The sequence below is a fragment of the Streptopelia decaocto genome (assembly GCF_964273445.1).
Source record: "Streptopelia decaocto genome assembly, chromosome: 1".
Lineage (NCBI taxonomy): Eukaryota > Metazoa > Chordata > Aves > Columbiformes > Columbidae > Streptopelia > Streptopelia decaocto.
Window position 1 is genome coordinate 23,981,660 of NC_138663.1, and position 52,006 is coordinate 24,033,665.

Consider the following 52,006-nt stretch of genomic DNA (forward strand, 5'->3'; position numbering starts at 1 on the left):
CTGCGTGTGCACCACTGGCTTTTGAGATTTGTAGGACTTGGCGGGCTTGGTCTCCTTGACAGGACGGATTTTAGAGGTCCTTCACCACTAGTGATGGCAGTTTTCACATCCCTAGTTCCACTCTTCCCATGAAACTTTTCTCAAATTGTTCATCATGTAGGCACAGACTTCCAGATCCAGGGCTTATCTTGGCTTTATTTGGGTCTTTAGGGACCCCGGTTTTTGGAGAGTTGCCCTTAGCGCTTTTCTTGCCGCGACAAGAGGCACTTGTGATGGTGGTTTTGTATAGTGGGCAATGATGGGATAGGTGGCTTCACCAGGAATCTTCTGCCTCCACTGGTTAAGTGATAATTAATGGATTGTTTTGCTGCACAGCATTAGAGAAAGGCTTGTTCCCCCCTAAATGCAGACCTGACATTTAGCCTGGATCCATCTGCCAGCCTCTGAAGTTGTCACACAGGATGCTCAAGAAGGTTGCAATGCTGGTGGTGTTGGTTGATGAAGGATTTTCACACAGATGTAAACAAGGCACTTAAAAAATTTAGTATGGGTGCTTCTACTATTGAAACATAGGAAATTCATCAAAACGTTTAGAAATTTGTTTTTCATGCCATTTTTACAGACATTATTCAGCATTTTAGAGAACGCAATTTGTGACAAACCTCACTGGTTACATCAGTCAGACCACACAAACTTGTGACATTCATGTCATGAGCAATTGATTCTGGGCTAGCTGTAAAGATGAAAAAAATTTATGCTTTTTCATGCCCTGGTTGTAGATACAGTAAAAATGACTCATCTTGTATTTTTTTTTTTCAAATATACTAATTTATTTACCCTTGTAAATTTAATTGAACATTTTCAGAAGGAAACTGGACACTGGGACTGGCCCTGCCACCCAGTGGTAATGTTAGGGAATTATTTTTCGTTTTTTCTCTTAATATAAAACTAAAGGAAAGCAGACAGATTTCAGTGGCAAGTCCCAAACACACAAAAAGAAGTAGGTTTTTCCCCACTAGCATGACGTGTTGCCATCGATACAGGCAGTCCTTTTATCCTAATGCTAGTCCCTAGCCTTGGTGTTTTGGGTTAAAATCAGAATTTTGAATGCCACTCTTAAAACTGAGGCATTGATGGTGCCTTGAGCAGTTTCAGAGCATGGTACAGCTCTCAAAGTTTCTTGAAAATTGGTGGCACAGTGAAAGAAAGAATGTTGTTTGGGTCCTGCATTGAAGGATCTGTAACAGAACTCTGCTGTTTTACTTGCCTCTTGGTAGCAGCCGGATGGCCGTTCAGTACATATTTGGGTCTTCAGGGACCCCAGTTTTTGGACAGTCGCCCTTAGCACTTTTCTTGCCCCAACAAGAGACAATTGTGATGGTGGTTTTGTATAGTGGGCAATGATGGGATAGGTGGCTTCACACCTATCAGCGGTCACAAATTTTCTGTTCAATTACCATTTACTCTAAAAGTAACTGCAGAGATCAATAGAGATAGAGGTGGAAAAGCTGACATTGTGGAAATGAGTTATGCTGGTTGGATGGGTAAAAGGACCTCAGGAAATAATTTATAGGCAAAACACTATTATTTTATTTTTCTGCTATGGATCTTGATATCTTTAAAATCTTGTTTCAGCCGAAGCAATTATCATATTTTGAGTGAATAGGTGAAATGTTTCTGGCTGCCTTAAAACTGAAAAATATAATAATTTCTCCCATCTCCACATATCACCCAGCTGGCAGTGTCTGGTATAAAGACAGTCCGTTTGTGGGAGTGGTTTTTGGGAATGAAGTGGTCCTGATAACTCCATGGGGGAAAACTCAAAATTGAGAAGTCACTATTTTTGCAAGGATTTTAAAAGTCTGCAATAGTGCTTAAGGTTCATACTGATGGAAGCTTGAAGAAACTATATTTCGAAGATACAATAGCATTATGAAAAAAATAATTGTCATATTCTCATAAAAGGCCAGCTGAGCATGGGCAGGTAAATTCTAAAACATAATTCAGCTGTACACTGCCTGAAATCTTTTACACTATCTATGGGGTCAAAATATCATATAAGAAGAAGTCTTGGAGGGTTTGTCCAAGTTCAAAGCTCTGTTATATTGTTCTAAAATCTGTTATATCTTTTGAGAAATTATATGATTATGAAAGGCAATTCTTTATTTTGCAGGCTGTTTGGTAATAGAATATTGTATGTAAAAACATTGCTACCTTGCTACAATTAGCGGCTCAGAGGACATTTGTTCTTGTAGCTAAAAGCCAGAGCTGGGGCACAGGAGGCCACAATTCATTATCCCATTTGACTGTAGACAAGCTACTTAATCTTTCTGGGAAACATTTAATGACTGATAAAATATTTCATTTTTCTGTCTTTCCTATTGAGATTTACACACTTGAGAACCAGTTCAGCAGCGTTATGGAGCTGTGCAGCACCTACCATATTAAGTCTGCCAAGTGTCTGATATGATAGTAAAGCAGCTTACTCCATCACAGAAACTTATTTGTGCTATAGAATTTATACAATGTATCTTACAATTCAAATGACGGTGGTGATGATGCTATAAATACATAGTGAGCAAAACTTGACCTGAACCAACACTGCATATCCAGATATTTCCACATTTGGGTAGAGGCAAGATGTTTGGGACCCACATCTCTAGTTCAGAGTTCTACCAAAGAGATCAGATCACATTATCTGCAGTTTAAGCACAGATTTTAGTGACAGCTGAAGATCTTAATGAGAAGAAGCTTTCAGCTGAATGAAATAACCATGGAGGAGAGCATGAAAAGAGAGGATGTCTTACTCAGGTATTTTCAAGTTTGCCCTGATATACCGGATGGAAAAAAACAAACAAACAAACTGCAGATAAGCCATACATCTTTTCTGCTAATGAGGCACGGCATTAGTGAGAGATGAGTCGTCTTCTCTGTTTGTAAGCCAGAGTCAAGCAGCTGCTTTACTAAAGAGAACAGGAAGACTGTGTTGACCTTTTCAATGAGAGCATCGTCATGTGACCACCAGTGTCTCTGTGCATCATCCATGCCCTCTGCTGGTTGGAGCATCGGAGACTCTTTAGTATGAATCTTAATAATTTTTCTCATGCTCCAGTAAAGGAAGGAGTGAAAACAGGTTTCTGTAAGGATTGTTACACTGACAGAGTGGAACAGATAAAGGCTTTTAACTCAAGAACTCTCCATTTTGGATACCTAAGTTTGGTATATGCAGTGTGAAAACTGAAACATGCATAGGACTTTAAGACAGTCTGTGTATTATTAGTCCAAGCATTAAGGTACTTCCAGCATTGTTGTGACATTAACTATATTATTTTTATGGGACTACAGGGTGCCCTTAGCCTCCTTTTGAATGGGAGGTCCCTGCCTCAGGAAATCATTACTTGACACTGGGAGCTGTTGTCTTGTCTTGACCTGCAAGTAGCCTGAGGGAGCAGTGCGCTCCAGAAGGCAAGTGCCAACATATGGTGTGTTTCTTCTGCAGGATTTTGAAGTTCTGTTGAACAAATGTATTTTCGGAGATGAAAACAAAGACAGAGAAGGGTGACTGCATATTGTCTGATGTCCACATACATATGCCACTGAACACCATGCTCTGGAATTGCATGTACAGAAACAAAATATTGGCTTGAATATATAAAATAGTGAGTCACATTAATTTTCATACTGTTTGTGTCTGATCACTAATCAATAAATATCTTAGCAGTTATAAACTAGGGGGTATACAAGCATAAACTGAAAAATCTCACCTAATTACTGCTGGCTAAGGAGAACTGTGATCAATATGCCATGATGGTGGTAACACATTAGCAAACATAACGAAATCCAGAGTTATTCTCTTGAGGATGTTAATATTGATAGGTGCTCTTTATCTCTTCGTCCTTTATTATACTTTCTCATATGTAGTAAGGAGACAGCAAATGCAGGAAGATTTTACAGTCCTGAGTAGTATTGACAATGAAAAGTACTCGTGGAAGGTTCAGAACACCTACATAAAATGAACTGTTCTCTGAAGACCCCAATAATTGACTGGTATACACAAAAACTTAGGATGAAAAATTCCATGGTGCGGGGTTAAATTTATGTAGCCTTTCCAGAAAAATAGACTGAAGGGTCTGGAATAGCCACGTATCAGGAAACTTTTAGAAGGATTAAGGGATGAAATTAGACCAATAAGCTTTTTGAACCTGTTTCCAGCCACCTATACAATGGTTTTCAGTAGAAGAGGAAAAACTGCCAAGAAGAAACAACAAAAAAAATAAATTTCTCTAAGAAAGGTGAAATCATGTTAAGTAAAGCAGGGTGGGGTTTTTGTTGTTTTTTTTTAGTTGGTTGGTTCATTTATTTTTGGTTTTGTTTTGAAGGCATGCAATAATCAGTGTTTTGTATCAATGTTATTCTTTGGAATGAAACTCATGACTGTCTTGAAATCTCAAGCCTAATTGTGAATGCTGTTTTGCTTTGGCAGCCCAGGTATCTGCCAGTGACAGGGGCTTGCACAAGCACGCTGTGAAAAACCTTTCAAGTAAGTTTTAAGTGTGTATGCTTGAAGGGGTGGAATTTACTTGTCTTTTTAAAAAGGTCCTCAGTGTGCCATAACTGAATATGCTTCAAAATGATGTGACTGTCTTTGCTGTCTTGTTGTTTGTATTGAAAAGTGATGGATAGGTACACATACAAATCTAATCTGTGCCTAGGAGCTGTCTGATGCATATTGCACAGGTCTGAAATCTTCCACACAATTCTTTGCTGATATATATACAACAGGATGTCCCAGTGTGATGCAGGGATTAGAGCAAATTTTGCTGGATTCCTTGAGATGCTAGTCACGTCCTAGGCTGTCTGCAAAGTGGTCTTTTGCCTATCCCTCAGAATCTCTCTCCATGTTCTTATTGTTAATACAGAGAAGCAAGAAGCTATAAGGCAGGGATTAAACTATGATTTTACTTCTGTTCAGAATCTGTGAGTGCCAATAGGCATCTCTCTTAAAAGTACCAATATCTTTGGGTTTCCCAGAATAAGCAGCACACATTCCAAATTCTTCAAGTAGAGAAGCAGCATTTCTAGACATTGAAGCACAAACAGCTTTCATTTAGACTACTTCATCAAGCCCATTTTAGCATTTCCCTGAGTACGGCCAGCCTGAATTCTGCCTGGATGGTAGAAATATAAAATAACGAATGGCAAAGTGAAATGAATGTTCCACTACTATTTAATCTTTAGAAAAATACAAGAACATAAAAAACTGAGACTACAAGGCTGCAGAGACAACTTATGATTCCAAGAAATGCAGTGAATGGAAGGTGAATGGGGGGGCATGCTTTGGGAGAATAAAAGTTTGGCTTTGAACATAAAACAATCACAGCAATGGAAGGCATAGCACCCCTTTTCCTTTTTTTCTCTCCTTGCTCACTCCATGGAGACTCGCTGACTCCATGGTGACTTTTTAGCATAGAATATAGGCAAGATAAATATAATACAGAGCAAAATAATATATTTGGAAAATACTGTAATTTTACACAGAAGGCAGCCTGAATCTCACTAGGTCAAGTCTGTAGGACTTAAAGCATGAATTGCAGATACATATAGGTAACATAAATATCCCAAATGAACAGCAGAAATGTGGTTGGTAAAGCACCATGCATCTGAGCACAAGACATATTTATGGATGGCGCTTAGGAAGACATGTTTCTGTGGACAGTTCATTGCAATATTCTGCTTTCCTCTCATCTTACTTGTACTTCTCTGGTCCTGATGGCTCTCAGCAAAAAAGAGATGGGATCAGATGGATAGGTCTTATCTACCCTGTCAGTTATTGTATTACTTTATCTTTACAATGGGCTTCAGGGAAAGGTTGTTGGTATTAAATTGCAGGTAGATAAAAACTGTTGAGTGGGAAGGGACTGGTCTGTCCACATTCCCCACTGCTTCACTCTTCACCTACCAGTTCACTTCCTCTGCATCCACTGGGAGGTCCTGGGTGCTCTGTCTCAACTCTTCTGTGATTTTAACTTCTCGTTCCTCTTTTTCTGGTGATTTCACACTTTCCTCATCCCAAATGCTCTGCATGCTATTGCGTGGCTGATAGTCAAAACTATTTATGGCAAGACTTGCAGATTTTGTGAAGCTGCAAGCTCCCTTATCACGAAGTGCTACAGATCCAATGTCTTTCAGAGCACTAGATACAAACAAGCCTAACCTCAGGAGACTTTCCCAATTTGTGATTTAACAAAGCAGTGCAGTGTTTTGAACTCAAATTATGTGTGCCAACATAAAATTTTAACCATGTTAAAGCATTCTGCTGAAAAAATAAAACTCCATATGAGTTATACAAAATACTCTAAGGCATTAGCAGTGACATTTCCAGTTTTTAGAAATGCTCTGATAGTTATCACAAATCCAGTATGAAAGGGAGGTACTTCAGGTACAGGTATTATATAGAAGACATAATCATGACTTTTGTTTACCCAAGATCAAATAACTAAAATCAAAGCTGCAGTGAAGAAACAACATTTTTAAAGAGGTGATCAAAACAGCTGGCTTCTTTTGTGCTAGACAGTCTGCTACACATATACTTCTTATTTATCATTCTACTTGGAACACTGGTGGCAGAAATAGCTTTGACTTGTGGACTCAACACCATATCTGCGATGAGAAAATTGTCACTTCCTCTTGATAACTTGTTATCCAAAATCCATAAAACATTATTTCTCCTTGTTGAATCTAAAGCCTTTAGCTATTTTTGCGCACATCTGTTATGACTATAAATTCAAAGGCAATGGATATAATACGTGTTTTCTGCTAAATTAAAGTATTAAGTTTTCATAAATAAGGGCTACTACATTGAAATCCCAGGTATTTTCATTATTGAGGCAGGTTATATCTGTAGAAGGTAGTGATTTATTTATGCAGATCATGCCTAGCTCTAGGGAAACTTTTTTAATCTATCCATGCCAGCAGCCACTCTTCACCCATCAGAAGTCCAGCCATCTATTAAACATCTGACATAATAATCTGGAAAGGATATTTTATCAAAGGAACTACAATTAATTTCTTCTAAATGATTAAACTAACTATACATAAATCATAACGGGACTCTTGATATGAATCTAGGATTGGTTTTCTTCTGAGGTATCTCTGCTACTTTTACGTTGCTTTTGGCAATGAAATAATATTAAGCAAATAGTCCTAGTTCTATCAGCAGACTGGATCAAAAAGGTGGTCCTGAGATTGGGGATCATGGGGACTGGATGGGAAGAAAGGGAGCCCTGGGTTCCCAGTATCAATGCGTCTTGCAGCCTTCACTGCCGAGTCTTCCTAAGGAACAAACTGGCTTCCACCAAACACTCAGGCATAGAGAAGGTCTCACACTCACAGGCTTTGGCCCAAATGGCACGGACAGTCCTAGCCAGTTGCTAGGGCTGGCTGGCTGGAGAAACTAGGAGTGGTGAGCAGTGCCGGCCGGGAGTGCAGTGGGAGGTCAGAGGAATTGCGAGTATTGGCCAGACAAAAAACTGAAAGCCAAGGAGGGGACATCTGACATAAGCGGGAGGGCTTGGGGAAGGAAGGATAAACCACTACAGCTCAAATTTTAAATAATCAAGCTGTAATATTTGAAGTCAACATTAAAGTTAGAACCTTTTGGAGAGTTATGAACATATTTAACTAAAAGAAAAATCACAGTGCCCCTGTAGATACTGTGAAAAGTGGAGAAACGTTACATTAATCAGCTACATTTTATGCTGCAAAGTCCCACAGATCTAAAGCTAAAACAAATATTTTTAAGAGCTAATTATCATATGGAATGGAATTCCTGCATAGAGCATCAAACCTGTTGACTGCTGAGACTCAATGAAATCCAGGTTGAGATGTATTTAACTAGCTTAGCTTGGCGTATACAAAACAGCATTTTCAAGAAATATATTTTTTTCAAATATAACTGTTAAAAATGTAAACTATCAAAAAATGTCCCTTATTCTGGATTATCCTTTCATATGGTATAATCAGTATATACAGACCAGTATATCTTTGCAACAAATAGTAGTTCATAGAACTAAACTGAAGAAATATATTCAAGCTGAAGTGTGACCTATGGTATAGAAAAAGCTACCTGATACAGATAATACCATATGCCTTTCAGGAATGGTTATTTTGTAGATAAAACCTTTAGAATTTAAAGCACAGGGAAGAGAATATTCTCACTTTCATGGGTCATTTATGTTAAATTTCTCAAAATTAGAATTAAACAAAACAGATTAAACATCCTTATGTTATAGGATGAAGAACTACTGAAAGTACGAGTATCATTTGCTCCTAAATCAGATCTAGTGGCAGCTGCAACACTCTTATTTCCTGCAGCTGTTTTATTGAGTATATTATTTCCAAAGGTATATTGGAAATCTTCTATTTCAGGATGTGTAGATAATGTCACCTTACTTGGAGAGGTAAATGAAAATATAGTTCCATTAGACGGGATCTTTTCTTCAGAGGCTTCTATATTAGAAACTGAATTTGAAGATATCTGAATGCAAATATCTTCTGAAATGCAAACATGGAGATAGTGGATGTCATTTATATCAGCTCTAGGTTCACAACTGTGCCCTGCGTAACAGTGGCAATCAAATTTTTCTATGAATGTTTGCAGATCCTGAAATGTTGGCTGCCCTTGTAGAGTGTATTTTCCATCCTTTGTCATTTGGATGACAATATTCTCAGGGTTCAAGTGAAGATAGTCACTGGAATTCCATTTTTTCCGTGCGCAAGCGCCAGAGTCTTGGCATAACACTTGGCTACAGATTCTGGCTGCCATGGTGACATTGATGAGGTACGGGGTCAAAGTCCTCCTAAGGTAGTTGTCCAGAGTTCTACAGGTGTTCTGTGAAAAGCACATCATATCTGCTTAGTTTAGTACAGAAAACGTTAAAATACTGTCATTCTGATAACAGTACTGCAGTGTACATCTATGAATGTTTCTCCTTAGGTTTTGATAATAGTTATAACTGGTTGTTGGAAGCAAGTTTATCTGAAAAGTTGCTATATAGTTCAAGAATCACAGCAAATTCATGTTGGGTAGTTCCTGGAGATGTTACAAAAAGCACTTACATCAGAAAGCAGATGACTTTAAGCTTTCATTTTATCTGTGTATTACCTGTAGTATTTTGAGTCAGATGCATTTAAAGAAGTTGCATGAAGGATCAAAGTTCCTTTTTATGTCTTGAATTGTTTGAAGGGAGCTTGGAAAAAAAACGCATGTCTTCAGCCTGAACAAATAGGTTTTCTATCAAATCGTCTCTGTGGGACTCTTCAATTTTCCCCTAACCTGAATATGTAGGCTGCAAGAGTAGGGAGCCTTCATGGCATTTTTGAACAGAAAGCATTTTAGGAGGATGGTCAAATTGAAAGTATGCTAAGAGAATTGATTATTCTAATCGATCATGAAGATGGCATATATTCTGTATCTGCTTGTGACAGTTTAATAACCAGAGGCTTTGGGAACTCTTTATTTCTGACACTGTGTCTGCTTAGGGCATTTGCCTAGTACCACATATAGATACGGCTAATGTTTACACCCATGGAGGTCACTTTGATGAATCTGAGGTCTATGAGGTTTCGTATTTTTCTTTTAGATATATATAAAAACCCTGCCTAGAAATTTTGGTTGATGCAATTCTCACAAAAGTAAGGCTCATAGAAATATTTCATTGCTTAAAGGCTACTGAGTTGTGATAGCTGTGAAAAAAAAAAAAAAACGGTGCGACTAGTGCACAAATACATAGTCTGACTGGACTGTGGAAAGTTGTGTTTGTTCACATGAATCGCGAAATTCAAGCAATACAAGTTGTTGTTCATTTGTGTTCTGGCATTGGGGTAATGGGCAGAAAAGCTTCAGGTGCAATTGATGCGCTTTTTCAAAGGCAGGCACATACAAAAAAAGAGTCAAAGTGGGATGCTTTTGGGTCTTTGACCCTTACAGAGCTGTAGAGGTTTATTTGGCCATTCTTTCTGTCACAGGAAGCCCAGCAGTGCTGAAGAGTTTCAGGTTTTTGCTCTTGGAAAACTTCAGAAGAGTCTTCCCATACAGTTGTTTATTGTATCTAGCTTCCCTGGGTATGAACAAGCTAGTTTGAAAGATTTATTTGAACATCCCTTATAACGATGTTTCTCAAACTATGTATTTGACCTTCCTGAAACAAATTGGATTTTTTTTTTGTCTTCTGACTCAGGTCTTCCTTACAATGAAATCAATCAAAGTGCTGCTTACAACATACAAAACAGACGAGAGCTGGAATTTCACAGACTGACTCCTCCTAGAATTTCAACTATTAAATGCACCACTTTAAAAAGCAGAAGGATCTTTTAAAAATTGTTCTGGGAAGCACAAGTAATCTTTTATTCATCTCATGACTGGATTTTAATGAAGATACAGGAATTCTTTCCTTAAATTAACTATTAATAAACAAATGCTAACTTGCCTACAGTTATTATGGCAGCTTGTCCAGTTACTCAGAACCAACACTGGTATTCCAAAGATTGAACTCTTACTCTGTGTAGTCAATGAAAATCTTCATAAGCCTCAAATGTGTTTGTTTTTTAACTAGATAAGACTGCTGGCAATATGGAATCATCATTTTAAAAGTGGAAGATATTATGTAGGTAACCATAATGCTTTATATCTTTCTCACTTTCTCACTTTTAAAAAATGTCATATAGTAATTAATCTAACATACCTTATTTTGTGTTAAATTCATATCACCCCAGATCACAATTCCAGAAGCGCCCAGTGCAGCAGATTCTCCGATGGTATTTACTAGGTCATCCTGAGAGGAAATGTACAAAGAATCATGCTAGTGTAGGTAAGCTATAACATAAGGCCAAAGGTATAATGCATAGATTAAACTACAAATCCAAAGTAACTACTTTGAAGAGCAAACAATTATACATGATGCAAACATTCTGCTCTCAATTACACTGTTTTATTCTGAGATTCAGTTGCAAAGGTGATGCCAGAAAATGTTGCCAACTATATCCACTTTATATATGTCATCTGGTTAGAAAAACAAGCCTGTAAAACTAAGCCAGTGGTTAGTCATATGACATACACTCCTCCAACCTTTTAATATTATATTTTGCTGTATTGCCTCCTGGCCTTTCAGCATTAGTAGCAACTGGTTTCAGTAATGCTGCCTCTGCCGCCTGTGGGGTTTTGGTTTTTGTGGGGTTTTTTGTTGTGGTTTTGTGTGTGTGTGTGTGTGTGTGTGTTTATTTTGTGGTTTTAGTTTGGTTTTGTTCTTTGGGGTTTTGTTTTGTTTTGTTTGTTTTTTTGGTTTGGTTTTTAATTACATTTTAGTTTTTCAGTACTTTCAGTCAGAATGTACTAAAGCAGAAAAGTAGCAAGAGAAGGAGTTTTCCACAAGGGGAATCTCTTTTCTCCAGCGAATAGTTCTGGCCTTGTACAGAGATTGATCTGGGAAATTTGTTTCTGTTCAGTTCTCACTTCAGGATTAGCCCAACCCTAACAAAATCTTAAAGCCCATCTGTGATAGAAGAGGACTATGGGTAGAAAAAGAACAAGGCAAAACCAACTTACAACACATGAAAAAGAAGAATGTAAGGATTATAGGATTTAAATAGGGGCCCAGCAGGACCCTGGCAGCACCCCTTGCTTCCTGAAGGTGTCCATGGTCTGGGGGCACTGCCTGGTGACACTGTGTCCAGGATGTGCAAGAACACCAGACACAACACAGTCACCAGGACCACAACCTCTGAACTGCCTCAGTGCCTGCATTACCAGGAAGAGATTCTCCATATTGATGGTATCTCTGATGGGGTGGGTATATATAAAAATATGAAGGGAAGATTGTAGCCAGAACTGCAGTAAGATGATTAGATCTCAGCCAGAGCCTGACTAAGTACAGAATTTTCTCACTAGCATTTAAACCCTTTTTAAGGAAAAGGAAGACTCTCTTATTGCTTTTTCTTATAACCTAAAAAGCAGACATTAGGCTAGCCCAGTTGTACTAATTCTCTTTGGAAGAGATTACTCAATTTTTTTTTTCTGACTTAATGTACTAAATATGCTTTATAACTTTGTAATATTTTGCTAAACATGAGAACTACTCAGAGAATAAAACACTATTTGATAAATATCATGAGGAAGGTTTAACAACAGACCTTTTACTGTTCCATTTGATCACATTTCTTTGGTAGATTATTGTTTTATACAAAGTATACTTTTTTCTGATGTAAGTTGGCATATTTGCTAAGTAAGTGTAATTTCTTTCCACTTAAATTTAAAATATTTAAGTTCTAGCTCCACTCACCTGGGAGAGATATTCCTCATAGACATCTGTGAATACTGGACGTGTATATACAATAACTGGAAGGGGATGAGTAGAATTAGAGACATACGAAATTCTCATGGCTTCTTGAACTCTGTTGCGAACAAAGAGTTGGGCATTTCTGGAAGATCTTAATGCTGTCTCTAGATAGACAGATGGATAAAGTGCTGTGCTTTCCTCCCACAACCATTTAAGCTCATTATTTCTTTCTATTTCAATATCTAAACAGGTTCCTGTATAATTATGTGGGTTTTGGTTGTAATCGTAATTATAACAATCTGGATAAAGGTAATATCCCCACAGACGATTTGGCCTCATTTCTATGCCCAGTTTTAAAGATTCCAACATTATTGATTTTGCTGCAGCTTCAAATTCCGTTTTAGCTATAGCTCTGGCTTCAGCTTCTGATAGACTGAGGTCTCTTTGCTGAACCAGTTCAATGGATTCCTGTCTATAAATGTCTTTTGATCCCCAGTTCCTTATCCACACAGGTCTCCAGTTTTCCCAGTCAATGACAGCCAATCCAAACTGTTCATCTGAAGGAATATAGAATTGGATGTCCTCTTTGGCCTTTTTTAAATGATTCTCCAGCAGCGAGAGTTGGGGGAGTCCTCCGTTGAATGCCTCTCCTGTGACTTCATTTTTGTAAGGATAATATCCAAGCCTGTCTGGGTAGAAAAGAGTGATGTTTTGCCCAATAGATGTCTTCAGTGTGCTTCCGGTAAGAGAAAAAAAATTCATGTCCAGCTGCACTCCAGCCTTTTCAGTACAGAGTTCTGTAGGAGCATTCCAGATTGAAAGGAAAGGTAAATTAGAAAAAAGTGGACGAGCTCTTATGTTCAGGGATGAGCAGCAAGAAACTAGAAGAGTGGTAAACACCATACTGGATGCTATAGGGTACATACAGGTAGCACCAATACCAAAGCTTTGTCTTGAAGTTTCCATTGTAACATGTACAGTCACATTAGGTGCTTCTGATCAGACAAAAATTAAATGCTCTCTGGGTGTTCAGAAAATTGGTAGGCTGTCAAAAGCTTTACCTTACAATATATTTCTTCCAGTTAATACCTATTAAGCAACATTCCTTGCGTGTAAAATAGAGGTGTCCTTTATACAAGGCTCTCTGTTGTTTCAATCTGCAGGAAACCTTTCAACAACTTCTGAGGCCTAATGCAGAAAAAAGAAACAAATGTAGATAAAGATATGATAAATATTTCTAACGCTTATACAAATACCATTTGTGATTTTGAATATATCGTAATCTTTGAGTAAACTTCCCCTCTGAAGGAAAAGCACAATGGACAATTATAGAGGAAATAAACTGTATGTATATAAAATTGTATATAAAGTAGATATAAAACTGACAGTGGAATGGTATCCACTGAGTCATGGATCAGAATGCTCACTATGCTCAACAGTAGTCCTGATTCTGCCAGTGACTGATGTCTATAAACATGAGCAATCTCACAATGTATTCTCCTAACAGTAATCTATATGTAATATTTGTCACCTATCTCAGAGTAAAGTTCTAGGTCTTAATTCATTAATTTTACTAGCACATAAGATACAAGGTAACACAAAACTGAAACTTGAATTGTTGTACACATGCAACAGAACAATCCATGTACACTCATTTAACTCAGTGAGATCTGAAATATTACAGGCACTCTTATCTTCTGCCCAGACCCCTTTTAAAGAAGTTCAGAAGCTGTGTATCATCTCAGTATGTGGCCATCTAGATGTTGCTTGAGGCCATTTGAGATCTACAGAATAAGTGACCCAAAGTCCAAGTTTGCCCAGGAATGTAATTCATTGGGAAAACTGAGGTTGTCCATACACCCACAATGAGCTGTCACACTTCATTTTATTCAGGAACGTTATGGTAGTAGTGATGGTCATTAACTTTTACCAAGTACCCAGTAACTAAAACATTCCTCTGTGCAGTAACTCACCTGAATCCACTTTCCTTCTGATTTTGAAATGGTTCAAACGTGGATCTGTCACTTTCTATAGAGACCTCAGGATGAGGCCATGGAGTAGCTAAGGAGTGTATAAGAGCATGCATAAAAATGTAGGAGGCACTGTGAAGTCGGCCACATGGTGCTTGGAAATGTAAAATCTCTAAGGACATATTTTAAAAAAAAAAAAGAGCAACAAGATTTTGGTTTGCATTCACTGAATTCAGCTGGGACTGGAAACTGCAGATCTCTGTTCCCTACACGTTGAATTATCTCTCTCCCTCTGTTTGTCTGTTCTGTGACTACTTTGCATAAAATTTATAAGCTGTATGGGCAAAGAATCGTACATCTCTCTTCTCTCAACACTGCATACAGACAACAGGTTGCAGTTATTATCCGCTTGTGTTTTTTTCATCATCCCTCTGGCTACAAGATGATTTTTTTAATTTGTTACAATAATATGGCACCCCTATCCATCAAATTGTTGCATACCCAGAAAAGCTTGAGAGTGTAAGGAGAAGTTGATGGAGACTTGAACCTTCCGAAATCCAGCCTCAAGCCAGATTCACAGCAGATATTGTTAGAGTAATAGTAGAGTGAGATTCCCTGTCTCTTCACTGAGTTTGATCACATCTGAATCTACTGAAAACTCCAAATTTTCTTTGATTATGGGAAAAAAGCACATGTGCAAGGAACTATCATTGCAGGGGTGAGGGGGGAAGGCAGAGCAGTGTGACTGATAGCACAGCAGCATAACTTTGCCAGAATAGTGAAATCTAGACATTTAGGGGAAGGTTGTTTGAAGGAACCTATGTCAACAAATGGACTAGATCCTGCCCCAGTCACAGACTTCACATGCCCTAGAGATTATTCTGGGATTCTTCTTCATATGAGGGTAATTTGCCTCTTCTCAGGACTAGGAGGAAATGAAGGACAAAGGGAAAAGTTGTACTGAAGGAGGAGATCTCTGGGAGTTGACTTTCCCAGAGGAGGAGTTTTGGATAACAGGGATCTTCAAAAAAAATAGCAGAACCCAAACACTTGGGTTCCCAGATTAGCAAGTCTGTTTTGCAGACACTCCAGTTATTCCTCATCCATCTCCTCTGATGGCAGCAGGCAGTAGGAATATTTTCCCTTTTATTCTTTTTCTTCCTGGGCAGGCTGCCAGCTCTTGGTCATAATGTCAGTGGAGAAGCACAGAGCTGTTAGCCATTCCTTTTGCCAAGTTCCCAGCCTAGCTGAGGAGGAAACAACAACCAGTTCCATTTTCTTGGCTTAGAGGTGTCAGCACATCTGAATGAAACAAGCTGCCCAAAGACACAAGCACACACAGCTGAAAGACTGGCAAACAAGCACCAGTAGCAAGGATTCTTGGAAGAGGGTTTGGCAGCAAAGGAGGATTTTTTTTTTTTCAAAACAGGAGCTTATAGTCCTGGAGAGGAAATGTAAGTAGGAGGAGCAGAAAGTACACCCGCACAGTATCAGACATCCCTTCAGAACTCATCTGCAGGTATACGAAATACAGGTAAGGAAGGGAAGTAAAATGTAGTAGAGGTGGTGAGGTACAACATACAGTAGAGCTCGACCTGCAACAGCCTCTTCCCACCAGCCATGGCAGCATTTCTGTCTCCTCAGTGGCACTACCCTCAGATTCTAGAGCCCAGTTTCTGACCAAAAGTAAAGGAACTTAAAGCACATGTGGCACTCTTTACCAGGAATGCCACCAGCACCTCTATTCTACGGACTAGCACAAACTTTCCGCTAGGATTTTGGCCCTGTCATCCTCATTCCCTCAACATATTACTACAAATTACTTTTGCACCACGCTTGAGTGTCTGCAGTGTTATGCACGTATCTGCAAAGAGTCCTCTGTAGCCTTTCAGAAATAGCTGAGTTTTGGTCAAATACAGTTATCCACTCTTTTGGTTGGTTTACTTCCCACTCCTGCCCTATACAGTGAAGATCTTCACTCTGTCTTCAGTGGACAAGTTTTCATCAACATTTTGGAAGAAATGAAAACCAAGGGTCTGAAGTCTAAACTACCAGTCAGAAAGGCCAAGAGCTGTAAAGTGAAACTGCAGATACCCAAGACCCTAGGCTCAAGAGATGTATATGATGACTGCCTGTTACTTTCATGTTAATTAAAAAAAAAAAAAAAGTTGGATCCTCTTTCATGATCAAGCTCTTTGTCTCTCTTGGGATGATGAACAAGTAGCAGTAGGCAGGAGTTCTCACAGTTCTGATTTGGATTTCCTCACCTAGCCTTTGATTGCCCATTTTACGTCTGTCTTATAAAAGCCTTATCGACCACAGGAGGCAAACAAGTGCTCACTAAAAAAGCAGCAGCTGGAGTGAAGTCTAAACATCCATACAGATATTTCACCATTCCAAAGCTGCTGATGTAATAGACTTAGGCTAAACTTAGATGACAGATCTAATCACCAGGAAAGAAGGTATGGCTCTGTTGATTTAAATTGCAACAGGAACAATATGTCATTTGCATGGCATTTGCTTGATGAGACTTGTAGAAAGTAGGGCTTCGTGCACTTCCCCCAACTACTCAGAGATGACAGTAAGAAAAAGCCATCTCTTCTATGGGGTAAACAATCTCAGCTCTCTCAGCCTCTCCTCATATGACAAGTGCTCCAATCCCTTATTTAATTTGCTGGACTTGCTCCAACATGTCCATTTCTTTCTTGTACTGGGGAGCCTGGGGTGGACACAGCACTTCAGGTGTGGTGTCACTAGTGCTAAATAGAGGGGAATAAACACATTCCTTGACCTGTTGGTGACAGGTACTCCTCTTAATGCCACACAGGAGGCTGTTGGTCTTTGTTGCTGCTAAGACATATCGCTCACTCTAGTCAACTTGGTGTCCACCACAACCTCCTAGAGACTTTCTGCAACTGCTTTCCAGCCAGCTGACCCACAAACCTGTACTGATGCATGGGGTTATTCCTCTCCAGGGGCAGGGCTTTGCATTTGCTTTTGTTGAACTTCATGAGGTTCCTGTCAAGCTGTTTCTTCACCTTGTGGAGGTCCCTCTAAATGGCCGTGTGATCCTCTGGCATATCAGCCACTCCTCTTGAGCTTGCATGTTTTGCAAACTTGCCAAGAGAGTACTCTATCCTATTGTTCAGATAATTAATCAAGATGTTAAAGAGTATTGAGCCCAGTATGAACCCTTAGCATGCATCACTTGGAACAGGCTTCCAACTGGACTTTGATGGGTCTCCAGCTGGACTTTCTGGCACTGATCACAACCCTTTGAGCCTGGAAGTTCAGCTGGTTTTCAGTTTCACTGTCCATTTATCTAGCTTGTACTTAATCAGTGGGAGTGTTGTGGGAGACAGTGTTGATAGCCTTGCTAAAATCAAGATCAACAATATCTGCTGCTCTTCTGTTGTCCATGAGGCCAGTCATCTCATCGCAGAAGGCTGTCAGTTTGGGCAGGCATGATTTCCTCTTTGTAAATCCATGCTGACTCCTTCAAATCACATTCTTGTCCTTAATGTTTGGAAATGTTTTCCAGAAGTTTTTTCTCTGTCAGCTTCCCAGGGATAGAGGTGAAACTGAAGTAACCAGCATGTTATTCTTGAAAAAAAATAAAATATCATTTTTTAAGATAGGAGTGACATTTGCTTTATTCCAGTCCTCAGAACTTTCCCCCAAATACCATGACCTTTCAAAGATTATCAAGAGTGGCCTTAAAATGACATCAGCCAGCTTCTTCAGCTGGCTTGCGGGCACACACTATCATGCCCCATAGACTTGTGTATGTCCAGTTTGTTTAAATGTTCCCTAACCTGATCCTGCTCCACTGAGGGTAAGTCTTCCTTCTTCCAGTCTTTCACATGGGTCTAAGGAGCCTGGGATCCCCAAAGACCAGTCTTTCCAGTAAAGCCTAAGGTGGAAAAGCCATTGAGTACTTCTGCCTCTTTGCCACTGGATCTCCTGCCTCATTCAGCACTGGACCCACATTTTCCTTGGTCTTCTGCTGTTGATAGACCTGTAGAAGCCCTTCACATCTTTTGCCATATTCAGCTCCTGGCAGGCTTTGGCTTCCTTACACTTCAGATAGTGTTTCTGTATTCCCCCCAGTTCACTAGTCCCTGCTTCCACCTCACATTTGCTTCCTTTTTGTGTCTGAGTTTTGTCAGGAGCTCCTCCTGTCTTTGCTTGATTTCCTGCATGTGGAGATGGACCGGTTTTGAGCTTGGAAAGGGCAATTCTAGAAAATGAACCAACTCCTGGATGCCTCTTCTCTCCAGGGTTGTCTCCCATGGGATTCTTTCAAGCTGGTGCCTGAAGATGCCAAAGTGTGCACTCCTGAAGTCAGTGGTTGTGATCTTGCCATTTGCCTTGTTCCCTCTTTTCATGATCCTGAACTCCACCATCTCGCAGTCACTGGAGCCAAGACTGCCCCCAGCCTTCAAGCTTCTCTGTTTGTAACTATGAGGTCCAACAGAGCATCTCCCCTTGCTGCTCCTCCATTATCCAGACTGACATTTCCTCAGATGGTACAGACTGAGACTTCAAGGTTAAACTAAATGAATTCTGTACAGAAATTCTGGGGGAAAAATATTTCCCATTTATGCGAATACAGCTTATTAAAATGAAATAAAATTATCACGCGTAAAGAGCTGGCACTTGCCAGGACAGTGATCCCGTGTGTAATTGATTTTGTCATAACAAAATATGATCACCTCAGAAAGAAGCGTAGGAGTAGTCCAGCTTTTACTATGCCTCTGTCTCTGGTTATGAAAGATTTCTTCCTCCCATCAAAGCCAGAAAACTACAGGACACAAATTTTAATCTTTGTTCCTGTAAGCTTTTTTCATAAGTGGATTTAAGTAATTAGCTGATTTGACATAGAGGAAAAGAGGAAAGCATTGTTTTGAATACTATATTTACTTGTTTATCTAGAACTCATTTATTATTGGCTAATCTTGCAAAGTTTAGTTTAACTGATTGTTGGGAAATGGTTCTCCTTCACATCTTGCTGCTGGGCATAAGTTAATAGATTATTTTACATGATAGTTTCCAGTTAAAAGGATTGCCTTTGGCCCAGCCTAACGATGACAGCTGTGATGAATGTTACTCTTTTCAGTTTCCTTGAATGTCGGTCTAGGTGAGCTGAGTCATAAAGCTGCCTTTGTCAAAAAGTCAATATCTTTACAATATATTAACACTAATTGCTCTGGGACTACCTGACTAGAAGTACATACTGATAGATCTAAATGCCCTTAGTCAAGGGAAATAGTTACTGCTTTAGATTTTCCCAAATTTGGCATTTGTAAAGGTTAAGTATTAGAGGCAATCATACGAATTTTCTTGGTTTATTAATTTGATTGTTTTTCCACAGCATGAACTGGACTACAGAAACACACACAAATGAAAATGCAAGTGTGCTCCCATATTTTGGTAGCTACACATCTGGGCCGTGCCACATCACTCAGAAAAAACACTCCTCACTTGGCCAAAGAGAGTTAGAAAATAAAAGGGAGAGAAGTACTATACATACCTTTGAATTTCACACAAATGCCATGCACCACAACATTGATTATATTGCTTGCCTTGTATTCACGAAGTGCCACTAAACGTTAGAAGAATTCATCTTTGAGGTGTTCATGAAAATTAGACATGAAAGTCCACATTTAGCCTTGAAATAGGTAGACATAGCTTAGTCAAGTCAGAGCCAATAACATTAAGAATAAACATAAGTCAATATGCACAACCAGTATCTGACATTGTTATGTTAATGGTCTTAACTACACTTTTCAAATTTCATACGAAGTCCATAAAATCTTCACACATTCTCTGTTCTAGCTTGAACAGGGAGAAAGCAGGGGTGGCCTTCATGACTTCCAAGGGAGAAGATGAGTGTTACTGAGCTGCGGTATCTGACTGAACAACAGCATCTAAGAACAGTTCTAAACCCAAGATCATAAATGTAATTATCTATTATTTTCGATTATAGAAAACATGGTTTTCAAGTGTTTATTAGTTTTCTCTTGCATTGCAAACTATGTGTGTGTTATTACATATTAAACAGTAACAGAAAACACTGATGAGAGAATTGATTGGTCTTTTCCCTGTACTGAGAAAAAGACAGATACAGAAGTTTGAACATGGAAATGTTTGTTTAAGTGTTTTTTGGGGGCGATTTTTGTTTCTTGTTTGTTTGGTATTTTTGGTTGTTTTTTGTTTGTTTTATGGGGTAGGGGAATGCTTGTCTTCAAATCCATGTAAAGTTGTGGTATAAGAAAGATACAGGGTCAGATATGCAGATGGGACCAGTATATTAAGAATTTAGTCCCCATTCTGTCATTTTCACATAAACAGTGGCTACATTAGTGTCAAAATAACTCCCAACATTATAGACAAAATATTATGCTAGACATTAGAACTTCAGAAGTGCTTTGGACAGGCTGCTTTGTATCTTCCTTTATCTGAAGGCTATGAAAATATGAAGTTGCAAAAGATGTCTAGACTCAACTCCAGCTTCTGTGAACAAATCAGTACTGGTTGAATCCCAAGGAGAAATAGCCATGACTCCTAAGGAGCAGAGGAACAGACTACGTTTAAGTTTAGTAAAGAGTTAATGTACTTAAACTTGGAACTTGAAGCAGAATCCAAAGCTACCTTTTTTTTATTATTATTATTTATTTTTTTGAAACAAAAGGGCACCAGCAATACTCATACAGTCCATAGACTTAAGGTTCTATGCATAGGATCAAAGCAGCCCACAGTTAGCAAAAAAGCTGTCTGAGGTCAACATTTGTATTTTTTCACAGATCAGTGGAAAATACTTAATGTGTCTGACATCCCTCCTGCTCTGTCCTTGGGTGCCCCAGCTGGTGCAGTTGTGAGAAATGGCCCCATTCTCTTCCTGTCCATTCGGGAGGGGTCCTTCTTCAGGATGAGGGGAACAGTATTGCTGCTGGAACTTCAGCCTAGGGAGGATTTAAACCCTCATGCCCCTTTTAGAGCTGCATGTGCTGGGCAAGAGGCACTTTGTTCACTACTAACAGGTGTCAAAGTCAAGAAACAGCCAGAGAAGAAAGGGAAGAATGACCTTGTAGTTACATTGCATTCCCCATGGCCACTTGGATCATTTTGGCATTTCTTAAAGAGATACTCAATTAACACAAACCCATGCAGGTGTTGTGAGGATAACATTAACAGTTGTGAGGAATAGGAGTCTCCTCAGAAAGCAGCTCCACCTCTGGAAGTACGAACCATCTGTGCTGCACAGCTGATGCCAAGTTTAACCTGATCAAATATTAAGTTTGAGGGATGGTCTTAGCATGGTAGGACTTAGCCTCATTTTTATGAATGCATTTAACTGCACTTGTCTTTAAAGTCAGAATTTGGTAAGCACTTATTTTGACAATGGTTGCTAAAACTCTGCCTTCACTTCAGTATAATCTTCTCAGTTGAATTAGGGCAACTGTTTCTGGGGCCACATAATGAATCATTCAGGTTAAAAATACCTCAGCCAAAATAAATGAGAGGAAGGTTTTTCTTGTAGTTAATTACACAAACCAGCAAAACTGGCTAGTTTAGCCAGCACACCTGACTTAAGACATGCTTGTCAAACTACATCCCAGTGCTATGCCTGTCATTATCAAGAACTGCCAAATCAGCTCTTTCACAATTGCTTATTCCCATTCTCAAGTTCTTTTTCTGAGTGCAGGGCAATGGGTGCATGAGGACCTGAAGCCTGGAAAACCTCCAAACAGAGTTCTGTGCTGACCTTCCTGACTGAGAGAATTGCTGCCTGTGGAAGAAATCAAAATACAACAGTGCCATAAAGGTCAGGAGCTGAGCATCTGGATTGTAGACAGCCCCCCTTAAAAAGGTGTACACAAATGCTTTAGTCAAACTACTGTTCAATTATTTAAATATGAGTCTGTTATCTGTTTTTGGTAATACATCAAATTATTTTTTATGGTCTTGCCATGACTACTGTAGTTTTCCATAACTAATTTCAAATGTTAGGAAAAACTCTTATCTTCTTCCTTCTTACTTTTTTCTCTTGCAAGTTCTAATTCTCAAGTTCGTAAAAATTCTTAATGTCCTAACAGCTTGTTTATTGATGTTCTAACTTGTTTTTTAGCAAGTTAACCAAATAAACTGTCTGGACATGTTTCCAAGAGTATTTGGAAAATTTCATTTGCTGTATTGTGTGTAATTAGCCTTGGCAGAACTCGGATTCTGTAATGACAGTTTCCGTTGCAGAGGAATCCAGGACAAGATGACGAGTCCATCACTTTGCAGATTATTCTATTTCGCTAAGGTTAGACAACATTTTGCAGAATGTCTGCTGAATCTCTAGTACTTTATGGAAAAATGAGTCCAAACATATTCTCTATAGCAAGATTTGAAATCATTAAAAATATGCATTACTATCCAATATAATATAAAAATATAATCAGATATCTACCACTCATATTGATTGTTGTACAGTTGACTACTACTACCCTCATGTAGAGTATTGGGCAAATAACAGCCCAGTTTTTAAAAGCAACTAGTAATTTTGTTTAGCTTGTTTTTAATCGAATATTTTTTCACTGAATCACACTGATCCCTCTTTACTAATTCTAATTAGAAGCCTTCAAAAAAAAAAAAACCAACAACAAAAACCAGCCACTGTTTTCTCTGGTTTAGCCTGTATGTTCAGCCTGTTACTTCTTCTGACTACCTGATGAGGTTGTAGGCAAAATTTTCATTCATTACCCTGTTCTGTGGGGACATGAACTGAGTAAATGAAATAATCTTTGAATGGCTTCATCAAGATAGTGCTTTGAAATTCCACCTAAGGTGCCCCGTGGTGTTTTTTTGTTGTTGTTTATTCGCAAGTGTTTTGTAGTCCAGTACCATTTTGAACTCTGTGGACCATTTCTACAAAGAGCTGGAGTTGCAGTACAAGAACAGGCTTCATAAGCAGTTTATTAGATCTCAGTGAGCTCTTCCAAACAGGATGATGTTGTACCTACAAGTGTGTAGAGAGTATCAAAAGGAGCCAATAATATGATACAATATTCTTTCCTTCTAAGCCTTCACACAGCACAGAAATAACTGCAATACGTTTTTGGTCAAAGCAGATTGAATTTAACATCTGTGTTAAAAATGTATTTTTTCCCCTCAGCAAATCATTACCATATGCTAGGAATTAACACGATCAAAGTTATCTATACCATACAAAAGTATATGCTGTGCCTTTGAAAGGAGACTGTTCTAGAGAACGTCTGGGGAAGAGACAGAACTGGTTTTTGCTTAATCCTTAGAAGTAAGGCAGTATTAAAATGAACACAGCAGCCAATTCCAAACATGAAACTGTTTCAGTCACAAAATTTTGTTCTCTTATTTTGAAAAAAGTGGATCTTTCAAGCAAGATGATAGCGGTATTTGCTTTTAAAAGCAGGGAACCAAATGTACCCCTGGAGTAACCCAAACTGCACAGATGAAATTGTTCCTGAATTTTCACTAGCACCAGTTCATAGAGCAGGGGCAGGGATAGTTCCTCAGAGGGAATTATCCTCAGAAATAAATATGTATTATTAACTTCAGTACAAGTTTATGTATTAGCATCTGTCTTCACAGCATGTGTTTTCAAGTTCTCTTGTGCTATATCTGAATGCTCTCTCTTTTTAAACTTCATCTCCTGGGACTGTAATTCATTCCACACTTCTTTCTCTGACATGATCATATACAAATAAATAAAATCTGAGGAAAAATATGAAACTGCAGTAAAGAAGTGAACATTCCCTCAAGAATAATTTCTCTTTTCTACTGTTTCCTATGGTGTCCCTGTTCACCTCCTGTTTCTTTGCAATCCTCATAGCCTTTTGTTATTTTGATAAACCCACTAATACCGAGGAGCCAGTGTAATTGCCACCCATCCCTGGAGATAAGCAGGAGAGATGGATAAGCAGATGTCAAACTCTCAAAACAATGGTGAGTACAAAGCTATGCAGAACACTGGTGATTTATAAAGGAGACATTAGCGTTATCAGGCACTGTTTTGGGAAATGGTTATGCAAAGAATTAAGTTTCAGCTGAAAAGAAGAAAGGAGCGCAGTTGGACCTGCCTGAGCAAGCACATTAGCATAACCCTTGGAGAAGGCCTAAGGAAAAGGATTTGCAGAGAGGGAGCTGAAAGCAGAGGCCGGCAGCTCTGAGCAAAGAGCTCACTCTGGTTGGTTGGACCTGCCACTGCCAGGGAGGCAAAGCTGGTGCAGTCCCTACCAACAGCCAAGATACCTGACCTCATCACCATGTCTTCTCCTAGCTGAAATAACCTGCAAACCCTCACAAATTTTTACTAAACAGAGAAGCTGAGAGACACAATGGAGTCTACTGTTTTTAAGGGTAAGAGACCTTAACATCTGGCACATTGAGAGAGTGAGTTTGGGCCACTTGCCATGGGAGCTGGGACTCTGTGTGTGCCATTCAGGCCCGGTTCTCGCTGCCCATGTCCTCACCATCTCAGATTTCTCCTTTGGAGGCTGCAGCAGAGACCCAGGACAACCCACCCCTGTGCAGGGGCTGCCCAGCATGTGCTCAGTTCTTCACAGGCAACTCTGACCCAAACCTCTTGCCTGGGATATGTTGTGGATTGCCTGGCCCATCCGTAGCTTCATATAAAAAATAACTACTACACAGCAACGTATCATTTACCAGAGTTGAAAGGCTGACAACATTAATATGTCTTTCATCCCTGGCTAGAAGCATTCACAACTTCTTATTAAACCTCCCTATGTTTACTTCAGTAAACTCCCAAAGAAACAGAAAAATCAATATTAGTCTACTCTTATATCTGCCCACTCCCTGAGAAAATCTGCTTAGGTTAACAACTGAAAAAGTTTGAAACAATTGTTATTTGAAGTAAGATTACTGTAGCAATTTGATTGGTATGGTGACATAGATTTTACTCAGTACCTATGATGGCTATATAGGAAGTAATTTTTTGTGTGTGTAATAGTTCAATGAATCACTTGGAATGAAAAAAAGAAAGTTAAAGCACACTAAAAGAAAAATAAGTAACAGTATCACACATGGTTCATAATAGTGGTTGCTATACCTCGTGATTCCTGACAATCTCTCTGGAAAGCCCTACTGAAATTTGCCTTCCCTCGCTGAGATTTAAATTTCAAAATAGTAAAAATCTAAGCAACATCAAAATAAGCAGTAAATACTCACCCACCTGATTCCACAGGCCATGGCTTCCTGGAATGAATGAACAGGTGAGTGGACAAAATAATTAGTCTTGTCTAGGAGGGCAGGGCTCTGGCCCAGCCAATTGGGATTTGTCATTTGGTAGAAACCTTAGCATAATTGCAGGGTAGTTGATTAAAGGTGCCTCCTGTCACAGCTGATTGCAGTAAGTAGTATAGCATGTTAACCTCTCAGAGGTCTTGCAGCATATTTTATAGTCAACTGAACATACACTTTGAAAGAGGTTTTTTTTCTAAAGTAAGAAATATAGTGGTTTTTAAAAATTTACTTCTTGATGCAGCAGTGGTTTGACCAACTGAGGTAGTTTTTTTGGCTATGCAGAAATGGGGTAGGAGGGAGCAAAATTGCATCCTGTTTTGCCAGAGCATGGAGTACCCCTGGGCACTGCATCCCACGCTGGGTGGGAAGGAGGAGATCCTCCATGGCCAGCAGACACTGAGGTTGCTGAGGCTGGAGATCACGGAACTGAGCACCATGTTTGCCCTTTGACTGCACTGACAGAGACTGGGCAGGACCACTGGAGCATCCCTGGTGGATGCCAATGTAGGGTCTGTTAACACCCACATAAAGGTAATTAAACAACTTTCCAGTGTCCGTTGTTGAACGCCCAGCTCTGATGATACTCACACAGATGCTGGGTTGAGAGATTCCCACCGCAATGGGGTGGCAGGTGGTAACTTAAAAGCATAAAAACAATTTTGTCTTTGATTTCAATCTCAACACTTCAATTTCAATATTGAGACTTTTTTGTGATGTTTTATGTCACACATTATGTTTTCTTTGTCTAATATTTTTACTGTTTTTGGTACTGCATGATATATTCTCCTTAAATGTATATAATGATGAAAGCCCAAAATTACAAAATATTCAAAATATCCAGTTATCCTACTTTTTAAGGTCAGCTGTAGGACAATGATTTTAAATAACTATTTAGAATAAAAATATAGAAAAAATGGTTTAAAAATAATAGCTTATAAAACTAGTGTAAAATTATGAAAAAATACTCCAAGGCAGTTTGCTATGACAAAGAAAGATGATGGAATAGAATTTTTCAAAATATGTATTTTCACATCATCTCAGTAATATGCTACTGTATGTTACTCTTATTTTACATAAGAATTTGAAGCAATATTGATTGGTAAAAGTCTAGAAAAAATGAAAATAAAGATTTGTAATTTTAAATATTAATGCTAAAATTTGGCTTTGGCTGAGTTGAATTCTTCCACCTGCTATTTTTGTAAAAGAAAATACTGTCCTTCATGGAAAATATGGAGCCAGCTGTACATGTCAGAAGAACAAGGAAAATAAGACAAGCAAAAATAAGGATATGTGGGTCAAATTACTGCTGAGAGACTCATGGTAGTTGCCCAAGCAACAGACCACCAGGCTTTTCCACTTCACCTGTAGCGGTGGTTTTCTGTGCTGTAACATTTCATCTTTATGGCACAGGATCCACTCCACAGGAGTCCGACGGCTGGAATCCCATCTAGCATCTTTACCACCCACTTCGTGGTTTATCATCCACTTCTCTAGTCTTATAGGAATTTCCTCCCAGATTATGCCAGCTCTTGTTGGCTGCAGTATTAAATAAATAAGTTAAATAATTCTCCATGTTTGAAGGGAGCATTACTGTGCATGGTGGAAGTAATGGTGTGGAATAGAATAAAGTCAAGGAGCCTGAGGAGATATGGAAATGGGTCTGCAGAGGTATGGGAAACAAAAAAGAAGAGGTGCAGAGAACTATGACAATTCTTCACACCTCATTAACCCACTAGTTTGTCTCAGACATCCAGCAATATCCCCTCTGGCTTCCATCATCACACTATTTATTCAAAACAAGACTTGCAGTCGCCGGTACAGAACGTTCTCATTCCCAGAACAAGCCCAACAGGGAGATGGTCTGTAAATTATTCATTCCAGTACTCTTGGGCTTCTCTGTGAGCATTGCCCCATGGTAAAAACAGCCTCACTGCCCACTGAATGTGTCCCCTGCTGAGGCTGCCAGCAAAAATGTTAATTTTGTGTTCTTATGATGTGGACATCTGTCCATTAGCAACTGGAGAAGAGCCTCAAGTGTCCCACCCCACAGCTGCCAGCCCATCAGCAAACACTAAAAATTTCCAGTTGCTACTGAATGAGCTGGAATCAACTCAATAACCTATTGCTAAATGTTTCTGTGCTTCTCCAGATCATAAGAGTATGGCTGTTAGGTGACTCTTGCTTTCACGTTGGTAGAACACAAATTAGAAGGTGTTCCTGCTGGCTGTGGGGCAATAGGGGAAGATGATGAAATAGCAAAGCCACAGCTGGCAGCTAATAAAAGATGAGATCTCTGAAGCCAGACAGGAAGGGAAGCTGGTAAAGATATGCAAATATCACACAGTTTATAAATAAAAAAAAAGGGTGTATGATGTGCAAAGGCGGAGGTGGCCCAAAGCTTCTAAGCAGCGTAGGCAAAATTGAACTCTGCTGCTCCAGGAAGAAAGCACAGGGGAATTGGCTTTTATCCCATTATTAATCAGTGGTAAAATTCCACATTGTGATTTCAGCAGAGCGGGTTGCAGAGCTAAGGGCACCCAGCGGAGTGAAGGGAGGCAGGGGGCAGAGCCGGGGAAGTGGTGTCTCCACATCTCCCCTGCCCTCCAGCCCGTCTGACCCCACTGAGATGAATCCCATCTCCCTGGCGTTTCTCTATCTCTTGTCAGGGCAAGGCCTTAAGGCACCTGTAACCTGTTTCTCAGCAGCTGTCCTCTGACCCTCAGTCACAAGTGTCAGATCCTGCACACATCACGCATACGTTCTTCTCCTAAGCACACTGAGGTCCCCTTCTCTTTATGTATTCCAGCACAATTTGGGATGCCCCCCGACTTCCAACTTTCATTTCTCCAGAGTGCCAATCTTAACCCCTACCTCCCCCAGGCAGAAGGTTCTACTCTATAATATGCTCACCCAGAAGATCTGTGGTGCTTGTCTCCAATTTACATCCCTTAGGATGCTTTTTCCCTTCATCTGTTTCCAGTGTGGGGCTGACTCCCCTAACTCACTCCCGGGATTCTTGACATCGGTGTTCATTGCCCTCACTGTCAGCCAGACTTGGGCAGCATCATGTCCCTTGTGAGTAAGCTACGGGAGCTCAGGTCACTCAGGTACTTTTGGTTAGTACTGTGTATGTTTGGTGTGTCCTGTGCACATCTGGGATTTGCTTTTCCCATTTACTGTAAACATGACTTGGTCACATGCCTTTGTCATGATTTACCACCTCTTTCTCTTTTGTCATGATTTTCTAGATATTTTCCATAGTACTTTGTCAGCTCCAGCCTAAAGAATTCAAACTGCTTTTTGGAGAACTATGTCTTATCTTCACCCAGACCCTGCTTCTGGTACAGGGCTCAGCTACCCACAGAGGTGGGTCGTCATAAGCAACTATCATCTGTGTTCTCTTTTGCTTGAAGGAGCCGCTTTAGCTGCTAGTGAAGCTGTAAGTCTGCATGAGATGTGATCAACAGACATGTACTATGGACATCCTTAAATCTTGCTGTCTGAACATCTGTGTCAGTGGATCTGACCTGAATTCACAGAGTCTCATTCTGCTCTTTGCCACCAGATTTCCCTACTGTAGAAGCCAAGGCACTGGGGAAGAGACGTGGAAATCAGTGCACTCCCATGCCTTGCCCCAGGATGTAGGTTAAGCATATAACCAAATCAGGGAGCTTGGGCACATACTGTTGTTTAACCTGAGAGAATATTTTCCTTCCTACATGTGCATAAACTTTCCAGGTGGAAGTGTCTCCTGAATCCTGGCAAGACAGTTGGTCTAAGCACCAGAGCTCTCTATTGTATTACAACAGTTAAAGTCACTCTGAAAACTTCCTTTTTCCACTGTGGCGTTTGACTATTCTGCCAGTATGTCTGTATCATGTAATGGACCCCAAATATGAGTTGCTTCTTATTTCCAAATAAAGCAGTTTACCTGCACAGTACAATGTCATGCAGAGACAGCAGCCTGGGTCTTGAGAGTAGTAAAGTGTGAAAAACTGTAGTGTATTTGTTCAGCACAGAACATTTGTAGTTTGCCTGGACTACTTTTAGGACTGGAGCTGATCAATTTGTGGGATAGTTCTGTACTCTACCTTCTAAGGCTGAAAACGCCTGTTGACCAAACTGACAGGTGTCGGTCCCACGCTGGGTTCTGCAGAGCAGCTGCAGTTGCTGTCTCTGCAGAGCTTTTAGTCTGGACACAGCACCACGCTCCTGCAGTTCTGATTTTTCCTGTTCTGGCACATTTGCATATGCGAGGCTGCCTCTGACTTGTGCTCTTCTGGGCAGGCTGAAGAAATCCTGTGATGGGCAGCACAGCTCTCCCGGGGAGGCCTCCTGCAATGTGGCTGGCACTCAGTGCCTTCTGGGACTCAGATCTAAGCTTTAAAGGCAGTATAGAAGGCTCTTTTGCCTTTTATTTTTTCCATCTCTTTTCCTTTCAATTTTGAATAACTAACTCATTTTAGTTTTGAGAATGACATACCTAATTTACATTTAGATTTTTCTAATCCCCTGCCAAGCAACCATTACAATAGGCACTGTAAAAATTAGTAAATAACAATTTTCTTATTTACCTGATTGCCTTTCATGTCTCATTGTCTTTTATGTCAATCTATGCCAAGGCACTTTCAAGTTATATCTTCAGATGTGAAAGCTAAAAGCAATCTGAGCAAAAAAAGTTTTATGTCAAGAAAGATATATTCCTCTGTGTCACATGTACATACTGAAAGCATTCAAAAAGGAGTAAAGAAGGAGACACCCTTCCCTCACCCAGACCAAGTGCAATAAGGTTTGCAAACTGATCTCCAGCTTGAACCAACAGCAATAGCACAGGATGTGTCTGAAGCTTATCTAGTCCTAAATTCTCATTGATTAAAATCCATGCCGTGTGGGTAGCTCTGGTGCATCTATGCGAATTTATACCAATGAGCCCATATTCATTAATATAGTGGACATTTGCTATTGTGCCTCTAGCAAGAGCAAGCCCACTGGCCTATTCATGTGCACTGATGTGCATGTCAAGAAAAGGATCCTTTCCACATGGAGAGAAGAGAGAGAAGCACACATCCCTGTCACAATGGCATAGAAAAGGAGCTAAACCACTCTGCATCCCTGCCATTGCAAACATCGGAGAGTACAAGAAACACTTTACAGTCTTCCCTGTATTGCTAAATTCTTGCTACTTAGAATACCGGGACCACTGGATCCCAGGAAATCCTGCTTATGTCTCAGATGCCAGACTTTTTTTTCTTGTTTTTTTGGTTTTTTGTGTGTTTTCTGGTTGATTGTTTTTTTTTGTTTGAGACAGAATGTTACTAATGTTCCAGAACCTTTCTCCTGTTATGGAAATATAACCCACGTGGAAGTCATTCACGGGGTAGACATGCAAAATCCATGTTAATGTTCTCCACCCACATTTTCTAAAATACTAATGTTCATGGTAGCAATGCTGTAGTTACAGAGAGTAATAAGGTGTAGAAAATATCACATATGATACTGACCAGGAATACACTCTCCTTGGTGAATAATTCTGATCTTCACTATATGTCACTGCCCCACTAGTCAGTGTGGACTTGCATGAATTTGAGAACCCTATATTCCCTGCTAGCTTCTGTTGGGTCCTCTGGTTTGTTTTTTAAACAGATTGACATTTTCTATCAAAAGCAAAAAAGAAGTTTCCTCAGTGTGTTTGATTGATAGGTTTTTGTTTCCTTCACCTTTGCATGTATTGAACTGAATTTGGACTTTGATCTCAAAGCTTTTCTTCTGAGACTTTTTTGCAGTTAAATTTGATTTTTTTTCTTGAGTATTCAAACTTCCCTGCTGAGTCTGTTTGGTTTTTTTTTTTTTTCCTCCATCCTGCTTGTGAAATCATGGAGAGTAAGACCATGGAGAGTAAGACTCATTACAGCTTTGTCATAACTATTTATGCACTAGAAGGAAGTTCTGAAATGTAGGCATTAAAAGGTTATGATCAATCTTTGCCCTGTTTTACAAGAAGTTCAAGGGCTCCAGAGGCCTCTCTCTTTGGTTTTTTTTTTTTTATTTAACTTATATACCATTTGTGCAGAAATTAGAAATAGATTAGTACCTATTTCTAACCAGAGCTATGACTGAAAATAATCTGTCCCTCTTGGACAAACTACCAAAGGGTATTCCTTATTTGTTTCTGCCAGATCGACAGAGGAGCCAGACCCAGGGAATTTTACTTATAATTTCCATATTAAAAACAATAATACCAGTAATTGTAAATCCAGTCTAGGAAAGTTGTTATGCACTTCTAAAATAACATTGAAAAAATGAATTATTTAAATAAATAGCAATCTCAGTTTATTAGAATGCTTGAAGAAACTGATCCCACCGCCTGTTGCCTTCAAGAAATAAGAGTCCAATTTACTAAGCCTGCTGAGAAAAGTGCTAATTAAAGTAGGTCATAAATGTTCTGTGTGAAGATGACTATCTGAATTTGAATTAAAACCAAAAAAGTCAAGGCTTTTCACAGGAACTGGGGTAGGAGGTTTCTTACCAGCTAGCTCCCATACCAATGAATTTCCACAACTAACACAGCGGGAATGTGGCCTTAAAGCAAATCTGCATTATAAACTGCCTCTGAACTGCTTCACCTGCTTGTGAAACGAATTCAAATGACTTCTGGAAACTGCAGAGGTAGCAGTTCATTTGGATTGCAAAGCAGTATAGGAAAGGTAAGTGTCTTCTCAGGCTAGCAATCTACATATTAAAGACATAAAAAGAACTACTTGGAGTCATAAAGACCAGTGCCAAAACAAAATCAGGAAGACCCATGGCAAGTGAAATGATGATTCTGGGCAGCAATGTGAGTGTTCATGGGTTATTTATCTTATGTAGTCTTAAAATGTTGTTTTACATTATAAGAATTACACTACAGTTCCACATGGCACTACCTAATATTTTTAGACCCTACGGGAACAGCTTTGGGAAATGGCAATTTCCATGAGAATTTCATGTCTAGACTATATTTGATTTTCAATAGTTCAATTCTTTGCAATATAGAAATAGAATTTCTGGAGGGTATTTTTTATACCCTTCAACTAGTCATTTGAGAACCATTACAGTTTCTTCTTCGCTTGACTCTACACGGAAACTGTCTATGTAAAGATGATACATGAACTTCCAGAACACCTGTATAAAACCGAGTTAATTATTTATTTCTAAATCAGTCTTTCAGACCCCAGCTGCAGGTATTTGAACTTGCTAACAAAACCACCTGTAATCAGATCATTATGAAATTACATGAGGGCAAGATAGAGATTACAAAATTCAAAAGCTTTATGTAGGATTGTTTTAACCAGTGGAGGGTTTTTTTCTCTTTTCTTGCTCCTGTGTTGAGCAAACTGGGAGCAAATCAACTAGTACAGTTTTCTGTACTATATTCTCTGAATATAAAATAAATGATCAGTTTATTGAAAAAGGGAAAGATCTTGTAAGCTGGGGAAATCCTACAAATGTAGAAACTCCAATCTGAGTATTATATCAGCAACACAAAACTTTTAGGAAGCATTTCCTTCTCTCCTGTCATATTACTTCTGAATTTGTATGCTACCAGATAAAAGGGGAACTTAATAATGGCTTGGACAATAGTCAGAATCGCCTATTTCTTAAGATTTTATAATACTATTTATTTCAAGAAAATATTAAGGAAATAATAATTCATTTTCAAAATTAATTTTCAAAGCTAATCACTTCCAGTTTTCACAGGATACACAACCATTTTGCTACTGTATTTAGTAAATCACCATTTATTTGCTACTTCAAACAGCCTTATAATGCATAATTATCTATAACTCAGTGCTGGATATCTCAGGAATAGATTTAGAGTCAGTTAACATGTATCTTGCTCTGATCCTGCCTCAAATACCTGCTGCAGCTTTGCACAGGAGCAAGTGTGTATATGCTTAATGCTAAAGCATGTAGCACCTACAAGAGGTCTACCTGTATCTTCAGACAAGTGTTCATTTTTTACTTAACATGACCTACAACACAGGTGGCCTACAAGTCTGCCAGAGATCTGGCCTGGGATGAAAAAAGAATTCTCAAATGGAAGGAGTGACCAGGAAAAAGTTAGATTCAGCACAGTAGAGACATATGTAAAAAACGTATACTTAGGTAAAATAAATCAACTGAGTAGAATACTTAAGATGCAGCAGAACATGGAAATCAAAAGAGGTCTAGGAAATACAGCATGGTAAGACTGAAGGGATAAAGGACTGTTCTTTAGAGGAGATCATTAGGAAAACACAGTAATAGTTTCAATAGGCATGAAAGGGGAAAGGATTAAAAATGATTAAAAGGGATGAAAGAACACTCACATTCTCCACATCCACTAGGGGTTAGACAAGGACTAAAGAATCTCAATCACATTAACAAAGACTTGAATATTAGAAAAAATTGTAGTAGTAAGAGCAAATAAACAGTAGAATACTTTGTCTAGAAGAGTTGGGAAATCTTTCAAGAAAGTCGTTGGTATAAATAATTCTAACTTTGGAAAGTGAGGGATAATCAGGTATCTCCAGAGGACCCTTTCAGGATGTTATCCTTTGAATTCTGCAGTATTCAAACATTTCCTTGACTTAGATTAATTTTCTTTACCTTGGTTGATACATAATACATAATGTCTTTTGCCTGCAGATATGTCAGACAACATTATAATTTAAGAGATGAGGCACATTGCAGGATTGTTTGGTAGATAAAGCCTTTAAAGGCTGCTCACATTTTCATTACAAACTAGTGTAGAAATAGAAGAACCAAAGTAATTTTGAAAACTCCTTCCAGTTTGTGGTGCCACATATTTGTCTCCAGAAGCATTAAAAGCTTCTTATACTTCCATAGCCAGTGTAAGGCTAATTCGGAAATTTTAACTAGTACTAGACATTTCACCTCCCAGAATTAATAACTATGTTTAAAAACATAGGCTCTTTTTTTTTTTTTTTTTCCAGTTTCCCAGATGAAAACATCAGGTTTGGGCTCACTTATTTCCTTCTTGAGCAAAACCAAACTTTGAATTTCTGCACATTGCAGCCAGTAACACTAGAATGAGTTACACTACAATCTCACACTTGATCTTGCTTCTGCACTGCAGAATTCATCCCAGATCTTACAAGCCAATACTAAGCAACTTGTTCAAGGCTGGTCTTTGTAATCTTGTGAGGAATTTATCACTGTAGCAGCCAGTTGTTCATTCTTGTATGCAATATGATTACAGAATTATTAGGACCTTTAAATGACTTAAACAAACAAACAGAAAACCACCAAAACCACACTAAAAATTCATTTCAGGCATTGTTATAAAAAATAGATGATCAAAACTTGAGAACATTAAAAACCTCGTGAAACCTGTAATCTTTATCCCATATGTAGACAGTACTTATCCTTTCTCCATCCCTTCTCTTAGCACATTCAAAGTATCTACAGTTAAATCTATTTTTTCTCTCATGGCATCACAACTAAATTGAAAGTTCAGTTCCAGTCTATCCAGTTAGTATCTTAGCTACCTGCTGCATCACATAAAATTGGTATAGTGACTATTCAGCTCTCTGTCATAAAATTTGCAGTACAGCTGAAAGTAATTGAGTTAATGGCAATGAAGACTGAGCTATTTTCCCACTCTTCAAGCAAATCAGAGCCTAATAACCTTGAATGATACTCACAGAATGTTATAGGGAAGTTTACATCCTGCTGCCTATTTTATCCTGCTGGATAAGCTAAAAGATTACTATGGCCCATTGAGCTGCCAAACTGATACTTCATTTAGAATGGGATTTCTCTCAGCCATCTGAAAATTAGGTCCCTGCTCCAAGGTAGCTATTCCAGATACTCTTGATCATTGACAGAAAAAGACAGAAACCCCTAGAGCATGACTCATCCCATCTATGTGCCACATTTGTCTAGTAGATTTATCGTTGCCAGGAGATCCCTTCTCCCTCTAATGACTAAGTCATGGGCACATAGCTGGGTCCACAGACCTAATGCATAAATGGTTAAAGTTGTAACAATTGAATGCCCACAGTGTGCTTTACCCAGGTAACTTTGGGCATTTAGCTGAGGTGCCTGCTTGAGGAATGCAGTTATCATAGAATCGCTCTGTAGGATTCTCAGGTTCATCTCAAATCCTGAACGGTGGGTGAAGGGGGAGGAATCGCCCTGCAGAAGTGCCTGTCTCTCTGCAGTGCCTGCAGATGGTACCTAAGGAGAGCAGGCCCCTAATTAGTGCATGAAAGGTAGGGTATGTAGATGAATTCAAGACCTAAACAGTCAGTTATTCACACAGAAAATGAAAAGTAATTTCTCTCCCTAGTAGACTGAAGCACTTTCTGCACTATATTGCACTGCTCAGGATGTGATAAATGACAATGTGAATATCATCATACAAAATTACTCAATTTGAGAGTCAGTGCACAGTCTGAAGGCAAGCGACAGTCCTGCTGGGGCAGCAACTGTCTGGTTTAGAGGCACATCTGAATTTTCCCCAAGATAGTGCATAGCTGAATACTTGATGTTTAGCCTAATTTTCAATAAAATTATATAAATTCTAATCATCACGTACTTGAAAAAAAAATCCAAAAAGTAAAATGCAAACATGGATATCGATAACTTTTCCAAAGAGCATACAGCATTAGACCATTTAATAAAATCATTACCTGTACCAAGTTAACTCTAAAGATGCCTACTGTATAAACAGTATTGAATTGCTGCAGTAATAACTGGATAAGTTGTTTTTATGAAGAATAAATACAGGAGATCAGCATGATCAACAATAGGGTCTGAGCAGCAACTGGGGCACATTCAATAATGGTGACTCAAAGAAAATGAATGCAGATGCCAATAGCTTAATGAGTTCATACATACAAGCACACAGACATTCAAATCCTTTGGCTTTATGAGTTACAGTAGTTTGGCTTGAAATCTAGCTTTAGAAAATCAGGAATGCTAACAGATCCTGAGTGCTTCATGAGTGCCATTGTCAAGCACTTGTTCATCTCCCCACAACGTAAAATAAAGAAACGGCATGAAATTAGTTTGTGTTACAGATGGATAATCCAAAGGTTGGCCTAAAATACTTTGGAAGCAAAGGAACAACCCTCTTAAATTGGTTTAGTTTCAAAAACAGATGCCAAAGCAAAGGAACTGCCCCATAGAAACCCAGTAACAGACAACATCCTGTTGTACATGGTGTGGCTGCCTTTCCACGTGACGCAAATTTACACATGTTGTATCAGCCAGCCATAAAGCAGGAGGGGGAAGGAAAGAGCTGGCACTTCATCAGTCTCCTCTCTGCACCACCATAGGTAAAAGTGTGGTGGGGAAAAATCACTCAAGGGTACTGCCCGTGCCTTTTCAGCAGCACTTGAAAACACATTTGCTCTGACATACATTGTATGTCACAATTAAAGAATGTATCTGCAAAACAGGGAGAAAACCTTTTTTTATTTAATTCAGCTAAGCTATAAGTTGCCATCTGGAAGCAGGAGTCATCAAATGTAGCAAAATAGGTAACAACAACAGACAACCTCAGGGAGAAAAATTGCTTGCCCCATCCTCACTGTTGCTCCCAGGCTGGGTTCCACATCCCAGCAAGGTGCAATCCACCTGGGAGCTGTGGGAGCATGCACGACTCTCTTGCGGCAAATTCTTCCTTTAAAAATTAACTCACTGCCCTGGTTAACAGCTGGCACTTAGCAAATAGTGTCTATGCTCTACTGATTTTATCTCATTTATAGCTTTCTCTGTGACTGCCCTTGAGTTAATGGTTACATCACGCATTAGTAGGGTAGTGCTCGTCATTCATTTCCCAATGTGGTGAGCATTGTCACATGCTGGATCCTAAGCAGGTCTAAGCCAGCCCAAGTCCCGTGTAATTAACTTTGGCCCAGCACGTGGAAGTGGGTTTGACAATGAATATCATCCTCCTCATCAGTTCCTCAAAGGGAGGGTGGGAGAATTCAGATGGATGATATGAAACCACCTGGCAGGTTTTTGTAGATCATATGGTTGCAAGTGGATGTCTCCACATTGCACTGCAGGGATTAGAAAGCTGCAGAGTGAGTTGTGCTGGTCAAAAACGCTGCAGTTCTTTTATTTATCATCCAAAATAATTCAGACAATGACAATATGAATGTTAAATAAAATATTTTCTTTTTTCCTTATACAGGAACAAGGTGCCAGATTAACTTATTTTACCAAAAGTATCAATGATATTGAGGTTAATGATATTTCATTCTCTGAATGTAGCTAAAAGAATCTTACAAGTGAGATAAGGTTTAATAGGTCACCTGATCTGTTCTTTAACGATTCACATATTCTTTTCACATACTTCATACAGGACAAAATAACCTTACAGCCTTCATTTTACCCTAATATTCACCAGACTTTCCCTCCTTCCCTAGGTTTAGTCCATTGTTTTTATTTCCAACCTTTGACATCACACAAGGTAGGTTCCCTCCTTTTATCTGCAGTGATTTTTATTAAAGCCTATGATTTTGTCCTCTTTTACCTTGAATCTTTGTGTAATCAGTCATTTTTATATATTTTTTAAATATATATGGTCGTCTCTTCAATTCCCATTCATGTTCTCTTTCCTTAAATTGCTTATAACACTTAACATCATTTTGAGACAGAGTCCTGCTCAGATCAGTGTGCAATATTGCAAATGCAGGGATAGTGCTTTGTGATTTCCCACGGCTACATAAAATTTGATTGGTATTTATTTGCAGTTAGATGAAACCACTAGTTTGTCAGCCACTGATGGTTGTTATTCTCTGTTAGAATTTATTTTCCTAGATACAACTCTTTCACTGCGCAAATGCTTTATATTATTTTTATATTTATTATATTATATTATTTTTATCCAACTATCTTTCCTTGAGGGAGAAAGATATTTCCTTCTTTGATTGCTACCACTGTTTCCCTGTGCCCATTGGCCTGTGAAACTTGAGCACTTTACTACAATTAGTTCCCTGAGAGCTGCTACTAACTCAGAAAATGTACTCCCGTTCCCCGCAAATGCCATTTACTTATTCAGTGGCTCTTGTCTCTGAGGGAAAATCAAGCAGAGATCTTTTCTTGCTTTTATTTGTGAATAACGCTGAGTTTTTTCACACAAAGTAAAACCAAGATACTGCAGAATGGAAATATAGGTTCAAGAGAGTCATTGCCCTTTTACACCACAAATTTTCTTCGTCAAGAGAAGAAAGGAAGAGAACTTGGCCTCACATGGAGAATTAAGGTACAATTCAGAAATAGGATGGAAGGGTAAAAAAGGCAACCAAATGGCAAGAAATCATAGGTTGCTAATAGAAAGGAGCAAAAGAAAGAGAATATAAGTATAGTGACTGAGGAGGTCAAGTGAAGATATTTACTTACTGTGTTTATTACCAGTTCTAAAAAAAGCAAACAACAAAAAACAACAAAGCAAAACAAACCCTGCTGATAAAATGCCTTGACTAAGGATCTGATCCTGTGCCATCAAAATTAACATACTTCTTTTCATTGACTGTACTAAGATTAGGACCAGGCTCTAGAGTGACCTGGAGATCTAGAATGTAAAGAATTTAGTGGAATAGGGCTGTTAAATTGCCATGAGCTGAGGGAGGGGATTACTCTGTAAATGAATCCTGAGAACAACTGCTCTGCAGTGCTGCATTTTATGGTGAAACTTGGAGTGAAAATCTTTCCAGGAGCCACAGGAAGGCAGTGTGTAACAACTTCATTGTAGCTTTGAAAGCTTTGTGTCTGATATCTGAGGAAAGGACATGTGATATCCATCAGTCATTCTACTGAGCTCAGCTTAGAGTTGGTCAAATATAAATATTTTTCAGTGGCACTTTCTTTTCAGGTAGAAAATGCTGACTTTTGACCTTTTGCTGAATTCTGACCTTATTGGTTTTATTGCTACAATGTAAATTTGCATGTAAATAATCACAGGGGTGTTTAACATTTTTAACATCCTCATCTTCGAAGTGGAGGCAGCCTATGTGAATGCCCTGAAGCAACTGAAAAAAATCGTGAATTTAGGTCAGTAAAAGATGAGATGTGTCAGGCAGCAAAATGCCTAAAGCCACAAACATTCCAGTGTCTTTCACAGCCCAGGTTGTTTGGCTTCCCTCTTTGAAGTTTCTTCAGCACAAGGAGGAGACTGTCCAGGACCCACGACTATCAGACAAAATCCCTGCTCTTTCCTGCCCTTTCATGTCCAAAGTGTAAGATGTTTTGAAGGGAACCGCTCCAAACCTGCCTAAACTCCTCCTTTCTGGTTCCACACCTCCTCTAATTTAATTCTGTCTTTGTCTCATGGACAACTGCAGAACTAATAGCGATAATCATTCCACTGGTGAATAGTGTGTGATTTACATTTATGGAGGCAAGTGATGCGGCATTGGTGTGTAAAATCTCTCAAATACGTAGGTACTGAGTGGCTATCGTGTGTCCTGGTGCAAGGGGTTGATCTAGTTGTCCTGTCCCCAGTGCCCAGTGCCGTGCTGGGTAAGCTGAATTCCCTGCGCAGTTGATAACCATACCTCCGACGTGTCTGTGCAGAAATTAAAAGTTTGAAGATTTTTACACAAAGAATTTGCAGCATTACTGGATCCATTTGCAAAGTTTCCTGATGTTTGATCTACATTTTTTGTTTGGATCACCGTATTTCATAATACAATAATATTATTTTTTCCCCCACCTGTAGCCTGATACTCAGCCTTTTTGGCAATAAAGAGTTCATATGAACCTTCCACAAATTTTAGTGTTTTCCAAATGGAAGAATATGCTTTCTTTCAAACACCATTCTTCCACGTTAATTAGTTAACATTAATATGGATTTTTCATTATGCAAATCATCTTACAGGCCCATTAGCTATTGTGTCGGTTGTTGGTATTTCTTAAATAGCTTAGTCCTGTAGGACAATGTGGAGCAGACTCACACAAAGGTTTAGCTACATGAAAGAAAACCTTATTATCCCACTCACCTCACAGGGATACATTTCAGCTAAGCAGAATTTCAGAAGCAGCTGTGTTTGCCGCCGGGTGAATGTCTATCACTGAACTCGGCTGGATATAACCTCTTGATAGGGGGTATAGAGAATTCTTGCAGAAGTAAATAAGAAAATTGAGGGGGAAGAATAGTTTTGCTGAAGCAATAGCAAATGCAACAGTAGCAAGGGGTAGCAATGTTTTGTTGAGTTTTGCAGCTTACATGTGGTAGAAAGGAACAGCTGGCTTGTGACCCTTAGAGGATAAGTTTTTCAAGGTATTCGCTCTTTGCAGTGTGGAAACCTAATGGCATTCAAGCCCCAAAGGGAGGAACCTTCAATTCAGCCCAAAGTCAGTAAACTCGGTGTCTGTTTTTGTGACCTTTTTACATGCTAGTCTTTCTATATTGCCTAAATTGTTGGTTAAAGTATAGAGTCTGGTGTTGATATACATAAGTATAAATATTAAAAAGAATGTTTTCATAAGTAAGAGGAAAATCAGAGATGTGAATATTGAGAAGCTTTGTTCAGCTTGCGAGAAGCTGTCCAGCTGTAACTGAAACTCCCCTAAGTTTCCTGAACCAGGCAACTTTCCTAGGTGAGGCTTTATAATGCAATTTCCAGTAATTTCTCTGTTCTTGATTTTGGTAGAACCATCTGAGTAGGATATCTTGTGACATTTTTCTATTTCCAGTAAAAAAGAAAAAAATAAAATTCTTGCAAGGAGCATGGACTATGACAGGCTGAAAGAAATCTCTCCTTTTTTTTTCCCTAAGAGTTCAGACTTCATTTTTCTTTAGTCTTTGGGCAAGGATCACTGAAAGGTGCAGCTGACTGTAACTGAACCCTCTTCTCTAGCCCCAGTTCTCACCTGAATTTGAGTGGTATTTCTTTTTCCTGTTTTCAGTGCTGCTGTCATCCCTGAATTACCAATATCAGTATAAATTAAGCCAGAGGGAGCATGCCTTCAGCACATAGAATCGCTTGAGCATTTAAAAGATTCGAAAGCCTGAATTCTATTTAAATTGGTTGGAGCTGGTTGGTAATTACATTCTTAAACAAAGATCATAGTGTCCACAGTGTAAACATTAGTAAAAAGATCCCCTTGTGTGTCTATTTGCATTCTAACCATCTCTGGCTTTGAGATGTTAAAGACCCTCTGCACAGGTGGAAATGACCAAATGATCTGTAGCATTCTGCAGAATGCATGGAGCAAATGTTTTAAAGAGTAGTTTGACTTTAATGTTTAAAGTGCAGAAGTTAGAGCTGCCAGGAAAGCTGTTTTGCATTAAAAAGGGCACCACTCTTAATTATATGTTTTTCTAAGATATATTAAATTGTTTACTTTTTCTCCAACATAAAATCTCAGTAAAAATGGGATAGAAAGTTGCAACAATACAAAAACATTCTGGAAAAAAAAAGTTTGCCATTCTAAATTACTTTTCATTTTCATTTTGATCTTAAATTTACTTGTAAGTTACAAAGCTGAAGGCAAAATCATTTGTTGAAATGAAACAGCTATAAAAGGATTTTTCATTTCCTGACTGAAGAAAACTTTGGAGTCTTTAAAGTCATAGCCAGATAAGCATCTGGGTTGCATTATTTGAATCCCTTGGAAATAAGAGGACATAACTGTTGGAAAATGCAGTTGAAAATTAAGATCTCCCACAGTTGTTCCAAGTCTTCTCTTTTTTTCTTTTCCCCTCAAGCCCTCATTTTGCCCGTGGGTTTCTTTGAGAAGCTCTGGCCACTGCCCTGGCTCTGAGGGTCAAACCTGGCCCAGGGCATCGCCACCTCACCCTGGCAGGAGCAGGATTTGCTCGTCCTCTGGGTTGCTACTCTGCAGCCGGTGGGTGCTCTGAGCTGCGGTCCTGCCGTGACCAGAGCCTGTCCTGTCAGGGCATTAATCTTGGGGAAAAGTGACCAAATTCCTAACCCATTGCCTGCAATTCTACCCTGCCTGTTGCACTTTTTTTTTTACTCTTCTCCCTAGGAAAAGGAGAAGGTATGTTTTGACAGGTGACATTTTACTTATGATTTAATAATAATAACAAAAAAACCCTACCTTGCATTCTCACTTCATAAATCCTGTTTTGTTGATTTGTTTTATGGGCTGCTTTATGCTGCTTACAAGTTGAAAAACTGGTGAAAACAGATTTATCATAACCTATGCCCCCCACAATGTATTGATAAACAGGGATCCAGCAGGCTCTGCTCAGGCTGTTTTCTTATGTCAAAAATAGGTTCTGCTACAACAGCTGAACCCCTCTTCTATTTCATACATTGCTTAACTGCATGAAAGATGATTGTAGTACCTCGATATAAATATTTCCAAGTGACAGCACTTTCATTCTTGCCATTAGCATGTGCAAACACAATGAGCTGGCAAAGATTAACAGACTCTACCATTTTGTACCAACAGAGTTTGTCTACCTGCCAGTATCACATTCTTTCCCTAAGTGCGTCTGTCTAAGAGAAAAACAGGACTTTTTGAAATCTCGCTACCCTCATTATTGTCATTAATTTAGTAGGAAGACAACATCTTGAGTATGTGTCAATTCTGAAAGTTATTCTTGAGATTATATCCCGTAGTTAGGGTCTGTTAAATAGATATTTTAATGTATACAATGCCAGGCCGCTGGGAATTAATGTACACAATAAAACTTAAACACACAGTCTTGTTATCAACACTAGCAGTAACCAATGCTATAATGTTTATAGCAGACCTGTCCATGTACATGTAAATAAATTTGAAAGATTGAGCAATGTATTTGTGAAACAATGCTCAGTATCCTCCGGAACATCTTTTATTAGATACTTCTCACATAGTCCATCTATTTTTTTCCCAGAGGAAGCGATATATATTTTAAATTGCTTGCTATGTCTGTGCATAAAGCTTTTGATTTTTTTTCTTGGCTGTTTAGAATATTAGAAGCTTTATGCTAAGCTGTGCTAAAAATGAGTGGACTGTGCATAAACAAGTGGAATTTCATGGCTTTTAGATGCTAAGTGGTTTAGATGGGTTTCCAAGCTTGTCAGCTGAGAATCTGCGTGGTAGAGCTACTCTTTCACTTAATCTAGCTTGTTACTGAAAGAGGTTACCTCAAATCTGTTTTTGTTTTCCTTTCTCTACATTCCTGACCTCTCTCTATTCAATCCTAAGGTTAAGTGCGGCGTACAATACTTTAATAAATATCTAAATTTCAGTCAGAAAAAGAAATTGTATTAGGAGTAATTTGTGCTAGCATTTCCACAGAAGATCTCATGACGATGATGAATTAATATATTTTTCGAAGGTGGAAAACAAACATAGACTTTCACATGGCCATAAAACATGTTAAGGACCAAAGCCAGAGCAGTTCCAAGAGGTGTTAATCCAGCACTTCACCCATGGTCTGCAGAGTCCTCACCTTACAGGGAGGGATCTGTTTTTAAATGTATTATTTGTAGGTTTCAAAATATTCTCTTGCGCTGGCTTTCTCAAAATAAACACCAAGCTAGGGCGCGTTGCTGGGAATTTAGGAAACTTGAGACTTTTTCCTGATGCACCATGATGTTAGGAGAGGTACCTATGTCACACCATCCAAAGCTTCTCATGGATATGGCTCATCTCATGCCTGGAGCCTTTGTCTTCCATGTCCAGGTGACTGTTCGACCAAAGGGATTCAAACACTTCTCTGTCACAGCCCTGAAGGCACTGGTGGCCTTTCCGTCCCTGTCCAGCCTCCTCTGGAGCCTCGCTCCACCCCATCCCATGGCCCAGGAGCCCCATTTCAGCTCAGCCTGGGGCTCTTGGTCTTTACCCCACAGATGCTGCAGGGGTGCCCATCTCCAGCCCTGGCCCTGGCCCTGTCTGCTGGGTGGATCCCTCAAGCCCACGCTGGAATCTTGTCTCCTACCTCATGTCCTGCTGCTCCTGAATGGGCTCTCTGGGCAGCACTTGGACCTACTCCTCACTTGCCTCATCTGGGGTGGTCAGTGGGCTATGTCACCAGCAGCTGGCTCTGCCTGCCATGTCCAGCTCTCATGGGACTGCACCTTTGGTGAGGCCATGGCCCATCCTGGGGTCACCCTGAGTTCCCAGCTGCCCATCCCTCCTGCGGCAGCTGACCTTCACAGCCCCAACACCCTTTTCTTTGGCTTTCTGCTCCAAGAAAATAATCATATTACACGTAAAAAGAACAAAAGCTTGCTGTTTTTCCTACCATTGTAATGTTTCAGCAAAAGTACTTCTTATTTTTTGCATTACTATGGAAAGATTCATGAACCTCAGTTAGAAGTGCAAGAGGCCTGAGTTTAAGTCTCTGCTCCCAAACAAGATCAGCAAACAGATCTTTTAAACACATTTCCCACAATACTAGCCTGTAGAATAATATGAGATAGAGTTGGGGTTTATCAGTATTAGCTGGCTCTGCCTCAGATGTCCAGGAGACATGCTCTAAGGACACTTATGAAGTCACCCACTGGCAGTCAGATAGATGAGACTTCCAGAGAATCCCACCAAGCTGCAAGTGTGAAATAGGCCACTAAATGGCAGGCGGCAAAAGGGGTCAGGTGGTGATGAGACATTATTAGGAAAGCCTGATGTACAGAAGGAATGTAGTGGTCTATTGAGCTGGGAAATACCTGAGCAGAGGTTTTTGAGGAATTTTATAATATCTGCATGCTAGATGGAAACATCTTAGTTCACCGTGGTTGCTACCAGTGGACATCTATTAGTAAGCAAAGCTAAACAAAGCACCTTTGTAAGTGTCCATCTGCATTAGGACACAGATTTTTTTTTTTCTAAATGCAAATTTATGCAGACTAAAACCCAAAAAAGTCCCAGTGAAAAGAGTTGTAAAAGCACTTGGTGATGATTCACTTGTCTATATACAGTACATTATAACTGTCCTGTTCTTTCCCAGGTATCTGCGTGGGCTTGGCAGCTGTGACACAGGATCTGCAAGAGTCCCATGTCCCTCTGGAGCAGCTGAGGGCCAGGTGGGGTATACCTGAATCCCATCCTTAGCTTAGGAATGACCCAGCTCAAGCAGTAGCAGGCTTAAAACAAAATAAGCAAATTCATACAGAGTTTTTTTACCTGGTTCTGATGAGATCTGCTTCTTACAAGGCTCTGCAGGAGAGAGCTACCAGAACTGCCTGTTCCCAGACTAACTTACCTTTATACTGGCTGGCAGAAATTCAGTTCTTCTAGTCCTTCCCTAGGTGGCACAGTTTGTGGCACACCACTTATGCCCACACTCACTTGTTACAGCATGTACTCTTTGACACAGTAAACAATGCAATCCCAACCTCCTCCCAGCATTTTAAATCAGGAGGGGTGAGGACTCCTGGTATGCAGACGGAAGCACTCGGTGCTTTGCAAAAACTCAAGAGATGTAAAGAGAATGAAAAACAGCCATTGGAAAAGCTGCAAGCTTCTGAAACATCAGCACCATCCAGAAGTACGTCAGACAGATAGAGCCTTGAAGGGAGTGTGTTTGTACTTTTTATTGGACTCTTCTTGAACTAGTGCATCAGGCCTCCTTGGTCAAGCAAGACACAACTCACTGGCAAGCAATGCTATGTAACAGTAGGCTACGGGGATGCTTGGGCAGCCCTAGCACATTGATGAAAGCCCTGCCCATATGCCAGTATGCTGTTGCAGACCCAGAAATGTTCTTTTGTGATTACTCTGAAAGCCGGTCCAGCAGAAGCTGGGCAGAGCTGCCAAGGAGCTGTACAATTCCTGCTCCTAGTGAGCAGAAGCAAAGCAAATGGGTACCCACCTCTGCCAGTGTAAATGGGCTGCATTTCTGATTCCTTCTCCCTGTGTAGCTGCGCTGATCACATGGAGGAGTTTGGTTTGTTGATCCTGTTGCTGTGCTGCTTCACCAGCTGCCTGGGCTCCTGGCCACAGCGCTGTGGCACAGAAAGGGACTCGGAACAGTTCAGAAAGCAGAAATGGGACGCAGCGTTACTAAGTCAAGCACAGTCAGAAAACATAGGGTTTTTTTCCTATCTCTTGAGTCATCCTGGAAAAAAATTTGGATTGCATTGTATAAAAATACATACACAGTAGTGAAGTCTGGAACAAAGAAAGGTGATGTCACTCTCCTATTTGCAATCACCAGAAAGGTTCACCTTATTTTGGAAGTGGTCCTTTCTCAAAATATAATATGAACAAATCAAACCTTTCACTATATTTGTTCATTTCTACACCATCAAATCTTCCACTGAGCAAAGAGAAGATTAGAAAGGTTATCTTGCCATGTTTTTCAATGTGATGAATTAATCAGTGCTACAAAGTCTGAGAAACTAGGTAATCACATTCCTCTAGGCAGATTTCAATAGATATATGACTCTGTTCATAACCTTTTCCTGTCCATTTCCAATTAGTATTTTAATGACCAAGTTTTCTTTGAAGAACCTCTTGAGGAAACAGCAAATTTTATTTGAAAGGAGAGAAAATTTCTAAAACATAAATTTTACTTTTTTCCCCATTAACATTTGCCTTGAAGCTTGATTGAAAGAATTGGATTGATCTGGTCAGAGAGATCAAGTCACTCAAATAACAAGATAAAATTGTGAATATTATTCATTAACCTATCCCGAAAAAGGGCAGAACATAAAAATGTGAAGATTCTATTGCAAAATTCAGGTACTGCATTATATTCAAGAAGCAGGCAAATCATGTAAATAAAGCTAATCTGCTACAGCTAAAGCAGATGCTGTTTCATAGGTTTGATGGCAATATAAAGAAATACCTTTCATAGACTGTAGTTCTTTTATATTGAATTCTGCATATGCAGTAACATTTTCAGCAAGTAGACAAGACAGTTCTCACATTGCCTGTGTGCCTATAGCTCAGGTTTTAGTACTGTGAACTAAATAAACGTTAAGTAGGCACCACGTGGGAGGTTCATAGCTCTTCTCCCAGGGGTACCATATGCCCAAAGGTGTGTGCCCAGGGATGGTTTGCTCCTGCCACTGCAGAGCAGGCTGCGCCAGAGCAGTGCTGGTCCATGAACAGCTGCAACAGTGCGGCAGATCACTAGAGCTGCCCACTTTACAGAGTTCCTCCTCGCTTTCTAGATCTTGAGCCTAAGGACCATCTTTTGAAGCTTGCAATTTAGGACTTTTCTATTCAGCAGCTGGAACTGGGAGCAGACAAATGGGGAGAGCTGGGAATGGTGCTGTGGACTAGCTCAATGTGTGCATTTCAGGTGAGTGGGACTGACTGTATTAAAAGCCTCATGTGGCACTTTCTTTCAAAAGTAAAGGACCTTTGCTACAGTTGCTTTAAGTCACTCTAGAAGTAAAGGGAGAGAGGATGAATTAAAGCTACTTTTACCAGTTAAAAAGCATTCAAGACAGGATATGAAGCAGTTTAGCTAAACTAGTTAAGACAGACAAAATGCTCAGAGCTTCACTTGGCAAACTCTGAAAATGCCTGCTGATTGTAATTCACGTTTTTAGTTTTATGTAAGTAAGTCTGTGATTTATTTTTTTTTTAATGAAAGAATGAATGAAAACACCTAGTAGAGATAGACCATAGGTCATTTCTGGTACCATTCCTCATGTTTAGCTGCTTTTGCTGAGATCAGGAGCTCAACAGCGGTACACTGCCATAACTGCACTGACTTGGCAAGAACTACACCAGTGCTTTTAACCACAAGCACTGAAAAAATAATGAGAAAGACCCTGGAGGAAACATTTTAGATTTCTGAGGCAAAGAAAGGACTATTTGTCCCTTGGGCCCTCCCTGTGCTGTGCTCAGGGATGTCTTTTGCAGAATGCACAGTTGCAATAGTTTGTGGTAAGACAAGATCCAGTTCATCCTTTGGATTTGGGGGTAGCACATTCATACGGGGTTCAGGGGCTCTTGTCCTGTTCTTGGCTCAGCCATAAACCAGCTGTAAGACAGTATCTTAGCACTACAGTTTGACTATCTGTAAAATGGTTGTTTATGGCCTTTATAAAGCATTTTAAGATAAGAGCAGGTGTTTATTGGAATAATTATGACTTAAAAACCACCAACTATTAAAAATAATAGGTATAAAGCTCTTACTGATACTTAGCTTTATGAGTTTTCAGTCATTTCTCTACAACACGTAGGTGAAACATAGTGTGGCTTGAGCAGCGGGCCAGCACCTACCAGCGCTTCAACCCACCACAGAGCAGATGGGGCCCCAGAGCCCAGAGGTCACCTCTCAGCCTCACCTTCCTCTTTCCTCCAAAGCTTTGCGCTGTCCAGACACTCCATCTGGACACAGCCCAGGTGCATGTGATGGCCATTCTAATCCCTGTCCAAGAGCTCCCTGGCATGTGGAGGGTGACAGTGTCATGGCCCAGAGTGCAGGCAGCCCCAAGGCCTGGCTCCATGGTGATGTTCACCACTGCCATTGCTGCTCTGCCTTCAGTTCTCAGCACAGAATACAATCCCAGCACTACAAACCTGCAAAGTGAACATGTTCCTCTAAAGCTCTGTCTACCAAGATTGCACAGGACCAGTTATGCTGATAGTTCATTATAAAGCCCTAATATATAATTAATGACACAAAATTTTCTGCACTGCCAGTTGGTATTTTAATAGCCTTAATAATAGCACGTATTAGTAATATTACTACTTGCTTGTGTAACACTCTCCACATTCAATGTGCTATACCAGCAGTAACTGATGAATGCACATTCTAGGAAATTTATCCACCTGGAGCTGATTTCTCTGTGTAAAGCTTTAAACTCAGGGAAATGTGATGTAAGCTTGGTGTGGGAGTGGGTATGAGAGAGATTTGCTGCTCTTTTGGAGTTATAGATCAGCTTCCAATTTCTGCTGATGCAAAAATCAGTTTAAAAATAGATAATTCCACCTGGGCCTTTTCTGTGCCTGCCGCTCCAGGCCCAGCCAAGAACAGCAGACCTGTTGTACAAACCAAGCTGCTGAGAGGTATGAATCCAAGATGGGGAGAGTCCAGTGTGCCGTCTTTCAAACGATCTTTTTCATCCAGCCTCCATACAACTGAAAAAAATGTTAACAAAATAGATTAAACAAACAATATTCCTGGCTTACTGTATCAGTTTTGGGGTGTCTGATGAGTGCAGCTCATCAGCAGCCTCATATATGCAAGCACTGGGTAAAAGTAGAAAAACAGGCTTAAAATTATTTTAGGTCTTCTTTTTGGTCTTGAACGTTCCGCTTTACTCAAAATACCATGCAATCATAGGCAGATCAAGTTGGCAAGATAAACTGTCAGGACTGTAGACAGCAGGAGCAAGAAGAAACCTAAAATATACAGCTTGCTGCTGAGACTGGCCTCAACCTATGGGCAAATGCTGTAACCATTTCTGACAAATGCTATAAATGCTTTTGGGACTGTTATTCTGAAGATGGTTGTTAGCACCTCCGACCAGAGCCCATACTCGAGTGATGCTGTGGACCCTCAGTGGGGACAGATGTTGGCCAGACTTGTGCCAACTTGTTCAGGTTGGGTATTTGACTTTTGCTATCTATTTGTTATATGCTTTGTCCACACACTGAACAACAATACCTCTTGCATTTTACCCAGGTCATCCTTCACGGCACTATACTTCTGTGCCTATTCAGGAATCCGGTTAGCATCAGTGAGCTGGTGCTAATTTTAGACACACTGTTATGCTAAATAAGACCTGTTTTGACTCCTAGCAGCTCCCAGGATGATGTGGGTGGAATAGCAGTTTGACACAGTCACCCCAGCTCCTTCCCTTGGTCCCATATTGGTAGTCAATCCTATGCCTTTCCCTACCCATCTGCTGAGAGAAGTGATCCCAGAGCACAAGCCCATATGGCTGTATTCCCATTTCTCCCCCTTTCGTGTACCTCCTGGCTCCTTTCCCCCTTCCCCAAAAGTGTTTAAGGCCATAGTAGCTGAGCTGCTTTGAGCAGAACCTGTAACTGCTACCTAGGCAGCCACTAAAAATGTTGAGACAATTTTCTTTGCAAAAATTCCACCAGAAAAGCCAGGGACTGAACTGGCAGTTGAATGCTATTTTTCACATACCAACTGAAAGCTCTTCGTATTGATTGCCAATTAGCCTGTTCTAAAACATTCATGGTCAAATTCCCAGCTGGTGTAAATCAGAGAAGTTGCACTGAAGTCTCTGATTTGTTTTCCAAATGGTTTAAAAATTCAGCAAGAGATTTAAACTGCCAATGCTATACATCAAACAGCTGGCTAAAATTCAGACAGATAGCACATTTTCTGTAATGCTCTTTGACATTAAGTGTTCCTTCTGGACAAGATATAATCAGTGCAAGTGCTAGACAGAACATTCTGACGGTTTCAAACAAACAAACAAAACCCAACAAAAAATAACAATGACAAAAAAACACATAGACCTGATCAACACAAGTTTTAGGAATAAGAGTCAAAATGTGGAACCATCTTTAACATTTTCAGCCTTTGTTATTCTTTACAGATGTGCGTTAGTTATCATAGTGAATCAGAACTAAGTTTTAAAAGTCCTGCACTTCTCTCAGATGGAAGTTAGACATTCCTGTCAAAATGATGGGAAGGATTTTGCTAGCTCTGGGTGGGAGTGGACTCCATCCCTTGTGAAGCTCAATTCCGCAGCAGGTGTGGATATTGCGTATGTGCATAGCACAGTTGTTGCATTTTTGTTCCCTTTCAGTTCTTCTGGAAACATTCAACACATTGCTGTCCCAGACAAATGTTCTGATGAAACTAAAGGCACAGGAGTTGAATGGCCTTGGGAGAATTAGAATGATGAAGAAAGCTCCAGAATTTGTGTTTTCTCTGGTAACAGACAAAGACTTGGTCTTAGGAGATAAATAAACATTGCCTGGACTTGTTTCATAAGTTCTGGGAAGTCTAATATCAGGCCTGCCTATAACGTCTATATATTTTAGGAAACTTTTGTAAACCTGGTAATTCTGATTGCAATTTTTCCTATTTCCTTCAGTTACCTAACAAAACAGAGCTGGTTTGGGACTGCTGCCCTTCAGTGTATGCATCTTATTTCTGGACATAAGGACAGCCATACTCAGTTTTCTCCATCTGCTCCACATTTTTGTGCAAGAAAGTCACTGCTACTGAATTCTATTTTGTATCAAGACAAGATGATGATGTATGTGATGGAGAGTGGTGATATTTCACTTACCAACCAGAAACTCTAATAATCATTTAGATAAAGGTAAGACCAGGCTGTAAATTACACATTTCTTTTGTCCTGCATTCATTTAAAACATAACTAAAACCTTTTCTGATTTTAATAGAGTCAGATCCTTTCTTATATATATTTAGAATACAATAAGCCACAATGCAGAATATAAAAAGGTGTAAGAAAATGCGCATTATTAAAATAAAAGCAGTGTACTTAGAAAGCGGAGAAAAGGCGTTTACCTTCTATAGAAACACCCACTTCTCCCCTCCCA

At 39.6% G+C, this 52,006-nt stretch overlaps 1 protein-coding gene across 1 annotated transcript; it reads right to left on the reverse strand.

Annotated features, from left to right (window-relative positions):
- Positions 1 to 8,230: 8,230 nt before the first annotated feature.
- Positions 8,231 to 46,465, reverse strand: LOC309436622 (hyaluronidase PH-20-like; the record flags this gene model as incomplete). Its single annotated transcript, XM_082045922.1, has 4 exons — positions 46,365 to 46,465; positions 12,336 to 13,520; positions 10,743 to 10,832; positions 8,231 to 8,890 (listed from the first exon to the last, which is right to left on the reverse strand). Exons 2-4 carry the CDS (start codon positions 13,296 to 13,298, stop codon positions 8,231 to 8,233), a joined length of 1,713 nt encoding a protein of 570 aa, XP_081902048.1. The 5' UTR covers positions 13,299 to 13,520; positions 46,365 to 46,465.
- Between the last annotated feature and the right edge of the window lie 5,541 nt (positions 46,466 to 52,006).